Source organism: Pomacea canaliculata, linkage group LG12 (genome assembly GCF_003073045.1).
Source record: "Pomacea canaliculata isolate SZHN2017 linkage group LG12, ASM307304v1, whole genome shotgun sequence".
NCBI lineage: Eukaryota > Metazoa > Mollusca > Gastropoda > Architaenioglossa > Ampullariidae > Pomacea > Pomacea canaliculata.
This window is the reverse complement of record NC_037601.1, coordinates 3,240,639-3,312,727: the sequence shown is the minus strand read 5'-3', so window position 1 is coordinate 3,312,727 and position 72,089 is coordinate 3,240,639. Positions and strand designations below refer to the sequence as shown.

Sequence of the window (72,089 nt, the reverse complement as noted above, 5' to 3'; positions counted from 1 at the left end):
TTCGATGCACTCGGTGACCAGGGTCCACTGAATGTAGCAGCAGGTCACTTGGTTCAAATACAAGATTTAAAGAGAATGACACATTTTATGCTGCAAGACTGGTTTCCCTACCAAAAGCAAAAAACAAAAAAACAAACAAGAAAATAAAAATACCAGAAAACAAATGTCAGTGAAGCGAAGGGAATGATAATGTAGTTGGTGCAAGCTGTCACACCCATTGTAACAAATATCCATTAAGTCACTGTTTTCCGGTAAACAAAGGCTGTGACAAGAGCATACATAAGCCAGACCTGTCCATGTAAACTGTTTGTAGTCGTTGTAGTTGGCAGAAAAATGATTTATAGCTGTTGTTATCTGGCAAATCACCTGATGGCGAGAAGAACAACAATGATAACAAGGTTTGCGGGGAGGAATATTTGTTATTGATATGAATCTCGTGGTCTCACCGATGATAAAGTAGTTCTTCCACAAACAATTTGCCAAGCAGGGGGGATGAACAACACAGGGGCTTAGTTAGATAAGAGAAAAGCAAACATAGTCATATTCAGATATATACTGACATATACTGGTATCTACAGAGACTGAGTCATCAGAGTCAAGGACAAAATGAAACGAGAAGGAAAAAGGAAGGAGAATGAACAACGAAGAATAAATCTCAGAACAGTGGTGAGGAAATGATTGTAAGGAGAATCAGATCGTGTTATTCCCCGTGTAAACATGATGAATAATCTTAAGCAATATGGTGTCAACATGACGAGGACCGCCGTTGCCGGAAGGGAAACAAATGGCATTCGAACCCCCATCAACAACCGTGCATTAGTGACACAATGAAAAAAAATACACAAAAAGGAAAAGAACATGAGAAAATCTTGGAAAGTAGCTGCTAGACACCCAGTGCCATTATGCACTTATTATCTCCTCTTACAGTCAATGAACTTTCTGGTTGGAGTGAAGGAAGCTCACGACACAAAAACAGACCAACCTTCGGTAGTCGCTCACGAACCTTTCGGAAATGTTTTGAAAGGTCTAGTTACGGGTGTCACTGGCATCCCCACATTAAAATCTGATTTAAAATATGATTTATTACAAATTTTGAAGCTGAGTGCACAATGTCCGCTGAAGAGATTTCAGTGTTAATTTTTTGTTTTAACATTTCCGGATCTGTTATTAAATATTGTAATGGCTTCTCGCGGTCTTTGTGAAGTGTCTTCTGGGTGTGTGACACATCACATCACGTAAACACAATTTGGATACCTCCGTCTTCTACTGAGTTCTTCTGAAATCTGCTTTTCCAAAACCCTGTTACTTGTCATACCCTCCTACTTGTAATGCTCAGTCACCTGTCGTACACACCTACTTGTACGATGCCAACGAAATTTTAAAAGGATTGTTAATAAAAGATTTATATCGACACTTAAAAGTTTCTAAAAACCAGACATAAAATAAAATATATTAAAATTTTTAATTCAGGCATAGATGTCTAAATAATTGCAAGTAAAGTACAGAAAAAGCAGGAAAACAATCAAACAACATCACAATCCCCGTTTCGTGAACATCCATGTCGCTTTCGATTTTGTTTTCTTAGTTGTAAGGATTTATCAGACGACATTAAATGCTCTTCTTACCTTATTTGTAGTTGTTTCCTCTTGATGTTTACACCTGAAAACGGAAAACGAGTGTCTACAGGTTGCTGACAGGTGTCGCCGTGACCTGTGGAAGTGGGGTCAACTTGTGAAGGTCCTCAGCAAGGACGAGAGAGAAACCGTTGCGGATGTGCGACCGTCCCAGCCAGCTACTCATTACCAGACCCCATGGCGACTGGAAAGTTCTGCAGCAGTCGTACCCTCCCTTCTTTCATATAGTCAGCCGCACGCGCACACACAAACAACTTGGTCTCGTCGATCCCCGCCAGACGGCGCCAATAACGATGCACGCGCGATGCAGACACTTCCCTCTTCTCCCTCTCCTCATCCCCCCTCCTGCAGAGGGAAGCTGGTTGTCGCGGTTGTGGTTCCTGACAGCAGAAGAAACCGTTGGTGGCGCCTCCACCACTTCGGTGACAGGAGCAACGACTTTTGTCCACGGTCATGGAGTTCGGCGCCGCGCAGACTCGGGCCGAGGGTGAGATATGGTCGAGAAGAGCTTGGCTTTCGTCTTGGTCCTGCACGCAAAGCCTCCTGGGGATGGAGGATCTTTTTTGGGAGGATAGGGGATGGTCAAGTGAAGTGGGACCGGGGCCTGATTTACTAACAGTGAAGAGGGGGATGAGTGATGTTCAACCCTCCCTGCGGTGTGACTGACTGTCGGGCGTGGGGTCAGTTGATGGAGGCTGTGTGGCAGGACACGTGTCGGGGGGTCCAGGCTGGATGCTGGTGACGTGTCGTGCGGCCTGCGACAGACGCTGCTGAACCGTAGCGCCGCGTGCGTCCGTTGGCTGTCGTCCCGCAGCGCGTGCAGCGGATAACCACAGCAAAACCTGATTAGTATCATGATAAACTGATTAATCACTGTGTGACTATTATGGTTGCATATACCGCATTAGCAGTCATCGTCGTCCATAAAAGCTAACTAATCAACAAAGTAAATAAAATAATAAATATAAATAAAACAACTAGACTCGTTACAACTTATTGAAGAAACTAAGTTGTTAAGCAACCCAGTTTAACGAAACTAGGCTAAACAGGTAACTAAGTAACTACACTCTATCATCTATTTATTATTTATTTAAAGACAAAGATGCACAGAAAAATGGGTGAGTGTTGGCCAAGCATACATTCCTATGAGTTATGTCTCAGGGATTACATCTTAAACCTTTTTAATCCTTTTTGAGACGAGCAGCATCTCATGATAACATCTAATGAGTAATGTCCTTTCTAACTTCTCATCCCCATGGATTAGTGTAAATATGAGTCTGGTGCTCTGAGCTTTTTGTAGTGCAGCCTGGCACTGTTGTGGTCTGTCTGTCTGTCTGTCTGTCTGTCTGTCTGTCTGTCTGTCTGTCTGTCTGTCTGTCTGTCTGTCTGTCTGTCTGTCTGTCTGTCTGTCCAAACCATGTTCCTCGCTATATTTCCTTCTGATTTACATTCTGGATGCTTGTGTGGGTCATCAAGTGCAGACTGACCCTCTCATCAGCAACCCTGCCTCCTGCTCCCTTCCCTGTCTTCGCTGTCATCGTGTGGATGCGACCTCTGAAACAGTCTTCCAGTGCCATTGTCACAATCGACCTTCTCAAGAAGATCTGTAAAGACACACAACCCCTTTAATGTCCTTGTTAGCTGTTCCGTAAGAGTCGAACCTCCGTGCTGGACCAGAATCCTGTTAGAAATGAATTATCAAACAGGTTTGAACTTAACATGGTGACCAACATTCCTATGTCCCGAACGCTCGCTCCAAGCTGAAGGTTTCCTGTGACCATCACACGCAAACTTTGCCAAACGTGGACAGTATTTGACTAGTTAAGATAAACATTTACACCATTGTAAAAATAAGGGGTAAGGTGTGAATGTCCAGAAGGGAAAGACCAGGGCCTTTCTGTGCCACTGAGAGTTCACTTCATATGTGGGAGATGTCTCTGGAGTCCCTATAAAGCAACAAACACCGGAATACCCACAGCTCAGCCTCACCCAGAAACATGGTTTACTGTTGGACATGGTTTACTGTCGGGCCAGGGGAAGCTGCAGTTTATTGAGGTCCTCCTGGCACGAGCTCTGACAACATTAAACATGCAGCGGGGAGATAAATGCAGACGTTTGTAGCTCTCTCTGCGAGTTATCGTTCTTGTACAGAGTTGTAGCTCACACGAGTACTATGGGTGGATCAGGTTTAAACCTCTTTATTGCTACATTAATGCTAACAACTATTTTGCTACAGAAAGATTCGAACTGCTTAAAAATGTTACCTGGACAATTTTATCGAAATGGCTGAGGGTAATAAATGGGATTGGATGGCAACGTATTAAGATTTTTCAAAATTCTGAAAATACCGATAGCCACACAAACTGACACACATATGTGTTGACTCACTCACTCATTCTCTCACTCACTCACTGAATATCACAACAGGGATCCTTTCAGGGGAATGTAAAAGCACGAACCCGGTTCAGAGATATGGAGCCGAGTTATGACTGAGGTTTTTTTCTCCTCACAATGAATTATATGCACATTTTTGTGGCTGTGTTTGTCCATCTCATCTGTCATCCTTTTAACAAATTCGAGGTTTAGGCTTTTCACATTGCACAGTTTTATTTCCCAGGGAGCAAGTCGTCCGAGCGGATCCAAAAAGTCCAGTTGACGATGGGCGTCGGCTTTTCGGGTAGTTCAGTTTGATTACTGTAGAGACCTGACCTCAGCCTCCGGCGGGTGTTTGTACCCGTTCCACTTCATTTTTGTTATGACGATAAGCGGAATCAGAAAAAGTTGCACATTTTTGTGCAGTGTCCTGTGGTGCCCGCTTTTTTTTTTCTCACGACAGTTCACTGATTGCCTGAAGGGAGAACTTGTCAGGCTGTCTGATCACAGAAGCAGCGCTGACTAGAACATTCGCGACTTTAAATTTTTTGGTCTCGACTGGGACAAATGGACACACTAAGCAACTTTCATGAAAAGAAATTGTTATTGTATATAAATATATCAATATAACCATTTAATCGGCTACACCACCTTTGAAAGCCAACATTATTTCTCTGTTTTATCACTGGATGTCTCTCACTCTTAATACACGATAGTGCTGCAGTTCATACTGATGTCCTGACTGCTAAAGTGCACCATTCCCAGCACAAAAGTAAGCATTTTGGACATCACCACCACACGAGATTTAGAGTTTATAACCCTTGACTGTCTGGCACTTCCCAATATACAATCTACAAAAATGTCGGGGAAGACAGCGGATCCAGACAGAAAAACTTTGCCATCAAGCTAATGCTGTGCTCTCGCTGTCTCCTCGCTAGGACCGAGTGTTTGACGAGTTCTACTCCGCCAACGGCAGGTGTCGCCCTTCATTCCCATAATCTGACTTCATGTAATTTTGATAACAGTTTTTCTCCTTTTTTCCCCGAGAAGGCCATCAGAGGGAAGTAATAGTGCGCGGGGTTCGCTGGTAGAGACGCCATCTTTGTACACGGATGGGACTAATTAATTATGATGCCAGCTCGCCCACACCCTGTCGGCTTCCACAAAGTAAATGTATTCATGTACCCTGATATATCAATGTATCCTGATTTATCCCTGTCCCCTGACGTATCAATGTGTACTATATATCCATTATCCTGGTGTATCAATGTACCCTGATGTATCCATGTATCCTGACATCTGCGTTGTTGATCTCTTTTTGTGCTCAGGTAGAGTTTATCAACTACATTTGTATGTTATACTAAGATTTTCTCAACCATTAGCAAACAATGTCATTCTACTAAACTTATTAGAAATAATGTAGAATATAATACTCTGTTTTAAAAAATACAGCGATGGAAATCTTTCATTATTTTGTAATAAATAAAAATTCTATTTTTTTCTTTTTATGGGCAAAAATAAACCCTTCAAAAACATTTACAAAAATTTCTCAATTAAGTCTTTCATAGTTGTATCAAAAAATAAGCTACTTGCAGTTTAGAGAAAAGACTTTATAGACGCCATTGAGACCTTTGACCAAGTTCAGACACGCAATGGTGGGCAGACACAGGCACAGCTTCACGCTTCCTTACCATCAACAGCAAGACTGTGTCCTGATGCTTCGAGCTTCCTGCCTCCCCATCCTTCATCTTACATCTGTGTAATTTGATAAACATATTAAAAAGCAGTTATCTTTCGAATGTATCTGTTTTCATTTCAAGCCAGTGAAATTTAAGAAACTTTTGCAACTTTTTCGAATAAGATCTTCTCAACTTTTTTTTTATTTTATTTTATTTTATTTTTTTTTTTGGTCACGTTTTTGTTTTGCTTACCCGCGTGTGTGGAGAAATCGATGTAGTTTTCCATTTTTATAGGATCACGAGGCAGAGGACAGAGAAACTCAAGAAAATTCACTTTGAGACGGAAGTCTGTCTAACGCAAGTCGTCCTTCAAAAAAAAAAAGTATTTTCTTGGCATCCTGGTCTGTATAACCAATCTCTATATTACTAATGCTTTTCCCTGGTTTTTCTTTCTTTCTGTTAAAAATAGAAGTTGCTTTCTAAACGATGACATCCCACGGATATTTTATCTCAGACTGTGGAGCTGTCCTTTTGGTAATTCGCCAGTACTTTGGTTCCTGGGGAAAACTGGTTTTTGTGAGTGCCGTAAATTGAGAATATCGAGATGATGATTTCCCAAGACCTGACAGTTTTTACCTGCCAAGATCAAAGAATGCGACAGAGTCGCTGTCTGAAAAATTTTTTTTTTCTTGAAGTATTGTTAATTTGAGGGAAGCTGCAGGAAGTTTTTGTGTCGAGACACACAAAACCCATATTTATCTTGTAGAGAGGTTGACAAAAATATTAGATATTATTATAGTGGTCAGAGCGTAGTGATATGTCAGAAGAAGGGAATAAATTTAAAAATAAGTTCATGAGCTTCTCCTTGACACAGAATATATTTGTAACCAGCAGGTCATTAAGGTCAACTCTGTATCACCTGTGAAGGTACTTCTCACCTCTAAGCAAACAACCCACAGGAAGACATGCACTCATGTCAGGACCTTGCTGTACTTTCTAATCTTGAGAAAACATCAAAGAATTGTAATGATTCAATCTGCTTCAGTTTCAGCAAGTTAGTACAGCTTCCACAGGCTTTGCAGAAACCCCCAAAATGTATAAATCGCTGTTGTCTTTTTTTCCTTTACCAGCTAAAGACTTTGAGAATGTTTTTTAAACATGGCCAGAAAACAAAAATTACAAAAGTTTACAATACAACATTTTTTTCTCTGTTTTGTCAGCTAATAAGGGCACGGGCTCCCTACTCTGACTGACAGGAGACAGAATCCCGCTGATCTCAAGAAAGAATGTTAAGCAGCACTACATCTGAAAGGAGAAATCAATTAAGAACTCAGTTCTTGTCTTTCCAAAGACTAGAGAAGAAAACAGCTGCCACATCTGTCAACCTGTCCTCTAAGAACCGAACTCCAGGTCGCTTAAAACATTAACGAGGTAAAAAAAAAAAGTGTTCACAAAATACAAGAACAAGTCTTCGGAAGCGGAAGTTGAAGACTAAAAACATAAGCAGATTGTCATCTAAAAGCATGTAGTGAGTTTTTACAGATAAATCAGGAGGTCCTGAACATTCTGGGTTCTCCCTCTGCCTAGCGTTCCAGGAAAGAGAAGCAGCAACATTTTTCTTCCGGTGAGAGCGGAAGTGACGTATCTGTGGGATGATTCTTGCTCCTCTCCCTTGAATGTACTCATTTTATTTTGAGATGGGATTGTCACAACACAAAAAAGTTGAAATAACGATAAGAAGTTGATGTTAAAGTACAAACATTGTTTCAGAGTCAAGAACCTAAGAATTGTGAGCATCGTCGCTGTTGCTGTGTGTAGTGAAAGGTGCTGACGTGCTTGTGGTCAGCTGACGATTTCACAAAACTTATCCACAATCTTTCTTTTTTTTATTTTTTTATTTTATTTTATTTTGTTTTAGTATTATTTTTTATTTTTATTTTTTTTTTTTTTTTGCATCTTCGTCTAAACAATTTTTTAGTCATTGAGAAGACACTAGCTAGCTGACCTCTAAAAATAACAACGCCGAGGCAAGGTTTTACAGTGCCAAACCTCCTTTGTGTCTTTGAACTGATATTCGTAAATATACTGACATCATATTGGTAAACAGGTTTGGACTTTTTCTGAGCATAGTGATGTGTTCATCTTGTTCCAATGTCCTGAACGTGCCATTGGAAGCCATTGGCGTCGTGTGAACTTCGCAGACGACTTTTCTAAACTTGGTCAAACTTTCGACTTGGTTAAGAAAGACCATTTGTTTGTTTTAACATGCTATAATATGTTGTAATATGTTGTAATATGTTGTAATATGTTATAATATAATGTAATATCTTGTAATATGTTGTAATATGTTGTATCTGCCCTCCTGCATAGACTTCAAAGAGGTGTGTCCACTTAACCAGTTTAAACACTTTCGCACAGGTCCTGGGAACAAAGAACATAAGTGCGCCATCTTATTCTCTTGACGACCCATTCACCAGGTCCCATAATCCTCTTTGATTTCTCTCAGGCGCATGCGGATGTTCTACCTTGCAGTTCAGAGCTAATATCAGATGCACATCTCTCTGTCTGTCCAAGGGTCTTATCTGTCTCTTCTACCGGCTTTTTTCTTCCTGTTCTTTTTCTTTCTATGAAGATTTTTCTTCCCTCGTTTCATTAATCTTTTTTATGTTTTCTTTCATTTTTTATTTCCTTATTTGTCTCTTTTTTTATCTTTATTTTTCGTTTTTGCTCATTTTGCTTTTTCCTTAATCTCTTTGTCTGTGAGAAGTCTCTGCAGTAAGGTAGATCGTCCCTGAAGTGTAACCTTGTGCCAAAAAGTGATTTAATTTTCCAGAATTTTACTCAGTTTTTGCAAACGGATTTGTCAGCTATCTCAGTCTGGTGAAGTGCTAGAAGAAAGTTCTGGACTGAGTTGACAGGAATCGACCGCTGGACACTCGGACCCTGTGACTGACGTCATCTCTGCTTCGCGGAGTCGTGGAAATGCAGTTTGAGAGAAAAGATGGTCTGGTGACAAAAGTTCTCTCGTTTACCAAGTCACAGCTTTCATCTTTTTCTGTGCATGGTGACCTTTTCTCTCTCAGTCCTGTTAAAGGTTTAGTAGAGTTGAAATTTGTTTATAACGCGTGTGAAAAACTCAGTGCCAGATAATATTTCACACAGTACTGGTCAACATCCCCATCTCCCCTCTCAAGATATGTGGCTACAAAAATCTCCATGCACAGAAAAATGTCAGGAGACTCGTTGTGGGTTTGCTTCTTGAGAAAACAAAAGAATTATTTAATCAGATAGTGCTAAGTAGTTTTTTGAATACACTCCGCGCAGTCATTTCAGAATCGCAAGATGACATTTCCCCAGTTGCTCAGTCCGTGGTGTAGATTGTTTTCCTGGGGGCGTCGTTATGGAGCGATGACAAGTCGTTGACCCCGAGGCAACATGGGCAAATCAAAGGCAAACGTTTTATCTCCATGGTTATAAAGCGGTGCCTAGACCCCGGATGTTGCTTTATCCCCAGGAGCCGTAAACATAACGCAGGGGCAACGATTCCCTGGGGGCAAATAACATGCAGCAATGTCAGCAGTCAACTACGGAGATGAGGCTGTTGCCCTTGGTTTCCGATTTATCCTGGGGGTAGGGGATAGATTTACCCTCGCTTTAGCCACAGACCATTTTTACTCTCCACCATTCTTGGACCTGGAAATAGCAAGTGTTCTACTAGTGGGCGAACATGGAGCTCTACCAGTTACCATTCTGTTAAGTGCCAGTCCCAGTAATTCGGTTTGTGCGCTACTACAAAGTGGCAGAGACCAGCAATGCCCTGAAGACTGAAGCCCTCGTTATTCACACGAGCAGGCAGTCAAGGGGGGCAAGTAGGGCAGACAACTCCTGAAATGGCGGACTCTACTGTAGGCAGTCACTCATAGAGCATCACCTTCAGCTTCCCCCGAGTCGCCATCCTCTTGAAAGAACTTGTCTTCCCATCACACCCTCGTGGTAACGAGTACACGAACTTAGGGGAGTATTTGGTGGACACATTTGTAAATAAACAAATCAGGAACACAAAGAAGTGGAATAGAGATACAGATGAGTGTCTTTGGCCTTTTCAAGAGGACTGCTTTCGCATTGTCGTTTTCCTTCATCATCACTGTGTATTCTAAAGTCTGTTCTCACATGTTCCAGTTCCATTCTCCCATCCCGCGAGAAAGTTCGTTGTGACCTCCATTGCCTCGGTGACAGTAAATAATCAGACGGTCTGTGTAATACAGAATTTCCTGGCTGGAAGTTTTGACTGATGTCTTCAGCATCCAGAACCTTGTAATTAGAAATGTCAGTGTGTCTGTGATCTAGGACTGTGCAGGGTTGGACAATGTCGGTTGTCCTCGGTAGGGGGGATTCGTCGGAACTTTTGTGAAGAACAGATACTCCTGAGGTCATAATGTGAGTATATTTGTCTGCGTGTGTGTGCGCGTGCGTGTGTACTTGCACACATGCTCTTGACTATATCTTTACTATGTTTATACCCACCCAAATTCCATTTTCTCATTATTCATTTAGCATTTCCTTCTTCACCTTCTGTGATTTTTATTCTTCCTATATTTCCTTAACCCCTTACTTTTTTTCTTTATCCTTAATAAATTTTCTGTGACACTAGGTGGAAATGAAAAGCCAACTCGTCCACAAAAAGAAAACAACAAAACTTTTTTAAACTGCACTTCAAGAATATCCTTGTCCGTGCTGAAAAGGCCAAATTTAGGAGGAAGAGAGAGAGAGTGTGTGTCTGTGTGTCAGAGAGAGAGAGAGTGTGTGTGTCTGTGTGTCAGAGAGAGAGAGAGAAAGCCGTACTTTCAGATTCAAAAATTATTTCTCTTTTCTTTAAACACACTCCTTCTGGATTTCCGAAATAACTGTAATAGGGGATAAAATAATATCCGTTAAACAGAAGACTATCAACACACTACATCATTACGAATACAAGACGTGTTTACAGATGCACTATTGTGATTTTTTTGTTCTTTTAAGAAATTACAGAATGGAGCAGAAGGTTTAATTATCTTGTTTGACTTCCTTGTCCTTCTCCCTGTTCCTTTGATAAAACCTGTCTATAGTGCAGTGATGAGATCACAGTCCTTGTGTCTCTTAATAACCAGCTTCGTCACACATCCAGCTAAGCTACTAATATTTTATTAGCATAGTATTAGCATTCACCTAATACAACTGTCCATGCTGCCATGTAGTTACAGCAATTTTGTATTAACCCACTTGATGGACAAGCCTTGTTCTCAAACGTTGGCTGTGATTTCTTCTCCTAAAAATCGTAAACAAATAAAGAAAACACAATCAGTCAATAAATACAGCAGAATGAAGACAAATAACAGTAATATACATCAGTCATTTACTGTGGACAGGTGGACATGCCAAACATGTAGACTGTGGACAGGCTCTTACTACATACATAGTAGTTATCTCCAGGGTTGTCCATGGGACATATTTTTCTATCCCATCCCATCCCGTCCCATGGCAATTTATGACTGTCCCATCCCGTCCCATCCCACGGGACGTTTCCCATGGGATTCCCATGGTATTAACAATCCTATGGACAACACTGAAAACCACTTTTCGGCTTTTGTTCTATAATTCCTGCTACTTCACATACAATAGATGATTCAGAGGAAAGATTTAAATCCTTGATGAATGAAATAACAGTAAATTTATTTTGCAATATCAAGTATCGACTACCATGGGAAATACAAGTGTGTGCTGTCCCGTCCCATCCCATCCCATGGGACGTTTCCCATGGGATTCCCATGGTAATAACATTCCTATGGACAACACTGGTTATCTCCTCTTGTCACGGGTAGCTCTCCAAGAGACAACAAATACTTGATAAGACAAACACCTAGCGTGTCAGGTGAAAACAAACAAAATGTCGGCAGCGGATCGTCATAAATAAACAATCAAGAGGCGTCACATTACAGCATTGCGGAGCCTACTACAACATCAAAATTGCATTTCATTTGGATGACAGATGTAATCAGTGATGATTTGTTTGTCGTGTGCTCCTCTGTGTTTGCAATGATTAAAAGCGGAAACAGAAAAACAAATTAGTTTAATTAGCAGGTGTGAGCAAAGGTGTGAGTCACGTGGTTGGTACGAAACACAAGGACAGTATTCATCGACCAAAGGTAAGTAGTTACCCCTGGGCAAAATAGACAAGACAAGAATAAACATCTTTCAACCGTGGTTACAACGGACTGTCCAGACTCCGAGGAAATTTCTTCAGATTCATTGAAGGCTTCTCTGCCGCAGATTGATGGTGATGGTCTCAGGGTGAAGACACATGGGCGGAGTGTGGACCTCCCTGTCCACCATGGAGTCGACATGGCTGCCCTGCGTTACCCAGGACAACGACTTATCTTCGCTCCCTGAATAGGACCCCAGAACAAGCAAACACTTTAGGATGCAAAGTGCGTGAGTGACAAGGAGAGTTCTCGTTCTTGTGGATGTGCCAGGGGCATGAAGCAGCGATGTCAGTCCTCGTGGCTGTAAAGTTATCGACACGGTCATCAGTGTCTGCCTCAATTCTCCCGCCCGCCTCTCCTCCCTTCCTCCCATCACTTACCGCTGCCAGCCACGAGCACGAGACGATGTTTACAACTTTGTACAAGAATTATGAACTGGAATTCAGAAACTAGCTCAGGGTTGTCAGAAAACCAAATAGTTTCCGCTGCGTTCGTAATGGCTTCGCAGCAACCAGCTTTTGTTTCTCTCCTGGGGCTAAGCTTTGATTATGTCTTCTTTCTGCGAGTACATAAAGGTTATAAAACTGCCAGACATATTCAGTACTTTAGCGAAATCATTATGACAATGTTATACGAAAGATGATTATGAGTTAAGAGAAATTTCTATGACAATGTTATAACAATGATGACAATGAGTTTTGTGGTTTAGTTAATTTTTTTGAAAGTTTACAGAAAACGTCTAAGGAATAATAATAATAATAATAATAATAATAAATAAAATAATAATAATAATAATAATAATAATAATATAATAATAATAATAATAATAATAATAATATAATAATAATAATAATAATAATAATAATAATAATAATAAATAATAATAATAATAATAGAGGGGTGAGCGATGTTCAGCATGGCTGACGGACATGCTCCTGTGTATGGGAGAAAAAATTTTCCCTAAACCGGCTTCAATCGATGTTGAAGATGTTTAAAAAATAGTAAAAAATAGTAAAAAAGAATCAGGGAATGTACAAATGAAAGATTTCTGCGCCCGCTGTGTTTCTGCGCCCGCTGTGTTACAAAAGAATAACTGATTGTGAGACGTGGTGAGTTCTGCTTCTGCCGACTTCGTAAACAACTCTAAGCTTTGGTGAACACGGGCCAGGTTATGGCCTCAATGAAACAAAAGGACAAAAAAAGAAAGAAGGCTTCAAGTTCTGAAGAAAGTGCGATGGAAAGCTCCAAAATAACGGACGGAGAAGAGAGAACAGGCCGTCTTCGTGAGAGATCGGATAGTAAGTCCAAAAAAGGTAGGCCGTCGCAGTCTAGAGACAGGCAACAAACGCTACTTACACAGGCCTTTGTCGTCAAACAAGGTGACAATGCTGCTATTGTAGAAAGACTCGAGGCCTTACAGAAAACGACCGATTCGATGAAACAACTGATAGAAAACAGCAGATGCTCACTTGCTGAGCAAATTGATAAAAAATTAGAAATTCTTACAAGCACTTTGTTTGAATTAAGAACTGAAAACGATCTGCTAAAAAAAATCTTAGAACAAACGCAAAACCAAGTAAACAGCTTGGAGGAAGAATCACAAAGTTTGAGAATACAATGTGCAGAGCAGAAGGAACAAATCAACGTGCTGGAACAGTACTCACGACGTGAATCCATACGTGTGTTCGGGATACAGGGAGACAGAAAAGAAGAAACACCTGCAGAATGTGAAAAAAAATACTGCATATGATTCAGAATGTGCTTGGTTTGAGAGATATTGATAGTGCCAAAATTTCAACACTTCATCGAGTGGGGAGAGTGACGACAAACAAACTCGACCAGTGATCATAAAATTCGTGTCGCGCAAGGACAGAGATCAGGTGATCAAAACAAGAAATAAACTTAAGGGCTCAAATGTTTGTCATCACAGAAGACCTGACTAAATTAAATGTACAAAGACTAAATCGTCTGCGGCAACACGATGGAGTGTTAGATGCCTGGTCAGCGGCAGGAGGTCGTTTATTCGTTAAACTAATAGACCTATCCATAATGGAAATCAAGAACGGAGACACCAACCCCATAGAGAAGAAACTGGTGGGGGTTACAAGACAGCAACAGCGACCAAGCAAGGAACCAAATAGACAACAGAGATATCGTCAGGGGGAGCAACGACGGCAGCAAGACCAAAGACAACACCATCAGAGGTCAGGACGGATGGGGGACGACCGTCATGGGGCCTCACCGTCACGTTCCCACTTCTCCCCTACCACCTATTCGACGCCTTCAACTACCTGGGTACATGCGCCGAAACCTGTGTTAGAGACAGATGTCCATCAGCATGACGCTAACAAGGAACAGCAGCCAGCCGCAAGTGATGTGAGCAACATTGATGTGGAAAACACAAGCAGAACATTGGATAATCCACTTGTGTAATTGTGAAATACTAATGACAAAAAGCAGTAGACATTCGGTATGTAGAAACTGAAAATTCATGGATATATGTGATTTCCCCTCAAAAACCAGTGTGTACTGGTAAGTAACTTTCTTATATATATATATGTTCTGTACTCTTTGAGACCTTAATAAGGGGAGTGAAGAAGCTAGTAGGAATACGCAGAGCCAAGGATGGGTTACCTTTTGTTTTTGTTTTGTTTTTTTTTATTATTATTATTATTTTTTTTAAATAGCCCACCCTTTGAGATTCTCTCTATTAAATAAAAAAGTAAGAGACAGTTATTAGCGCATTTAAATTCTAAACTGCACGAATTCTTACTACTTAGAATCGAGTGTGCTTTCTTTCCCCCCTCCCATGTACTCGCATCAAGAAAAAGTACGCAGCCGTAAATAAAGGTAGCGCTTATGCACAGCAAAAAGCTCACCGACGTAAACATAGATGCACAGTGGGACCTTTATGTCATCCCTTTCTGTAACAGTATACATCATCGACATCAATACATCTGTGAATACCGCTCATGGCAAAATGCTGTGGCCTTGCTGCGCCACCGTGCCAGCTTTTTTGTTTGTTGTTACATGTTGTTGTTCTGTACTTTGTTACTTTTTACTTTCGGAAGAGGAAACAGTCTAATTATGACTCTTTGGGCAGTCTAGTTTGTTTGTTTGGTTGTTTTTTTTTTTTTTTTGTTTTTTTTTCTTTCCTAATTAAAAATAATGGATAAGTTAACTATATGTTCTATGAATTGTCGAGGCTTGGGAGACCCGAATAAAAGAGATGATATTCTCCATTTCCTTAAAGAAAAAAATACAACGTATACTGTATTCAAGAAACTCATTTTACTAAAAAAATAGAACATATTGTCAAAGCAAAATGGGGATATGATGTTTACTTTAATTCTCACAGTTCAAACGCTAAGGGTCTGGCAATATTAATCAATAATAACTTCGAATACAAATACAAAGATCTATACAATGATCCAGCTGGAAACTTTATGATTTTAAAAGTGTGCATTGATGACTCTGATTATCTGCTAGTTAACCTTCATGGCCCAAATACTGATAGTCCAGCTTATTACAGTGAACTTAAAGAAAAGCTGCATAATCGAGAAAAAGTCTATGTCATCATGACTGGTGATTGGAACCTGGTGTTAAACCCAACTCTTGATTATTGCAACTATAAAAGAATAAATAATCCCAATTCGAGGAAAATAGTAAAAAACATTATTGAAGAGTTTAATCTAGTTGATATTTGGAGAGAGATGCATTCTGAGACTAAAGGTTTCACTTGGCGCAAGAGACACCCACTACAACAGGCTAGGTTAGACTTCTTTCTGATATCAGAAACATTAGCCGGGGAAGTTACTTCAGCAAAAATAGAACCATCTTATAGATCTGACCATTCCCCTATAATGATATCACTTCAGCTAGGAAAAAATCATGGAAAATGCAAGACATTCTGGAAGTTTAATAAATCCCTTCTTAAAGATGAGGAGTACATACAATTAGCCAAGAAGGTCATTAGCGAGACTAGAGAACAATATGCAGCTTTACCATATTGTCGTGAATCACTGGACTCCATTTCTCCTTCTGATCTTCACCTCCAAATAAGTGATCAACTTTTTTTTGAAATGTTACTTTTACAGATTAGGGGAGCCAGTATAGCTTATGCATCTGCCAAAAAGAAGAAGCAGATTAACAAGAGAGAAAGAGCTAAAACAACAAATAAGTAACATAGAAGAAACATGACTGAAGACTCCACATTACAGCTTGTAGCACTGCAAAATGAACTACAGAATATTAGGGAACATAGAGTTGAAGGATTGAGGATACGATCGAAAGCAAAATGGATTTTCGAAGGAGAAAAAAATTCTAAATACTTCTGTAATTTAGAGAAAAGACATTTTGTAAGTAAATTAATGAAGACAATAGAGAAAGAAAATGGGGAAATCCTTTGCGATCAAAAAACTGATTACAGAAAGAATGTGAAGCATATTATAGAGAATTGTATAGAAGTAAGGAGTCTGAATTAATGGAGTTTAAGCCAAACTGTCTGGAGAAAAATAACTTCCCAATACTAACTGAAGATGAAAAGAATGAATTAGAAGGTTTAATAACAGAAAAAGAAGCATGCAGAGCTCTTAGAGAAATGAAGAATGATAAAAGCCCTGGAAATGATGGTTTCCCAGTAGAGTTCTTCAAATTCTTTTGGAAAGATTTAGGAATATTTCTAATAAGATCATTAAATGAGGGGTTCAAATGGGCAGTTTATCTGTAACACAGAGACAGGGGTTATAACACTAATACCAAAAGGAGACAAACCCAAACATCTGTTAAAAAATTGGCGCCCAATCTCTTTATTAAATGTGTCATATAAAATTGCCTCAGCCTGTATAGCTCAGAGAATAAAGCGAGTTATGCCATCTATTATTCACGAGGATCAGAGAGGTTTTATGCAAGGAAGATCGACTGCAGATAATATTAGACTAGTATATGATATATTATACTATACTCAGTTACAGCGGAAGCCAGGTTTGCTACTGCTAGTGGACTTTGAGAAAGCTTTCGATTCCATTGCACACTCATTTATTCAGAAAGCCCTTAGACTGTTTAATTTTGGACCAGATCTTTTACGGTGGGTAAATGTATTTTATAAAGATGCAGAATCTTGCCTTATTGTAAATGGCTGTGTCTCTCGACGTTTTCGTATAGAACGAGGTTGCAGACAGGGCGATCCTCTTTCGCCATATATCTTCCTTATATGTGCGGAAATTCTCTCCATTCTACTTAGAGATAATGCTGATATTAAAGGTATAGTTGTGGGAAGCAAATCATTCCTAGTGTCACAATTTGCTGATGACATGTCATTGTTTCTTGATGGATCTAAAGAATCTTTTGAAGCAACTGTTTGGGAATTGGAGAAGTTTGCTCTGTTTTCAGGTCTCAATATTAACTTTGATAAAACTGCTGCAATTTGGATTGGTATTAATCGAGGCTGCTTGACACGCTATATGACTCAATTAAAAATTCAATGGAATCCCGAAACATTTACAGTTCTTGGTATTACTTTTTCTCTAGACTTGAAGCTGTGATAAATATTAACTACCAAAAGAATTTTACTAAAATGCACAGGATTATGATGGAATGGAAGGCGAGAGATCTCACACCAATAGGGAGAAACGCTGTATTCAAATCCCTTATACTGTCTTTATTTACTCATCTATTTATTACTCTTCCCTGTCCTGGTAAGAATATTCTTAAGAAAATTAGTCAGTCAGCCTTTGAGTTCATTTGGAAGAAGAAAATTCACAAAATTAAAAAAAACCACTGTTATCAGGAAATACTCAGAAGGGGGACTAAAGGTAATGGATATCAATGCTTTTCATAATGCACTCAAGCTGACATGGATAAGGAAGATTTGTACATCAAATGCAGGCTGGAAGTACCTTTTGAATTCAATTCATCCACAGATTTTAAATTTTCAACAGTATGGAGGATACTTTCTGGAAAATATTGCTGAAACAAATGTGTTTTGGAAAGATGTATTCGCTATTTTTTCTGACTTTTGCATTAGATTTACCCCCTTGTCACTTACAGAATTTCTGCATGAACCGTTATTTTTTAATACTTTTCTGTCCAAAAATGATACACCAAAAACAGTAGAAAAATGGTTAAACTGTAATATTATGAAAATTGGGGATTTACTTGATAATAATGGAATACCTATGAAATTTGAAATATTCCAACAAATACATGGCAAAAATATAAACTTTCTCGAGTATTACAGTAGAATCATGGCCATTGTCAGATATAAAAGAAAGATTGGTCACTTATGGAAACAATCAGATAGAAATACTACATGCTATGCACCACTGTTAGCCATAAACAAGCATAAAAAAGGCACAAAAGGTATATATAATAAACTGTTGTGTCCACAGACGCCTCCTACATGCATTAGAAAATGGGAAAAAGTTTTTCCAGACCTTCAGTGGGGACAAATATTTGCTCACCCTTTTATTGTTACAATGGATACAAAACTTCAGTGGTTTCAATATCGTATTCTGCATCGTGTTTTAGCTACAAACACACTATTATATCAAATAAAACTTAGAGATTCAGATCTTTGCACCTTCTGCAATCAGTCAAGGGAATCTATAGAACACTTGTTTTTTGATTGTATTATTGTTAAAAAATTTTGGAATGATCTCTTTACTAAGTTAAAAGAAAAATGTGCTCATTGTGAGCAGATAGAAGTAAAGAAACAGTTAATACTATTTGGAGTCCAAAATGAGCTTATGACAGATAAGATATTCAGCCTTATTCTAATTATGGCAAAGTTTTATATTTACCGGTGCAAATGTTTCAATATTCATCTAAATGTGAACTCATTTGTATTGGAAATAAAAAAAAGATATCATGTAGAAAAATATTATTACACAATAAATAGTAAGCCAGAATGTTTTGCACTAAAATGGATACCATATGAGCAGCTTTTCTTCACACATTGAATGTTTCTGTCTGTATTTTTTTTTTTTTTTTTTTTTTTTTTTTTTTATAAGTGAGAATGCATTTACATTGTGGTCTAATGAAAAGCCTGCGAATCCTGTTCTTTTCCACATTCCTCTTCCTCCCTCTTTTGTGTTTGTGTTTTTGTGACAATCCATAGTTTTGTTTTGTTTTGTTTTTTGTAAATTTATGTGGTTTTTTTTTTTTTTTTTTTTTTTTTGTTTGTTTTTGTTGTTTTTTTTTGTTTGTTTATTTATGTTTTCTCAAGGTGTAGAACAAATGTACAGTCTTGCTTACTGTTACTTCCATTGGAAACGTCATCAACCATGTGTTTAACTGCTAAAACTGTGTTAAGCCTCAGGTGTCCTTTATCTGTTTTCATTTACATTTTTGGTGCAATTTTTTATCCATTCTGTCTTAATTCGTGCTTTACTGCCAACATTTGGCAGTCTCCACAACACTTTCTTTAATAGTCTAGTTAGTCTTTCTTTTCACATTCTTTATCTGTCTTGCTTCCCTGTTAAAATATGTAAATACTTGTTTCATTATCAGCCATTTGTATAAATGCACTTAGGGCTTGGGAGAAATAAGTTTTTGTGAGAACAATATGGCTGCAGTTTTTGTGTCATTCAAATTTTGATTTATGCTGGAACAAACTGCACATTTCTGGAAAGTGTTTTGCAGTCGGTGGTATGCAACCAATGAAGATGGAAGTTCTGTTAAAATATGTAAATACTTGTTTGATTAACAGCCATTTGTATAAATGCGCTTTTTTTTTTTTTTTTTTTTTTTTTTTTTTTTTTTTTTTTGTTTGTTTGTTTGTTTGTTTGTGAGATTGCATGGGGAAGATTTGCATTTCACTCAGGTTGGAAAATTTTCCTCGTAGCATCTGTAGTCATAATGTCTGAAGGCAAAGTGTAAAAGACTTCTGCTTTGAGAGAGACTGTACTTTGTGCTGAACCAAATTACTTTGGCCTGTACAGTTTCACAAGTTTAGTATAACTGAACAATTTGCGTGATATTTCATGGTTTAAAAAAAAATAAATTTGCTGTTTTATATAGAAAATATTTTGATTCTTCATTGTTAGCTGATGTGAATAAAAATGGGTCTTGCTATTATTGCTCTGAATAACAGTTTGTTGGCTGTTGCCTCGAGATTAAATAAATTTGTGAATTTCTATTATGCAAACATTCCTACATAGGGAGGGTGTAGGTACTGTCGTGCAATGACTAGATCGAACAATTGTTTTCAGCTTTTTTTCTAAAGCTTTTGATATACTGTATACATTTGCTGAACTTGTGAACCTTGTGATAGTTTGGTGTTTTTTTTTTTTTTTTTTTTTTTTTTTTTGTTTTTTTTTTTTGTACAAAGGAGAAATAAGTTTTTGTGAGAACAATATGGTTGCAGTTTTTTGTGTCATTCAAATTTTGATTTATGCTAGAACAAACTGCACATTTCTGGAAAGTGTTTTTAAATATGTGTGTGTGTGGAGGTATTAGGTCACATGATTGTTGGATGTAATTTCCTGTTACTGTCGTGCTTTGCTTCAGGGCTTGAGAGAAGTGCTTAACTTACATTCATATGGGGTTGACATGGAAGTGTGCGCATACTGTGTTGCATGACTTGTTTTTTGACTGTGCCTTGTGCGTTTGTGGTTGTTTTTTTCCTACGATGTTAAATATTGTATATTTATTTGTATCTGTTTGGTGTATTTAAGTATTATGAAATAAAATAAAAAAAAAAAAAAAAAAAAAAAAAAAATTTCAAAAAAAAAAAAAAAAAAAAAAAAATAATAATAATAATATAATAAATCCACAACCACAAAAAACTCTGTTAGGCGAAGGGACAGAACTCTCATCCAAATAAAGCTGTAGACAGAAAAACAGATACAAAATAAGCTCTGTAGATATCTAAAAAATTCTCTGGTGAAGATTGTCTCACTGTTGTTTACACTTCAGCAACATCTATGTGCAATAATTATTTTAAATGATCTGGCGCCGACATCTCGATGGCTTGTTCTCCTGGCTCCCCCTATCTTTGGCCTCCAACTCCTTCTTCATTTGGGATGACCTTTGCAATACTTTTTTCTTCTGACTTTTTTCTGGCAGCAAGTGGCCTGCCTTTTCATAAAAAAGTGCAGCCATCGATTTCTTCATCAGGGTTGTCTCCCATACGTCTGTCGTTTTTTTCATGAGCTGACTTGATGACAATGGTGGGTCTCTTGTCAAACATATAATAGCGTTGCACTTTACCACAACAACACATGAATGCATTAGTCTAGATAACAGCCAGGCTGGCCACCAGGTCTGATCAACTTAACCCACATAACATAACAGAGTTCACTACCACAGTGTCCGACTTCTTATATGAAAGAAATAGCGAGAAATAAGCAATGCTGACAAAGTTCATAGGTCAACAGACTGATTACAGGACAGTTTCTCTCAAACCTCTCTTGGAATTGGCGAAAATAAAATCCGATTTTGTTTTATTGACTTTTCTCCTTTTTATTTACTTTTGTCAGCAGCAGACAACCTACTTACACGTAAATACTAATGTAAAGAAGTGGTTATTATTAGTCTTTGTGTCGTTGTTGTCCACCGCAACAAACTTTACCTAAAAATTTAAAAAAATTTAAAGGCTTTCATTATTTCATTCAACAAACAATCACCATTAGTCTGAAAATACTCAGCCAAAACTTTTTTCTCTGACAAACAAGTATCTCGTCGAGGGTTCACCTGTCACCAGTTTAACACAAGAAACTTTAAAACTACTTGTCAAGAAATATAAGTTTAATACCAGTTTCCGAGTTACCCCTTGTTCAAGCTCTAAGAGTGTTGTCTGTCTCTTCTCTAACTAGAGACAGGAAGCAATTATTGCTTTGTATTACGGATAATATTCACCACGAGCCATATGTTTAAAAAAAAGAAGACACGAAGATACCTTTTTTTTTTTGGAAGATGATTTAATTCTAGAAAAGTTTGTAATCGCTTGATCGAAAAGTAATGGTTTGGTCCTAAAGACAAAGAAAGATTAACAATCACGTAGAAATGGAGCAGATGATCCGCAAGGAGCATATTAGCTTAATTCTGTATAGAACTAGTTCTGTACAGTTCTATACAATTAGAAAATAGAGAGAACAGAGAGAAAATGGAGAGTACTTGGGGCTTGGGACAGCTTGCATCTGAATGCATCCTCTGGTGTTCAAGAGCAAGGTTCGTGTAGGACAAGATCCAGTCCACTCCCCAACCCTCATCAGTCTGTCAACCAGAAGAGGTCAGACGGTGACTGAATGTTGTTTCCTTTTACATTCAACAGTGGAAGCCTCATCAAAGGAGACAACAACAGTGGAAACCTCATCAAAGGAGACAACAACAGTGGAAACCTCATCAAAGGTGAGCATCACGCACATTGCTCTTTGATCGTCTGTTCTCCTCTGGACATGTCCAGTCCATCTTAAAAAAGAATCAGATGCGTATGATAAGCATCCCAGAAAGGAAATTTCTGTGAACCTAAATAGATCGTTCTTTGTTATATTCGTGCAAAGAATCTACGAGTGCTTCATTTTTTTTTATTATCTAGGTGAAACCCAGAAAGTTCACTTAACGAAAATGACTCTGTTGGCTGGGTGTCGACTTTTATTGTCGTTTCCTATTTCGGACTCCAATCATGCACTCAAGTATAAACCTAATGAATAGGTCCTGGCTGGCTGTTGTGAGTCGAAAGAATGTGATGAAATATATCAAGACACATTAACACAGTAGCAAAATAAAAAGTTCGAGCTTGCATGCGCGAGGGTCCAAAGTAAGTTTGTATTTTGCATGAACTTTCTGGGACACGGGTTGTCAGTTGGTGGCACTGAGATCAAAGAATTAATGAACAAAATAGTAGCCGAGGGTGATCAGGGACCTCGATGGCACAAAGGGGCAGGCTCATTCCATAGAGTACAGGGAGTGAGGGACAGTAAGAAAGTGAGAAATAAGTATCCAGTTAGTACTTTCTATCTAGGGAAAAGTCTGTCGGTGTCAGCAGGATGTGAATAAATTGATTACGAATTAGTTGTCGATCTCATTCAGTTAAAAAAGTGATGTACAATGTAAATATAAATAGAATTTTAAGTTCTGATTTACTGACAGTGACACGTTGACCTATGAACCCTCACTCACATACGCATCACATTCTTCAACAAATTGTTTAGTTTCACTTCGCTGAGTTCACACACATCAGTTACTAAATTAAATAAGATCGATTCAAATTAGTAGAAGAGGTAGATCGATAGTTGACACAGTTGCTGGAGCTCCTTCAAGAAATCAATCACAGAGGGAAACCAATCTGTGGGTGGCCTCTCTTGGAAGAACAGAAAGAGTGAATGTGGCGATGTTTTGATAATGTGTTTTAATATTGTAAAAATGTTCTAGACGAGCAACAAAACAAATTATCTTGCACTAAGCGACCACTTACTCTTTTCAGAATGTAAACTTTGATCGATGAGAGTGCAATGGTGAAGAGGAAGACGATGACTGGATAATTTCTACAATTCACTAAGCGACAGTTGAAAGAAAGTCTATTCAGAGCAGTACTACGACCCCCAGTATAACAATTACTATATATATATAACTATTTATTAACACCAGTAGTGTTCGTACAATGTCAGGCTTGCTGTCCCAACATGCAACTACTGTATTAGTAACAAAAAATGCCGACAATTAAAAATAAATAATTGATCCACAATGGAGACACGATTATAGCAGCTCAGGATTCAGCAAACATTTCGATCATTTACTTTCAATGCAATTTATTCTTATAACTGGATAAAGTTGACTACAAGAAACTACTTGGACATCCCCATTTCACTTGTTTGTCTCCAATAAACGTCTACAAACATCCACGTGCACAGAATGGTGTGCACCACACTGACGTCATAGATGTATTTGTTGTGAAGGCCTCAGCCAATGGGAAACCAGGACCATGTGGATCATAAGTTCATGTCTGTATATAAACGTGAGGTCAAGAGTTTCACCTCTTTCCGGGCATGGAGAGCTGTGTAGGAGTGTCTCTCGATGAAGGATGAGGGATGCCAGGATTTGCAGAATATCATCTTGTACCAAGTTTTTTCCATTCATTACAAAAATGAACCTCACTCGACCTTTAAACATTTTAATTGCAGTTTTTCTCGGGTTTTATATAAGCACATGAAGCTGAGTCTTGTCTTCAGAAACTATTTTTACACTTTATGATTGATTACATGTCATCTCCCATCATCCCCTCCTGCCACAGACGCCGCCGCCAGACGGCTCTCCTCGTCTACCGCCCACACCGAGGCTTGAACACGACGCTGACAGCTTACGAGGGCAAAGCACGGCATAAACATCATTTTTAGAAACCTTCTCTAGAATCATCAAAGAGCATTAATAGTTGAGATTAAGTGCATACCCACGTGACTAGAGTGAGAACTGCTGTCTGCGAGCTTAAAACCGTCTTGACCATCGGGACTGATGGCGCCCGTGACGTCAGCAATTCCATTTTAAAAAAAAGAGTAAAACGTTTTCTTCAATTTTCGACTTTTTCCGTGCTGTGTACTCGATATTTGTTCGATTTTAAGTGTCAGATAGACGAGACCAGATAGGTCAACCATAATGACCGGTAGAGCGCGTGGGAGGCGTGTATTTGTGTGTCAACTAAATACAGTAACACGAGATTCTTCCAGAAAGGATGTGAACCCCCAGACCTTGAACTGCTGACGATTTCTCTACTCTCACTTTGGTTGTTTTACTTCCAGATACATCTGCCTCTAATTGTCCTCAGGGATAAATAAAGTCTCGTCTTATCTTATTCTTATTACAAATGTTTTAATGAAAATTCTCCTTCTTCAGCAAAAAGTCTTCTTTATACAAATGTGTGTCATGGTGAAAAAAGATCCTCAGACAGAAAATAAAAATATCAAACACAAACTTAAAGATGAGAACAAAAATGTTAAAAATCAGAAAAGTACTTTAAACTTGCTGATGAAATGTTCTTCAGTTTACGATAACACTAAATATTAATATATTCTACTGACGAAGCACGTGCTATGTCTCTGTATGGAAATTTAAATTACTGTCGGCAGACCAGCCTTTGTTTGATTTCATTCATATTTCGGTCAGGTAAGATATCCACTCTGTCCACGTCGCCACAGTTTTTGAAGCTTTCATCTGACTTTCATAAAGTTTTGTAGATTTTTTATTTTTATTGTATTTCTTATAAGCTCCGCTCACACTTGAAGATGCAGACCAAACTGATATTTTTACGGCAAAAAAATGTGGTAATTAATTGTGAACTTTTAAGACTTTTTTAATTTGTTTATCAAAGGATAGTTCATGTCATCACAGCACGTGCACAACATCTCAGAATGTGGTTGGATAGTTTTATTAAGTTTTATCAAAATGTGCTCACATGTCATCCAGTGCGTGCTTTGTAAGATTCAGGAATCTCTGGAACATTTAGAAACGATATAATTAATGGATGAACATGAGAAGGAAAGAAAAAGGTGAAGATAACCAACCAATGTCAGTGTTTGTTCATTGGGGTGGGACTTGTACAGATACAGAATTGCACGAGGAGGCACGACAAAAGATAACGAGCTTCAAACTACAAATATTGATGCACAGATGAACACAAAACCTGTGGAAGATGAATAGGGAGGGGATACTTTTTGTGGTTTTGATTGCTGTTTTGTTTGTGTTGTGTTTTATTTAGTTTGCTTCCATCACGCGTCGACATGTAGGTGAATTGTACTTCAGCGGCTGATGGAGAGTAAGACGAAGGGAAAGTCGTGATCGTGGCGCGGAATGGGAGGGAGAGAAGGAGTGAGGGAGTGAGGAAGAGAGGGAGTGAGGGAGAGAGAGAGGGAGAAAGGGAGTGAGGGAGTGAGGGAGTGAGGGAGAGAGGGAGTGAGGGAGAGAGGGAATAAGGGAATGAGGGAGTGAGGGAGATTAAGAATTTGGTTACAAGAGATTTTATTTTACGAGGAACACATAATCAGACCCACTAGCTTGTTAGGAACAAATAAAAGTGTGGCTGGATTAGCAAACAGAAGAAAGTTATCGAAACTTTTAATAAGCATGTTTTATGACCCAAACTAAACCAAGAGACTTGCCAATGATGTAAGTCTGGTTACAAACATTTATCTTGCTTCTCCAAAGGATACAAAGTTAGGCTGCTTCTGAATACAATGGCCATAAAGATGGCAAAGGTGTGAAAGCATATTATAACTCTTGCTTTTTTCCAAATTTCTAGTTTAAAAAAATAAAAACAATCGTAAATGTTGTCCATTATTCGTATTTATTGAAGACATGCACTTTCTTTCTCTGTCTGTCTGTTTGTCTGTCTGCACTTTTTTTTCAAACGATCATAATCGTGGTGAGAGATGGAGGACGACGAGAAGATGGGAGGGGGTGGTTGATCTGAATCCGGTTTAGAATTCAAAATCACATTCGTGGTTCACTTCCACTGCCCGAGAACAGCTCGTGCCATCACAAAGAGGTTGGTCAAAGTTCAGATGGGATTTAGATAGCTGGAGGTACAGGACTCCTGACGTCCGTCTTCTCGGCTCATCAGTCATACTTTCAGACTCCGACACCCGGCCAGCCAGCAGGGTCAAAGGTTATTTTACCTCCCCCTCCCCATCCCATCCCTCCCCATGTTAGACAAGGGCTGGTCCTGGAGGACCGGGGCTCGAATCCTATTTAGCTGTCTGCCCCTTTCCGAACACGTAAGAGGCACCTCGTTACAGCCACGCCGTGGCGCTGCACGTCTTCCGCCCTCACTGTCATGGCGCTGGTATTTAAGGGGAGGTCAGTCTGAGGTCTTGTGTCTACCGTGCTTGACTGCTCTCCCCTTCTGTCCCATTTGTCGCTTTCTTCACGTCTCCCGTGTGTAATATTTCGCGTGTTGTGTATCCTCCCTTCGTCCTATTTCTTAGGCTCTTCCTCCATTAACCCTGTATGCAAACTGAGAGATAAAATATTATTCCGATTGGTAGTCTGACCAGACCAGGAAACGAATTAAGGAGTCACACAAATCAAGACTGTAAAACTTTTAATAATCTTGAAAAAATAGTTTTTTTCAAACTTCTACTCTAGAACTGTAGGTCATAAAAACTCGGTAGCAACCTACACATGAATGTTGATATCTTGTGTATGGGAGGGAGAAAAATCATAAACTTTGCCCGCAGTTAGGGGCCTTTAAATGTTATTCTTATCCGACTGAAGTTAAGGACCCTTCGACCTGGAGGACTGTTTACCATTCCTAACCCTCATCCTTTAAGAGGGTTGACATTCGCTATTTTAAAACAGAAAAGTCAACACCTACTGACCTATTCCTGTTTCATCATTACTGGTATTATCATGACTCCGGCACTTCCCACAATTATTTTGATTATTTAACTATTAAAGAATATTTAAAAGATTCTGCTGGACCTGGAAGCCTGTCATGGGATGCTTTGGTATCTACTGGGTGTATACTTGGTTATGTTTCTGTATGGAGGGATGTTCTATCTAACCCTGACACCAACAGCTGCTTGCACTGAATCTGTTGTACAAAGCGGCCACTTCCTCCCAAAAAAATAATAACTGTTTATAAAGATGAATGTCCTCCAATGTAGATTATTTTAGCTTTATCTCTTTTTCCTTTGCAGCTTCACAATAGGGAGGAGTGAAAGTCAAGAAAAGTTGTAGGGAAAGTGTTTGTTTACAACCAAACTTTTATCCAACTGCGACTGACATCGAATAATTGCATTTCCTTGATGGCAGATAAATTTTTGTGTACCTGTGTCATTGGCTTCGTCAAAGCACGAAGAGCTCCATCAAATCCTTCCTGGAAAACCTTGGACAATAAGTCTGCTTTAATCAGCAGGGTGATCATGATTACGATAAACCTGTGAAAAATACGGGCACGAAATTAGTTATATTTGGGATAACTGGGTCTCCAAGTCCTCTTCCTTGTCTAAGGGCTTGTCATCAAGAAATGAACAGAATTTTCAAATAGCAGACACTCTCTTTAACATACAGAAGTTCCGTCCTAGTAAAAACTGTGTACATGTCAACAATAGTAAACATTCTTTTAAAATGTTTTGTAAATGATCGTGTGTTTTTGTTTATTTGTTTGTATGTTAGCTTGATTAGTGTTATATGTGTTGCTGTGATGTACTGTGACATAAACTTTAAAAAAAAAAACCTTCAAACATTCTTTTACAAGATTGCATTAGTTCAGGAGATGAAGGCTTACAACTTTCTGTGGATGACCATAAACTCTGTTTATAAACATGAAACCATTTATGCTTCGACGACCACCAGTGTGGTAGAATCAGTATGTCACGTGATTTATGGGCACCTGGGCTTCATCGTAATTAACATTGGGAGGAAGGAATATTCTAGGACCGCATAATCACATAAAGCATCTGAGCTGCCTCTCGGATGAATACCAATTAAAACAACTGCAGACAATTAATGCTACCTGCATCCTTCTTGTACCACTAATGTTTCGTTTTCTTCCAATATTTTAGAGAATCGATCCCAGCTCTTGTTTTTTACGAGTTTAATCCTCATTACAATAGAAAATTTTGGAAAAATGATATCTTTGCAAATTCACCAACTACTTCATCTAAGGCAACACACACTTATTATTATTATTATTATTATTATTATTATTATTATTATTATTATTATTAATATTATTATTATTATTATTATTTTTTATTATTATTATTATTCAGTCAAATTTTGTCAACTTTCTTGGGGTTTTTTTTTTAACTAGACGTTTCAATAATTCCAAATATTGAGACAGCCTCCTTAACCTGCTAAAAACACTCGACTATGGAGGCAGCCATGTTTACAGAGAATCTTTGACAAGATGACATTTGTCCTTTTAAGCGTGAAAAATGTGCTCAGACAGGCAGAATGTGATAACGACTTCCTCTGGACAGATGAACAAATAAACAAACAAAAAAACCTTCACTTCAAACGTTCAGAAAATGAAGCTCACGTGTCCTCCCTGACACCGACGCCTTTTAACACTTAATCTCAGGGTTGTGGTGAAAAGAGTAAACAACAACATTTGGAGTCTCCAGTCCCGAGTCTGTTGTGGGATGGCCTTGTATAGAACATAGCCACATAAACTGCAAACTGTCAACACAAAAATCACGAACTCAGAAATAGTCCCTTTATGCGATATTCCTACTCTCACTCCCACCTGGTCCTGTGTTTAGTAATGAAGCCTGCTCTGGTTTATTCGATAGGAAAAGTCGTGGCTGCTTCATCACCACAATGCACCTGGACATCCTCCAGTTTCTGGCCGAGAAGAACATCGCCAGGATCACCCTCTCTAGTCACACGATCCTGCTTCGTGGACCTTTTTACTCCCCTCCTCCACAAAATCAAGGAGATCATCACGAAGACTCGTTTTGAAGGCCTGGAAGCCCTCTAGAGGGTCGTAACGATGGAGCTGAGGAGCATCCCAGAGGAATCCTTCCACCAGTGCACAAAAAGATGGGAGAGAAAGATACAAAAGTGCATTAGACTCGAGGGGACTACATGCAATAGAAAAGCATGCAGTGCGTTGTTAAATATTGAAATAAATTGTTTATGACACCAGTCCAGTTATTTGTCAGACAGACCTCGCAGACTTCAATAAGCATCAGCAGAGTACCCCTACACACCTCACCCCACACATGCACACCAAGCAGAACAAATAAAGAACGAGAACACTAAGCTTCAACACCATACTCACCTTTAAAAACTCACTAAGCGCATAAAATTAAAATGAAATGCGTGCACAAGACCTTAACTGTCAGGAGACATGTGAAAATGTTTTGTTAAAAGCACATTTTTCGTCAAAAATGAATTCGATAATTTGATACATTGGTAAATTTCACGAGGATAGGCAGCCAAGCGCATTTAGAGTTGGTTACCTCACCTGAACAAGCTTTCAACCATGAGAGGTGTGTGCGAGACCTGAGATGGGATTTGAACACAAGACCTTTGGATCCAGCTGACGATAATCAATAGCTCAGTCATCAGTTTCATACAACTTTCACTCTCGTCCATGTTTCCTGAGCTAAACCTAGATTACATGTCCTCGGAGGCAGATTACCCAGAAGCCCTGGCGCTGTATCAGGTCTTCAAATGGCCGTTAATTTGTGCTAATGAGCCGTTAGAAGCCGACGTGTGGTTACCTGACAAGTGCAGCAGTTTGCTGGAGTCTCTTGTTGTTGCTGTTGCTCTCAAGGAGGCAGTCAGAGAGGTGGGCATCCCGCTGGTCTGTTGACAGCTTTACGACCATCATGCGAGTCGTTGCTGCATGTCTGGGTGTCTGGGAGGACTAATGGCTGCATATTACCCAGGCCCACAGCGGTGTCCAAACTGCAGTTGTGCTGGTCATCTTCTGATGAAAAGTGTGGCTCTTGTATTATCTGAAAATAATCTTAATGGCGCATAATTCACACGGACATGCGCACTCTCAGGTAACCGTCGCAACAAACTATCTTCTCTCTTCCTTGTTGTACATGCACGCACGCACACACATACTCAGTCACTCTCTCTCTCTCTCACACACACACACACGTACTCATTCTCTCTCTTTTACACTCTCACACACACACATACACACACGTTCTCTTTGCCTCCCTCACATTCTCTCTCTCTACACATACATGACAAACAAAACATACATTCTCTCCCCCCACACACACACAACCATCAGACCATCAGACCATCAGACCACGTGACGTGTTTGTCAGATGCCTGATCTCCAGTCTATTTGCATGCCGGGCTGTGATGTCGTGTTTCCGGTCACCCAAGTCTCTCTTCTCTCTCTTCTCTGCGGTTTCCGGTCCTTTATTGTAGGCCTCTCTCTGTTCTCTGAATAAAAAAAGTCTTAATCCATCGATGACTACCCCGCTTCTTTTCTGAAATAACTTAAGAGGGCCGTATATCACTCTGGATGTAATTATGCAGACATGTTATTAATGAGCCGTTTTCACTGCAGCTTCCTCTCTCTGAATATTACAATATGATTTACGGACTTTGATTGGACATTAAGGACGCTAACCTTATTCTGTTTTGCTTCCATATTGATTCCTCGCACACCTGCACTTACCAGGAAAGCTTGGAGGCGCACGAAGTACATGCCAGGAATAGGTTTGTGTTTTTAAAACCTTCGAGACGCAAATGTGCAAAATAAATGAACAATGGAGCTTCACCACCACCTCCCGACAGGAAGACCACCACCTCTCCTCCAGAGGTCGTTATGAAGCAAGAGTAAGACTTTCCCTCCAAGGCCAAGATGAGGAGCACAAGAAAAGTGTTTTGTTGCTGAAGTTGTAAAGGGCAAAGTGTTAACCTCACTTCATTAACTACTACCCCAGGAGAGGCACGTGACTTCGACGCTCAAGTGTTTACGCAGGTAAGTTGTCGAGGGTACAAACACCAGAGCTGACATGCGCAAACGTTGTTGCATACTAGTCTGACGTCAGATTGACTGCGGACAGTACTAGTCTGATGTTTGTGTGTAAGTTATATTATTGGACAGTACTAGTCTCACGTTTGTTGTTCGAGTGTTGATGTTGATTTTACTTTTCAAACATTTTCACCTTCTTGCTTTAGTTTACACCGGAAGAAGGACAATACGCACATTAACTGTACCGGAAGTCGGCCAATGAGTGGATGAGGGAGTAGTACGTCTGTAATGGCATTAAAGTTCTCAGAATAATATCAGGAAAATGTGGCGCGCAAGATTTTTCAGAAATAGAATAAGACGAGAGTTTAAAAATCTGTCAGGTGACCTTGCAATATTTCTCAGTTTTCTTACACTCAGCAAACATGTCGTCTGATGTCTTCCTCGCTTAACCGACAAAGTGGAGGTCATCCACGTGCTTGTGGAGAAGTTTTTCTTTATTTTGTTGTGTGGAGGGTGCACAGGTCCTTGAAACACTAGCGAGTTTCCAAATAAAGGCACACAGACATGTTTATGATGGGATAAATTTGGTAAACTCACTGACAGCACTGTGGAGGCTGAGCCTCATGGGTGATGAATGCTAGTAACCTCCCCTTTGTTTCCGTAAAAAGAACAGAATGTCGTGTGGTTTGTGCAGGACTGAATATTTCTCTTTGTTTCTACAGGAAATGATCTTATCTAAGACTCTCTCTATCCCTCCCACTCCTCCATGCTGCTGCTTCTCTTTAGTTTCTTTCTCGTCTTTGTATCTCAGTCCCTCCTCCTCCTGCTGTTGATCGTATTTCTTGGAAAGTATTTTTGTCCGCCACTTCCCCTCCTACCATTGATCCTCCCACCATAAATGTACTCTTTATTAGTCCTCTTCCTTCTCTCCTTTTGTATCCTTTTAATGTCCTCCGTTTCTCTTGTTCTTTTTATACCGTTCTCCCATTTGAAAGATTCGTTATTTTTAATTTACCCGTCTCGTTTTCTCCTTTGTATCCTCATATCTTCTATCTCTCGTTCACATACACGCTCTCTCTCTCTCACGCGAAGTTCGGTTTGTTTTCAGCAGATTCTCAGAAAGACGGGGGTGGAACACTCACGCAAACGGAAAAACCAGCGAAAACCGCCTTTAGAGAGAAGTCAAAGCCATTATTGATATATGTGTGTGTGTGAATGTGTGTGTGTGTGAGTGTGGACTTATGTCTGACCGACGCTAAATTAACGCTTTTAAGTATGAATAAACAAGGATAAACAAAACGAACAGAACAGACTCGGAGCACGATATATCTCTCACACACACACATGAGTTGCATCATATTAACTCATTCTACTTTAAAAATATGTAATGAAATGCATAATGATAAGTTTCCCGGATCCTGCCTCACTGCGCATGCCCACGCTACCAAACCTGCATTGCGGACTATTCAGTGACGTCACTGGACAACACAACATGGCGTCTACTTAACGCCTCACACCTACATTGAAAGTTAAGAGTAAGTAAACTATCGTCTTACTATCTGCTATGATTCATAAAAAGCCCAACATATCATTCGAGTTGCTTTACCCTTTAAGGGAATTACCTTGACACGGGGAACTTGATAACAACGACGATGACAGCTTCCTCTAAAACTTTGTGCGTGACAAAGATTTTCAGAATAAGAGAACCAACTTTTTATGGAAACAAAATCCAGACGAAGTTTTTATACTCAGGATTTGTCGACATATAAACAAGCAAACTTTATAAAAAGTTGTATAAGAAATATAAAATCTCCGGGAAAAGTCATATTACTCCCAAAAATACCCAAACATTATCAATAAAAAAATCAACGCGTGAGTTCGTTTCCTGTCAAAAGAAAAAAAATGCTGAATTATGTGGTAGACATTGACCTCATGGATTTTAAGAACAGCGATATTTTTATAAACATATTTAGCAACAGGCTTGACTGAGGCAATGATGTTTTTGTAAGTTTATAGTTTCTAAAGGAACACGAGATTTCACCAGACCTTCTATTGTTTCTCCGTTTAGAGTTTAATTTGGGATTTGGATAAAAAAAATTAGCTGTACAAGGAAGTCTTCAGCTCCAAGACTCGATCCCTTCTCCCTTGCGAGCCCTTGAAACGCAAATATACTCAGGGTAGGCTAATCCGGGAAAAACTTGGAGAAATCCACTCATGGGAGGCAGGGCGGGGCTGCATAACGGGGTTGCCAGGCACCCACCCCATGGATGCACTCTGTCATCCTCCCCGGCAGCAGCAGCACCCTGTCTTTTGTCAGGATGCACTCTAAATGTCACGAGATGCTTCATTTGACCTGTCTTTGGTCAGCATGCACTCACAATGTCACCAGGCGAGTGACTATCCCTCACACTTGTCACACTTTCAAATGTCATCCCATGTTTGTCAGAAAATGGGTAGAAGGTGGATGTTTGGTTCGAGAGTTTGACTGGGTGCCTTTATGGGAACATGGTTCTGTTTTCGTCCTCCTTGCCATTTGCTTGTGCAAAATAAAAGACCGACCTTGCTGTCAGAAAATGGTTGGTTTAGGGAATCAGTGCTTCAGGTCGACCCAGCAACGAAACCTTTATCATGGCCAACCAGCTTGGCCCTGTAAACAGGTATCTCATGTAGAAAAACCAGAACAGCCCATCCTCGCTGTATTGTTGAGCCACAGGACCGCTCTTTTGCCAGAAGAAAAAAAAAAACGAGAAGAAAAAAAAAAGGGGGGAAGAAAGGCCCTGAGGATAAAAACAGACATTCTCGGGGAATGGAGTGCGATCCATATTGCGAAAAGAAGGTTCTGGAGGCCATACAAAGACTGTATGACTGCACTGCACTAGAGGGCTGGTTGTATGTCAACAGGACTGCCATGGGAGTTCTGGCCACAAGGAAGTGCGCCATGCAACCAGCGAGAAGACGCTGGACGTGGACAAGATATACTGCGAAGTCCTTACACGCTTCATCAACAGCCGACTTAAAGGTCTAGTAGGATGCAATTTGTTTTCGAATGATTTATAATAGTATAGTATAGGATGGTATTTACTGATACACTCACAAACATCACTCTGCACATTTAAAGGTCAACAACATCAAGATTGTACATCCAAGTGTTAAAGTTGTGAATGTTTTGATCAATGTTTGTGGGTTAGGTCACGATTTTGACCTTTCTCTACATCCTGATTATGTTTGTAGGCGTGTATCTCAGAAACAGACCAAGAGATATTCAGCCTGATTTGGAGAAATAGTACCTTGCTCCTAGTTTTACCCAGTCATTAGATAAAGGAACATTTTGGACCCCACTAGGTCTTTAAACACACAGAAGTGTCTAAATAGCCTTTAATAGATGTTCAATCGATGGCGAGAAGACACTTCAGTCTTTCAACACGGTGTTCTGATCAAAGCTTTATCAATGGTTCCGCTTGCGGCGCTGTGATTTTATTATCTGCGTCAACGGTTCTCCTTTGGTGTGAGAGGTTCCAGTCATTAACACGGGTATCTCTCCCTCCAATCTGCAGCCACCCCAAAAACGGTTATGTGACCATCTGATGGGCCAAACGTTCATGATAGAGAGTGAAGTCCCTTCATCTTCATATTTATGGTATACATCATTCATGGAGGTTGCATAAGGTTGCAGTTCTCTTTTCCAGCTTTGGTCTGTCAGGGGGTCCTAAGGGTTAGCGCTGCCCTGGGTTCAAATCTCGTTTCAGGCACGCTGTTCTTTCTCTGCATGTGGCATCTGTTTAAAGGGCTGGCTGCCTTGCCATGATATACCCTTAGCTGCTGTAAAACACCAACTTCCCTTGTTTGATGTCAGAATTTCATCAGTTGTAGACCAGGCAATGTAGACTCGCTAAGCATAAACCTGTCATTCAGTGCCATTGCAAGCAATCAGTTCTTTGGTTGGTTATGAGCTGTGTCCGCAGTCAGTCAAACTAGTCAAACCATTAGACTGAGACATGACCTCGGTAGACAGTCTGTGTCCATAATAATAACTGATTTATATTTTAACCTCCACATCAACGCCAGACTCAAACAGAAATAGAAGGAAAACACGACAATGATGATGATGATGATGATTGGGAGGATAGAACTCATTGAAAGGTTAGTGCAGTCAATCATGCTGATGAAAATATAACTGCCATCATCACATCTTCAAGGAATCCTCAACAAGTCAGTGAAGTGTTCTGTTTGTAAACAAACATTATTACGACTTTTCCACTGAAGCTCAGCTCGTAATCTCTTGTGCACTGACCTATGACCTCCGCAAAAGAAATGTGTGTTTGTGCATCTGTTTGTGTGTGTGTGCGCGCGCGCTCGTAAGTCCATTATTTTGTTTTAAACATAAGAGTATATCCAGCGGTGTATCCAATGATGATTGATGATTGTCGAGAATGTAGTCGCCATCATTAAAACATGTCTCTAGGGCGATGGCAATTAATTCTTATCTCCATGAACTGCTGTCTGTATTCAGTCCAGATCATATCAGCTGTGGTGTGAGGCTAGACTAGTAAATTGAGACGGCACTATGTTTTTTTAAAACCTCTTTCCGGTGCGTCTCCAAGAACCACAGGTTTGACATAGAGGAAAGTAATATCACACAAACCACGTGACTCAGTTCTGCTCGTCGATCATTTTAGAAACGATTCTCCCAGCATCCGCACAGAGGAAGCTAATGGCGGAAGCGAAATGCAGGTGACATGTGAGTGAGAGCCCCTGTTTCTAAATCAAGATGCTCATCTACTGGACTCCAGTGTCAGGGGTTCCAGACCCCAGTGTGCCGGCTCCCGCTTTATCCAACAAGTAGAACTGTCGAGACAAGAACATGGAGTCCCAAAGGATCGAGCGGAAGTTCTTCAATTTGTTTCCCCCTCAGCATGAGAGACAAAATGAATGAGGTTGGTGTAAATGTGTGTTTCTCACGATACAAGAAAAGATGACCGAAGCTGGACAGTGACATTCATTTCCGTGCTCGCATAACACTTGATACTGATACTCCTGCTGGAGAAGGAGAATATTCTTGTCCTACTTGTGCAAGAGGCCAGCAGGCAGCCAGGACTGAGCCAGGATTGCCAGTCTGCATGAATGTGCTGCATGGTGAGGCTAATTATCGTTCATATTGTAAAGGTTTCTGTCGATGGGACAGCGGGGATCGTACTGAGTAGGCGTACCTGTGTACAAACGTGACGTCACGACTGTGACCTCTGGTGTTCATGGTGATGTCTCTACGTGTGACCACGTGCTGAGATATTGAAAAATATCTTGCATTGACTTTTACCCACTCATTTGAGAAAAATGTTGCACTCTGCCAAACCTCTGTTAACCGCTTTCTGTCCATAGCAATGTTCGTGAGCGTGAATTTTGAGAGGTAAAGGGGTATATTCACCCAGATTTCAATAGCAAATATCACTTTTTGTAATCAGTAAACTGTGTGACCAAGTCTAAAGGTTAATTTTCTTGGCCTCTGTGACATCCGTGCACCCCCTAATCTTTGTGATTAATGTAGTGTCTACATCTACAATGCGACAAACAGTAATTCTCTGCAAAATTGCCCTCCACTTTCTCCAAATATTCTCTTTGTGCCAGTTGTTTTTCTTCTGTCCATTATGAAACTCAAGCTGTGATATTCAAGTGCATCCACATTTACGATAACGATTAGCTTTTTCAAGAAAGTTATTTGCCTGATTTAAAAAAAAAAAATAGTTGGTGGGGCTCACATAAAGAGAAACTATTGATTCGCTTGTCAGGAGGATTCATTCAGGAAGCTCCACTCGCCAATTGGTGGGTAATCAGCAAAACAAATAAAAAGGCAGCTTTCTTGGTTTTAAAAAAAGCAAATATTCTACATTCCCCTATTCTCAAGCTTAGCAAACTCTCTGTGTAATTGGCAAGAATCTTGTCTTGTTTCCATAGAGTGTACTTTTGTCTTCCTATAAGTTTTTTTTGTCCTGGGTGCTAACATCTGCGTAACATAAAAGTGATGGCCCTTTCATCACTCTTTGAACTGTGTTAAAATGTCTTCCTTGATGGTCATACTGCAAAACGGTTCTTGATAGCTCAGACATAAAGTTAACGAAGCCATCTCTCTCTTTCTTTCTTTCTCTCTCTCTCTCTTTCTCTCTCATCCCTCTCTTTCTCTCTCTCTCTCAGTCTGTAAATGTTACAGCCGCTGATGAAGACTGAAATGAGCCAAAGACATTCAACTTCGCCTCCTCCTGTCCTTTTTGCCTTTTTCAAAATAAAAACATTAGTTGTTTCTGTTAGTCTCAGAGTTCCAACGAGTAGGAAACATCTAAACATAATACACATATACTTGTTATAAAACTGCTTAATTCTTTTTCTGGATGGCAAAGACCTTCAAGATTCGTAGTAGTATTTTGTACTATACCAAATTTTACTGACACTGTAGCTATCCAGATATTTGGTCATTTAGTATTTATTTGGTGTTTTAGATATTTTGATCATGTATTAATTACTGGTGTACGTGTTATAAATAGTTTAGTTAATATTTATTTAGTGTTTGCAACTTTGAAGTTTACGAGGCAACTTGTAAATGCTGAGATTAAGTGACAACTGTTTAATCACTTGTTATTGACAGACAAATTAAATGTTCACAAACCAGATAAATAGTGCAAGTAGCAGACACGGATTAACAAATTAGTTCTAAGTTTTTGGAAGTGGAGACTGCGTGTTGCAGGTGCAGGTGCAGGTGCAGGTGAGTGGGAACAAGCGAGAGAAGTGGCAAGACTCGAGTTCAAAAACTCCTCATGTACCTTGTCTTACGCATACCTGTCAAATGTTTTTGTAACGGATGGTTGGTAAACACTCGAAAAAGAGCGAGGAAGATCCAAGGGAAATAATTACGTCCTTCGCCAGGACTCTGCTAGTTCTCTCCCTTGGCATTCTTGTGCCGCTCGCAGCGATCTCCGTGTTGATGGAGTGAATCCAAACATTTCTCATTCTAGAGCTGAAATGTCTAGCAGACAGCGTGAACATGTGTTCTGTACACTAAAAACATCCTGCCACAGGTATGTACATCACGAGGTCAGCCATATACACCCTCCATACTTTACCTGCCACAACTTTTTATTCTGATATACACTAAACACTTGGTATGCAGCAAACACTGCTGTCTACAAGGATGAAAGTGTTTTCCACACTGTAAGTGTCGGTCTAGCTTGATGTTTTGCACTTGTTGCACTAAGGATGACTTAGCTACCTGGCAGACAGCAAGCAAACTTCTGTATTTAATAACAAAGCCGACTAAAGTTGGTTTGAAAGATTAAAATTGTCAGATTTTTTTAACAGCTTTTCATTCTGCTTTTATTCAATATTTTGTAGTCTGACTAGTGAAAGTAAATTTATGGAAGCAAGTGATTTCATAACCAAAGTGTGAAATGTTTAAGTTGTAGATTGTAATGTTGTTTTTTTCATTTTGTCCTCAGGCGCTTCAGCAACAATTAACCTGAGACCCGTTGTGTGTTATATATTTATTGTTATTAAAACTTGTATATATAATGTCAATAAATTGTTGAGCCGTGTTTAATCTTTTGCTGGTATTGACCAAGTGTAAGAGGAGTGAATAGTGCCATCATTAAAGATTGTTTTTTGTTTTATTTTTAATATGCCACCTTGTCGTGGTTAAAGGGTTAAAGCTTAGGACAGTTAGGTGAAGGTTGATTAGAGTTTAAGTTGGGCCTTCCAAGGGTTATGATGTGTTTAGAAAAGTTGTATTAGGGCTGAAAGTGTACAATCCCAGGTAGTTAAGGCGGGAAAATGATGTGCAGCTGGCAAGGGGACCATTCAGATCCTGAAAAAATCCCCCGTCGAGCTGAGGGTGTAGCAACTCTAACTGGGCCCTTGTCTCAAAATTTCTGTCAAAAAAGACATAAGGATTGATCTTTGTAACCGTATTAGGTTAACATTCAATCGCTAGGTTGAGTCTAAGATTTTCTCTTGATGTACATAGCATGTAGCTAGGACACTGAGTAGTAGTATGTAGCTATAGGACATAAATGCTAGCATGTAGCTGTGACATTGAATGTTAGTATGTAGCTAGGAAATGAATGCTAGTTATTTAGTAGCACTGAACACTGTAGTTAGCTGCTTGCCAACACTGTTTTTCTCTGGTGTGTGGCCAATGTTGTCAGTACGTGCGTAGATCTTCATCTTCTTGTCTGCTTTCTTTGCTTGCTTCATGTGTTCTCGCCATACTATTGCTGCATTTCTTCCTTCATCCTAGATGCTGCTAACACCATGTGACAGTCAAGAAACAAATGTTCACCAGATTCCTGTTACTTTGCACAGAAGCAGCAAAATCTGAATCCCGAATGACCAATATGTTTGTAGTTGAAATATGGAGAACAGTGCAGGACTCGAACCAAAAACTCGTGCACAAATCTTTCAGTCACTTGCCTTGCAGTGAAATGTAAATATAATCTCGTGAGGTGCACAGGCTGGCAACATCCCCAAGCCCACCCACAGAGAGAGCCACATGTAGATAGAAAGAGATGGTAAAATGATTTACATTCTTTGCTACCAGTCGGTTCTTCTGTAAATACAGGTGTTCTATCCAACATTAGTTGCAGACTAACCCTTGCGTGTGCATTGTTCATACAACATCTTCCAATCAGTCATTGTCTCTAAATAGGAACAAAAAGTACAGCTGAAAATTAACATTAAAAACAACATTTACAGACAATGCTACTCATAAAGGGAGACCACAAGTAGATCTTAAAGTAGTTTTATTACTTCCCCTGGCATGTTGTCAATGTGCGCGTTAACCTCTCTGTGTGTCTGTGTGTATGTGAATTATCACTGAAGACACCTCAGTGTAAGTGCACACAAACATTATCTTGGAGGTGCCATCTGTTGGCTACATCAGCAGGAGGACCTTTTTGCTGAAAAACAAATGATAGACATGCTTTCTGACTACTTCAGCAACGACAAACATTTAGTTGCGGTCCTCAAGTCCTCTGGTGATGTAACTGTTAACTGTTCACTTGCTGCCCCTGGCCGATGGGACAACTGCTCAGAAGTCTTGTAACATTTCATTGCTGTGAACACTTTGAGTAAAACTATGTTGAATATTTCATGTTCTGGTTGCCAGCACAGTGTCTCTACATTTTTTCTCATGGATCATCCTTCGTCTCAAACTGTCTGCATCCTCAATTCGTTCTTCTGTCGTTCTTCAAAAAATAAAAATGCATTTCTGCATTCTGACTCAATGACGAAAAGTCAAGAAAATATCACGTGATCATGTTGCGAAGTCTTTGCCACAGCCTCTCTTTCTGTCGATTGTAGTTTGCTGTGGGCGTTGATTAGTTCCATCTCCATGGTGATGTCCATACTCATTTGTGGTGCCATTCGATGCGATTTGTGGACAGTGTTCATCATAATTGGACAGGGGGATGTTTACAGTGACTAGACAAACTGAACAGTGTAATTCGCTTATCAAATTCCTGCTCACGTTTATGTTTACACAGAAGCTATTGTCAGAGAAGGAATCTGTGGTCCTTCCCGTCCTGAGTTATGTATTTCTTTCTTTCTTTCTCAAAGAGGGAAAAAACTGATTTGTTCTTTCAACTTTATTCTTTATTCCTTCACTCTTTCTTGAGAAAACACGAGAAGAAGACACAACAATTGCGAAAGAGATTACGCGTGCAATCATGTACAATATTCATTTTTGAAATCTGGTTTACTTGTTCCTGGAAAGGCAAATAATAGTGATAAAAACAATACACACAGCCTAAAACTGAGTAACACCAAATTAAAACATGTAATCTTAGCATTTACAATGTAACTTTAGCTATTATGAAATATTTGTGCAGTTTATCCTATTGGCACATTTCCATCACAAACAGTACAATACACATCGTGAAGCGTAATCCTTTGCTATTTTATAATGATTTTAATTTCAGAACAATCCACACTAAGTTCATTTTTTATTTTTTTGTCGATCATGGAAGTGTTGGATGTCATGGATGTTTCTGGAATCGGCTGAAGAAATAAACACCGGGACAACAAGAAGCTGGCAGCTCCATCCCAGTGACCTCATCTCATTCTTCAACGATCAAGCGTCTTCTACAATATGTCACACACCCAGAAAGTATCAGAGTATACAAACTATTCCTGGAAGTTTTTATCTTTATTTCAGTCCTGCAGGCCGACCATTCCTGGTCTCCAGGGAGCTGCTTCCATCGGCAGTCGTAGGACAGGGTACTAACAGCAGGAACAAGACATCGGCTCTAAACAACTCACAGTCTCCTCCGTTCTTTGGCCATCGTCTCCTTACATCCTGGTCTCCGTGGAGCTACTGTCGTCTGCACAAATAATTTTGCCTGAAGTGCTGTATGATGTTTTTGGATGATGAGTCGACATAAATCCTGCTTTGCATTCAGCTGCTATCGTCGGTCGTTCTTGGGCAGGGTGCCCGGGTACCAGGTGGAATGCTGAGCTCCTTTTGATTTCTGTCTTTCAAATACTTACAAAGTTTCTTCATTGCTGCCCTTACTGTGCCGTGAACGAGACTTTGATTTTGTTTATTGTAAGCTCATAGCCTATTACAATCGGATTTATAAAACATTATAATAATTCATGGTGGGTTGAATTCATTAACGAAATATCATTCAAGAAAATAAAACTTGTGAACATTTAAACATCTTGAAAACTTATATATCTAAACAAATGAATATAAACTCAAATTCCCACAGAGTGTTAGATATATATATATTGCAGTGGAGTAATGTGGGTGTGTGCGGAGGTATAAAAGATAAGTGGTGGGGCTAACTCAGGACAATTTTGTGTTTACGCTTGAGAAACGCGGTGTTTGCACAGGACAAATGTGTATTAATGACAGACCAGTTGCTATTTAGTGTGAACAGCCCCGTACAGACATCGTGTTGGACTAAACTCCCATTGCCCGCTAATGGCATCCAGACATTTGCGCTCGCACCATTACCGGCGGTACAGCCCTCGTCCAGTCGCCCTTTGAACTCTCTGGGGACCCGTCATCCCCCAACCCGCCCCAAGAGCTGGAAAGGATGCCAGACCTCCAACCTCTCTCTCCCTCTCTTCGCTGGGCCAGACGATTGTGATTGATCCGAGTCTTTCGCTGGATTATCCATGGTTTCGTCAACATTGTCAGCGATGCTGCGAAGAGCGAGGGCGAGACAGAGAAACATCGTCTGTCTGAGACTTTCAAGGGAGTTAGGCAGGTGCAGACAACTGATGTCTCGGTATTGACACCAAACTAAAATATTGGTAGAAAGGTCGCAAAAAATCGAAGCCATGCTAGTTTTTTAAACTCAGTAAGCCCTTAAAATAATTAAATAGTAGAAATATTTTGTGTCTGTACTCTGGGATCTTCTGAGCCTTTTCCCGAGGATACGGGTGGTCCCTACTGCGCACCAGGGCTGAGATAAAGATTTACAAATTTCAAGCCATGCTTTTTTGGTTACAGTTACTAAGCCTTTAGCATTACTAACATGATAAGTACTGGATGCACTAGAAGACCTTCGTGGATCCTTCCTACTGATGAAGAACATAAAAACATGTCTTGACCAACTCTGTGTTATAAGCGCAATAACACTCGGGTATCAAGCAAATTTGTTTAAAATGCTACAAAATCAATTCTTGCTCGTTTTTCGGACATTTTATTTTGTCTTTAACAGTTGGAAGTTATAGACTAAACATAATTCCGAACAAATGTACAACAAAGGCCAGTTCCATACTGACAGAAGCATCTCCTTAAAGCATGATCTTCAATTACAGAAGGAAGGAAGGAAGCAAACTAATGCCACAAACACATAAATGTATGACAGTTCTCTACAAGGTAGCTCACTGAAAGCTTAGTGTCCTAGGTAGCAGTCTGCTGTCCTTCCTGGAAACTCCTTTGTCACACCCCTTGTTATACCTGTTCATCATTTTATTATTTTCCACTAGGTCCATAGACAGTGAATGTTCTGCCCTCGTTTGTCCAGGAGCAGCTCTTGGATTTCGTGAGGTCCTGCCCGGGAGACATTGTTGTATTTTATCCATTTCTCCACTTAATTCTTCCGTTTTGTCGTCTGTGCTATAGAATCGCTGGTTAGACAATTGTACATTCATCTTGTTACTACCTTTGACCCATTCCAGGAGAATAACCTTCATGTGGTGACCTGACTGGCCGTGACCTGCAGGTCCATGACCTTCTTGTTGTGGGTGAGATGAGTGGCGCTTAGTTCTGCACACAGATGGCGTAACTGAAAACAGAAAGATGATGTGTGTTGATCACACGTGTCATTCCATAACAGCTAGGTCATTCACCGTCTTGTTAGAACACCTGAGGTAACGGACTCGTGCCTGAGACATCGACATCTCAGACAGTCGGAGTCCTTGATCGCGAACTACTGTAGCACCTTCAATGATCAAACTTTATTTCCTGTCATTTATTTATTTATTGAAGTTCACAATTAAAATTTTACATTAGGATGCTACTTACTTTTCGGCTTTTACAAGTGTCATTTACTACTTTTCTGATGTTTCTGAAACCTGACTAGACAAAAATATTTTGTACGTTCAAAAGTGGTTAAACTTAAAACACGGTGGTGGGTGGCTCGTTGGTTGGTTCAAGGCATTGATTCACAGAAGGAGGGGTAACTAGAATTGTAATAAAGTACCTCAATCCAAAAGAAATTTAGTGAGACAAAGTGGAGGTCAGAGGTAAACGCACAAAAATTTTAAACATGGGGTTTGTCGCACAATTTTGGCATAAATAAAGTGCATTACTTGTAACAGTGAGGTATTTTATTTTTTCTCTTGTGGTGTCATAGTAATGTCACTGATGTTGGGATGTCATTGTTCGAAATTCTGCTTGTGAGACAAATATTTTTGTCACCTCAGCACTGTTTAACATCACAAAGCTTGAAGTTTCACCTTCAGAATAGGTATCTTTTAAAACTAAAATCAATTTGTAAGTGCAAAATTAGGTTTAGATTAACTATTTTGCCAATACCGACTCATTCGCCAGTTCATATGTGCAATAAATATTAAAAAAAAGCCAATCCCGACAGCATGCAGGGAGAAAACAAAAAAGCAGTTTTCAAATAAATATCCATTAATCCTGCATGAACACAACAACTAACGACTCATGTCACCGATCAGCCAACTACTCGTCACCTACACAATGACAAAGATAAAGAAAGACCGATCATGGCCTGACACCCTTGTGTGTTTAAGTGTCACGTGATGTGATGGCTGTGACCACAATACAACTTTGCAAGGGCAAATACCAACAGATTCCACATCATTATATCACATTATACCAGATATGATGGGAATATTCCTGCAGCAATCACATGAATAATAATAATAGCATTTGTAAGCACACTTCATTTTTCCGTGTAGAGACAAACTCAAGGCGCTGTTCACGAACGAACACCAAAGCAGCCGACATGGAATTGTTCATTCTTGCACACATCATAGAAGTACTGTTGTCTCAGTTCACACCTGACTACATTATCGTAAGGCGAGATCATTCGCGAACGTTTGATTAACCACCTGCAGATATGTAACTCATGTCTATTGTATTTTTTGTCTTATCTAGAAACATAAAACTTGTTCTTCTTCCAACGAGCTATGCTTCCTGATGACGAAACAATGGGAGTCAGTCTCGCAAGCTGGAATAAGGACAAAAATAAGTTCATAACAGATGGTCACATCCTGGCCTTGCACAATGAACATAAGTAACAGCTTGTCGTCTTCTCTTCTTCCTCCACCTTTTATATACCCCGATAAGTCATGTACCCGTCACGGTTAAATCAGGTGCCCATCACCCATCACCCATCATTCATCAATCGGGTATCTGTCAATGCTTATGTTAATGGTGATTTCTAATTACTGTTTCTATATTTACTCAAAGTCACTGAATTTCTAACCATCTCTTAATATTTAAGTGATTTTATGTCTAAAGGATTTATGTGTGTTTGCCGTAAATTATGATTATTTGAACACGTATGTGAGAGACAAGGAGACTGAGTGTCCGACATTATTTGTGATTTAAAAACTGACGTTACGAAAAAAAATTTAAACTGTCAATAACAGAAGATACGTTACATGGAGAAAGAAAGAAGAGGATGTGAGGAGATCAGCGAGACAGAGACAGGGAGCAGAGAGACAGAGCACAGACTTGGCGGCGCCGGCGACGTCACCTAGCGAGCGTCACGAGGCGCAGGTACACGTCACCACACGTCACGCGTCTACGAGAGCGTCAGTCTTCAGCGGGGACGCGGAGGTGCGCTGGGTGCTGACGTTCTGACGCCTGGTGGTGGCGTCTGTGCCCATCTGGCTGTAGAAGAACATGGGAGGCTCCACTGGCCGCAGACCTGTGGTGGGCAGCGACAGGTCAGTTATTTCACCTCATCATTGTCACGTGACGAGTGGAGGATGAGCGGGGAGGGGCTTACAGAAATAACTTACATGGAATGAACCTTCTGGACGTGGGTTCGTACTCTTCGTCAGCGTCAAATTATCCGTTGGGTTCATTCTCTTCGCTTGGACAGGTAATGTCTAGCTAACCCGAGAGACAAACTAACCCCCGATTAATAAGGAAATGATAAAGTAAAAAATTAAAATAATTAAATCTTAAAGTTGTGGAGAGTCAAATTTATCCACTCGAATCCACTGGTGCTCTTCGAGAAAATATTAGTCAACAGAATGAATCTTTCCACTTTACTCAGAAACAAAATGTCTTCTGGAAAAAATGAGCATAAAAATGGTCTAGTTCTGTCAGCTGAAAGTCCTGAGTATTAATAATGTAACAAAGACAGTATTTACTTAGTAGTCTAATATTATCCTATTTCGGCAGTTTAGTCATAAAGTCTTCAAATGTTTTCTTCTCATAATTCTGTTAAAATTTGATCAAACACGATATCCTTTACATTTGGATAGAAAAAATTCTTGATATGACCATCTCTAATCAAGTATCCATTAGGTACAATGTTTGTGTAGCCCTGTCCAGAGACATCAGAAGGCTATTTTTAGCCGCTTATTACCAACAGATGTACCCTGGGTAGGGTAATCCACAGGGTACATGAGCTTCATGAATACGAGCCAGTATGTTCTTCCACTTCCACTCCTTTTTGGTTAGTTTATGTCCCCCTAACAGTCTAGATGGTCGGTATTTGCATATTGTGAGTTTAAAGTGCCCCCGGGAAATTAAAGTCTTGTGGGAAGGGAAGACTTGTGGGAAGGTCAGGAGAGACGAATGCCAAAGACACTCCACACATTCAAGGGAGGGTTACTACACATAAACAAGCCTGTCCCTGCCAACCGTCAAACAGTAACTAAGTACACAACTTGAGTGTCCTCTCTAAAAACTATTTAAATATTAAATATATTAAACTATTTCACATCAACTACAGAAATCAAAATAATAAGTGACTGATTGTTCTAGTACACGGCCTTGCTGGATTTCCGACAAAATTTCGCTGATGGTCGTATAATGTGTAAACCAGGGTGGACCTGCACCCACAAAAATCCCGTAGCGGGTACGCGTTTCCACTTGTTTCGGCAATTTTAAAAAAGTTGTTCCCTGCACTGACTTGAAGTTCTCCATCTTGAATCAATGATGACATCTGAACACCTTTGAAATCAGCAAACTGTTGCTCGTATTGTTCCTCTACATTGAAGCTAGCGGACCGTTGTTAGCGATTTCGACTAGAGTCTGTCATCATCCCCAAGAGGATGCCACGTGGCCGGGCTGGTCTCTAAGCACTTTAAATTCTACCGACTGAACAAAATTCTGTCCACAGGCGATTCTATAATGAGCCAAGACCATAGCCTGGAAGTATGGAGGGCCCAGGGAGTACACAGGCTGAAGCTGCTTATAATTAGTGGAGGTGGGCGGGAGGAAATAACAAAAACCCATGGCTTCATTAGCTACACCACGATGTCCACAATCAAGCGGGTCATTAAGTAAAACGAAAGGACAGAACTAAACTGGATGAACAAAGAAAAGAATAAATGAGGATATATGAACATTCTGATGAAAGTTGCCGTAGTGTAATTTAGAACTCTAATGTTCTGATAATAACTTGTGAAAAATACAGTTTGTCACTGAAACTTCATTACACTTTGTGCACTTGGAATTCTAGGAAGGCTATCTGAATGATTTCATGTTTATCTCCAATTTCTGTGAATTTCTTTGAAATTGCTGAAGTATTTTTTGTGAGATATATATATATGTTGAGAGATAGGAATTGGACAAAGTGTTTTTCTTTTTAAAAGTTCGTCTCTTACCCAGTGAGTTCTACTTTTCCGATTCAACAAATCCCATTAATCTGTCACACATACTCTACGGTTGCTTTCGGACGACATAAAACACCAACAAAATCTGAACTAAAAAATAAATATACTGTCAAATATCGTATATATATATATATATGTGTGTGAGTGTATGTAAAAAATATATTTATGTTCGTGTGCAGGCCTGAAATTAAAGTTACGATGGCAGCGATGTTCATCTCATAGATGTGAATGTTTTATGGATTATTTGCGCGAGTGCAAAGTGAGAAAATAGTTTCCTTTTTATGCACTACCGTTGGTCAGCAATAGAAACACACATTGACATACTTGAATAAGATATTTATCAGGGATGCTGACACCCCTACGAAACTTCTATACAAACATTAGTAACCATAACTTTTCTTCTAATCATCTGACGATTCAGATAACGAGTGTTGCCGACAAGTGACCAGGAACCACTTCGTACAACTTCCATGTCTGTCAGTGTCCAAAGTAGTCGTGTCCTGTCTAACTATTATCTAGGGCCATTTCTTTCGTTAACTAAAGACAATTTTTTTCTTATACTCTCAGTTTATTCACTTAAAGCTTGTGAATACTAAACACATGCTTTAGTCCTTTAAAGTAAAAGAGCATTCAGGGTGAATTCGGCACAACAAGAGGGACAAAATAATAGACAAGACTCCATCGTGACATGTCCTCGGTGACAATTGGGAGGATGTGTCTAGATGCTTGGACTGCTAAGAGTCTGTCAAAATGGCTAAATTCTGAGTTAAAAATATCTTCAGTTTTTGATGACCAACACAGGATAAAGCGAAACTAAGTCAGAGGTCAAACTGCTCACGGCACCCGCTTGAGCGGATCACCACACCCAGGGTCAAGTCAAGGGAAAGCTGACGGTAGTCTACAGCAGTACAGGAAGAGGGAGGCAGCATGCTAGGAGTCATTCATCTGAGTTGTCTTCAGTCACATCGACAACGACACACACACCAAGATCATGGCGGCTGCAGACGACAATGTGTCGGCAGGAATCCGTCACCTCAGGGCAGTAGTGTGCTCAAAATCCGTGGATTAAAAGCTCTTTATTTAAATACCGAAATAAATATAAATACTGGATATGTCTTCATCAATGCGGTGACATCACATACAACACATAACAGCTGTTTAATGACTCGACCGTCCTAGAAATTGGCGTTCACACACACACGTGCTCCACGGGGTCAGTGGGGTCGACTTTATTGTAACAATACACCGGAAAGAAAGCAATGAATCCAAGCCTCGGAGGTCGGTGGATGCCCTAGAGGTCATTGCCTTATACCCAGTGTATAGGTGTGTCCTAGTTGACAGAGGTTACAGGACGAGGCTAGGCTATCTCAGAAGTGGATCACGACTTCTAACCGTGAGTAACCGTGAGTACAGCAGTGAGTGTCAAACACAGCGGAGACTTTGTGATTGCATGTTTTTATGAACTCCTCTCATGTTGAACCCTGACCTCTAGTGGCAGCTGTGAGATGGATGTGTGGCCGAGAAGTTTCTTTTCTTTAGGAGGCAAGAACAATAACCCGTGGTAAGCTTGACATGGACGGTCAGACCTCACCCTGACCCACTGAATTCTCGTGGCAAGAACTTGCTGGCATCCATAAGGAGTTTAATTCACTTAGTCCGTGGAAGGGACTTGTTCTTCGATTGTTACTTTGTATAACAATCTTAATTATTGCACCTTGGGTTCTACCACAGCCAAGGTGTTCACTTGCCAATTTGTTCTTTCTCTGTATTTCGTAGGTTGCCTGGACCCCATTATATTACCATCAATGTCTGTCTAATGGCTCATCCTTTTATCTATTTAGATGCTGTTGTCTACCTTCTCAACTATCTTCATACCTACCTACCTGTCGATGAATTTGTTTGTCCGTTTGTACATTTCATATATTTGTGTGGTGCATGTCGGGTGTTTTGTTATTTCTCTACGACCCAGCAACAAAACGTGTATCTGGACAGACTCTGTGCTTTGTGAAAAGAACGCGCGAGTGACTCTGTGATTGTTTGCTTGTTTGTTTGTTTGCTTGTTTGTTTGTTTGTTTCTCACCACCAGTGCTCATAACAATTCTCCTAATGAATGACTGACACACGTGCGAACGCGTACAATGGGAGACACCCTGAGCTCGTATTCATGGCCATGGTCATAGGTCAACTGCCTTGATATAGAAATAAAGGAAACAGAAAACTCCAGTGTTCAATAAATCAGAATCTGTTATGTTTATCCTACATTAGAGAAAGTTATCACTAGGGTTGTCTTCGGATAAATTACCTGCTGGACAAGCGCTTGCCGGTGACCTACCTGGGTATAATGAAATTCAGGATTTTAGCCGCGACCTGCAGCCTAAGTAAGCTAACAGGCCGGTAAACGTGCTTCATGAATATCAACCCTGGTAGGAGCCGTATTCACGAGACAGGGGTCACTCTCTGTCCAGGGTAAATCAAGGCAATCATAGCAATGTCCACATCATCGCTTACCCCCTGGACAGTAGTTATAACCCAGAGGCAAAGATTCCCCAGGGGAAAGTAACAATATTCGTGGGGTCTAGACAGCCCGTCATAGCTACAATGATGAACTGGATTTCCTTGAATTCCCCATTTTGTCCCTGGTAACGACTTACCTTCTTTCGTGAATACGTACACAGAACAATAAATGTAAAGATGAGTTATTACATGACAATCAAAGGTGTTAGCTATGTGCATTGAAATGGATTCTGTGACAAACTTACAAACTACAAATGTTTACACTCGTTCTGTCCACAAACACTCAGCACGTGCAGTTAACTAGTTTGGTCTGGACACTCACCGCAACACAGATGGTTCTTGAAGGCACGACGAAACTTGACTGACATGACATTGTAGAGGATAGGGTTGATGGCGCAGTTGATGTAGATGAGGGTCCGCGAGAACATGAGGAACCAGAGGTTCAGGTACTTGTGCTCGGCAAACGAGTTGTAGACCACCATGACACGGTAGGGCATCCAGAGGGTGGCGAAGACCACCACCACCACAATCAGCATGCGAATAACCTGATGACAGCAAACAGCAATGAGCTGATGATGACAACAGCAATGAGCTGATGATGACAATAAACAGCAATAAGCTGATGAGGACAACAAACAGCAATGAGCTGATGATGATAATAAACAGCAACGGTTTGGGAGCATTTTCCTATTGAAATCATTCATTAGTTTAGCTAAGGATTACTTACATTCCAACACTCTTTAAAAACAGAGGAATTTTTTCATCTTTCAACATATCTCAGTCTACTTTATTTTGTTTAATGTAATATTTTTCAGTATATATAATACATTACTTGTCAAAGAAGGTTACATGCATTAGCCTGTAGCATCAATGACATAAAGTGTAATTAAATGTTCTTCAAATATTTCATAGAACTACTAAAATCTTGGTTAATTTTCACGATAACCTCATTCAGTTGCAACCACCTGACTTATGATCAGGATTATGAAACATGACAGATTTTAGTCACAAACTTTGTCAAGTAGGTTAGAAGCTGGTTTATACAAACGATGCATAAAAGTGGTGGCGAGTGTGGGTTTTGCAGAGAGAAAGAAAGAAGATAGAGAAAGATATAAAAGAGTATACGGTTGAATGGACAAGACGAAGGAATTGAAGGAGATAATTCGTGCTCCAGGCAGTCCATCAACTCGTTCAGACAGTCGCCTGAAGTCCTAGCAACATGCTAGACAGGTCTAACCAGACTGGTTACTGGTCAGTGCACGAGGGCGAATAAGCAATTTGCAGCTGTCCCTGCATATATCCCAGGTCTGTGGTATCCAGTACTTTCTGTCTGCAGCCTGAGTGTCCCCCAGTGTAATGTCTTCACACTATACTTTAACTTTCTGTCTGCAGCCTGAGTGTCCCTCAGAGTAATGTCTTCACACTATACTTTATTTAACTTTTCAACTCACTAACAAATGATGTTCAGTTTTCTTATAACAGTCTATATTCATGCATCACAACACTAAAACATTAAAATGGAAGAAATGAATAGCTCTCCCTGACAACTCTCTGTCTTCCTCCTTTTCTTTCCTTCCTTTAATTATATACAGATCTCATTTTTATTGGTTTAAAAAAATAATAACCTTACTAAGTATTATACTTGACATTTATTTCACACAGGTTATGTGGTACGAGAAACTATCATTATTAATTTGATATTTTTTAGTCGTTCCTTATTTCTTTTTTTTTTCTGCTTCACCTACTCTTATCCAGTTTGTGTTTTTTGTTTCGTGCTTTTTTTTTCTTACAAATTTATTTTACTCTGCCTCTCACCTTTTTTAAAATTTACATTCTCGCTATTATTGTTGTTATTATTTTTTCAGTTTTTCAGGCCATTGGGCCCACATAAAGAGAAATTGATAGAAATAATGTAATAATACCGAGCTGACAGTGAACTTCCAGAAGTAAATAAAACTTTTTATTAATTCATTTATTGTTTCATCCTTAAGTTTCCCGCTTCGCTGAGGAGAAATAATGACAACCCCTAAAGGGCTGTTGGTACCTTGCCATATCGTAATTCATTTCCAAAAAAGAAAGGGCAATAACCTTTTTTGCTGTAACCTCAATTACGTCCCCTTTCTTGTTTGGAATTAGGTTGAGACCTGGACCTTATATTTTATTACATTCTGCCCTTGGGGACTTTCTGCATCATGAATGGAGTTGCTATAAATAGACGTGGATCACACGGAAGCAAAGGAAATATATTTAACATATAAAATAGTCTAAGAACTCGATCTTCTGGACACTGTTGGTGACTGTACAGAAACGATTAACGGTCAAAGTTTACTTTCAGTTTGTTTTAACTTGTTCTTACTTTAGTTTTAAAGGACTGGAAGGAGTTTAGATTTCTTCTCTTGATTGTGTAAAACTGAGGTTCGTGTGAACCCACGTAGAAATTGAGAGTCTCGTGACAGAAACATGGAGAGGGGTTACCTCGTAAACACGAGAGGTCTCTAGGGAAGTTGTGTGTTGGACATTGGATTAGTTGTGGACAAATCACACACACACACATACACACACATGTGCGCAAGCAACATGCACATGCACGCACTCACGTGCACTAACCATCCAAGCACGCAGATTTTGTAAATTTAGAATTCTAAGGTGGCCCCTCTTTTTATCTCAAATTATCAGATTAGGTTATCCTTAACGTGACTAAACTTTGCGAGCAGAAGTTTTCGAAACTGGAAAACAAATGGGAGGGAAGAAGAGATAACTGGTGTCCACAGCTGTTGTCAGCGGATCAACAGTGCCTGCTGCTGATTCCAGCGCAAAAAGCGGGACTTGTGTTCACTCGCAGCAGCTGAGAGGTATTAGATGTAAAAGGAAATGGAAAAGGCTATTGATCTGCCATGTCCTCGCCAATTATCGGAAAACATGGCCAATCAAGTCATGCAAAGAAATGTTCCCCGATGACGTCATGCAAGAATTAACCGTTATGCCCGCCTTCCCATCATCAGCTTTTAAAGATTCGGTCGGTGTCTGAAAAGAAGGCAATTCAACTTTTTCTTTAATTTTTTTTTTTTCCTGAAATATTCACGTGTAAGCTGTTATTAAAATTTCTCTTTAATGAAGCCTTTATTTTTTTGGCAGAAAAACTGAAACGTTTGCTTTTATTGTCCAAAAGTAGGATCCAACCTACACGGGAGCCTAAAGTTCCTGTCAGGATAAAATCTTTGACATGTAATATTTTCCCCCAAACCACACTGTCATTTATTGAAGTTGATTATCGGAACACATGTCTGTGCTTTGATAACAGTGAAGAGGGTATGGCACAACATCATCGATGACACTATCAACTCCAGCTTATCAACAGTTCTTCTACCTGTAACGGTCGAAATGTACACTTTCTGTTCATAGCGATGATGAAAAATAAAATATTGTGGATTTAAAGATACAAGTAAGTGGTAGATGACCACAAGGAAAAGGAAGATAAGTAGTGAAGAGGATGTTTGCTACATCGTTGCTTAGTGATGTGTAGCGCCTAACGAGATAGACAAACAGTGAATGGGATTTTTATTTCACACATCGCTGCATGATGACCTGTAGAACTCGGACAAATGTTTTCAAACAACGAAGGTTGGTTGATTTATTGTTGCTGGGTGATGTGGTCAGTTCCTGTGCAAATGCAGATCGATGAGCGCCCCCTGCAGGTCAACAAATCACGAATTGAAAATGCCGGATATTGGGACTAAACTTGTGGACGACCCTGTTGCAGATGTTTTTCTCTGTTTTCTCCGCAGTTATGATTTCTAGTTTTTGTTTTTTTATTTTGTTTCGTTTTGTTTGTGCTGTCTATCATTTACAGGCTATCTCGCGAAACTGCCAAAAGTTTTCTCGGCTTTCTGCCAGACTCCTTGGATGTTTATTTGTTTATACACTTCTGTTTTGCAGGAAATGATTCCCTGATGCGCTATTGCATTTCAGAAGTTGTTTCTCATGCGCAGAAAAAAAGTTGCTGCGGTCGCTGCTGGTGTCGCATGACTGGAGGCAGAGGCCGGACTCACTGCCGCCCAGCGGACTCACTGCCACCGAGCAGAACGTCCCGCGCCATTAGGACGTAAAAACTACGTGGCACGTGTTCACGCCGCGGGAAGTGGGAGAGGACGCGGTGATAGGTTTATGTTCTCTCCTTGAGAACCCCTGTGAGAACTGGGAAAATATGGAAATTTACTGTCCAACCCTGCGCCTTTTCGACAAACTTTTTCTTCTTTTTTTCCAGCTTTCAATTCAAAAATAAATCACAAAAACAGAAAAGTTGGATTAAAAAATACGATAACCTTTCTATCTAATGGCGTCCCGTAATGACATGGTCTTTTCACATCCCATGATTTCCGAACCCTTAAGGATTCCCTGTTGCAGAATGTATAGCTAGTGTTTGACATTTGTTGTCGTTTGTCAAAGTTTGCAAACATCTTGTCAGAAGTCTTAGACAGTCTCTGTTGAAGAAAGTTGTCAGAGAATGTACCCAAGTCATCGAAACCAGTTTCTGTGGGCGATGAATGAAAACTTGGGTCCAGGACTGGAGGGAAGGGAGATGGTAGAGATGTCTGGGGCCAGCTGTCTGGGATGTCCATCTTTTCTCCCTCACTCACTCACTTTCCCCACCCCTCTACTGAGGCAAGTACCCCCTCCACAGCTACAGGGGTGGAACACTGAAGTCGGTGGTACGAAAATAACCAGAAGACCATCGGGTTATCGCTATTCTCTCCCCTACTGTCCTACTTGCTTACCTGTCCTTGTTATAGCAAGACAATGTTTAATTTGAAATGTGCTGTTGATGTTTCATTAAAGGAAATACCTGTTGCAGCTCACCTGTACTCTGGAGTCGGACCTGCGCTTGGCTACCTTTTCTTGTTGTCTGCCCTTGTCAAACGGTCGGTGGCGCTCCGGGGCTGCACGCTTGTGTCGGTCGCGGGCATGCTGGAGGCTGGTGATGAGTAGGATGCGACCGATGAGGCAGTAGAGGACCGCGGAGATGACGAATGGCAGGAAGTAGAAGAGGATGAGGTCGATCATGTACAGCGTGAGGTATGAGGCTCGCGCCAGGCGGAACTCACATCGCATGATGGCTCCTCCTCCTGCTTGGGTCACGACCCGCAGGTCCGTCAACCACAGCCACGGCCCGCAGTACACGACAGTGAACAACCACAGCGCCAGGATGATGCGCTTGGCCCGCGATACGGTGCAGATGGTCTGCGCACGTATCGGATGGCAGATGGCGATGTAGCGTTCCACCGTGAAGGCGGCGATGGACAGGGAGGAGGCGTCGATGCCGGCGTACTGGGCGTAGATGAGGATGGAGCACAGGGCGCGGCCGAACGGCCACTCGTCCACCTGGAAAAACGTTTCGGGTACGGCAGGTAGGGTGGCGGCCAGCAACACCAGACAGTCCGCCACCGCCAGAGACAGCAGGTAGCAGTTGGTGGTGGTGTGCATCGACCTCGTCCTCGCGATGACGATGACCACCAACACGTTGCCGACGAAGCCGACGGTGAAGATGATGGAGCTGAGGGTGACGGCGATGGCGCGATACAGCGCGGAGTAGTAGGTGGGCAGCGGAAGAAGATGGGTTCCATTGCTGCTCCCTCCCTGGGTTTCGAACGCCAGCGACCCGTCGCCCGGAGTCTGGTTGTAGGGCGAGCTGGACAGGGAGTTCTGGTAGGGGGACATCTGCTCTAAGGTTTGGGTGATGCCGCGCGCGATGGTGGAGGTGACAGCCATGTGGGGGGAGCTGGTGTTTGTCGCTAGCCCTGGGGTTAATGAGTATAACTGTCTTGTCAGCGGTGCAGAAACAAGATGTCACCTGAACAAAGACAAACAATGTAATAATGTATTGACTGCAAGGTACTTCTCACAAAAGAATCGCCTGAATGACCAATAAGAAAACAGAAGGCCTTGTACGATTTCTGAAAAGTTGTTGTCGACAAAAATACCAATTAATTGATGTAATTGCGATATTTTTGTTTTCTGTTTGATTTCCCTTTGAGTTATCCCTCTCTCTCTTTTTTCTTTTCCTCAGCATCTCTAGTCCAGTCCTCTTCTGTCAGCTCAGCCCAGACCAGATACCACAGTCATGGTCATGTGACCATTTGGCAGTTAACCAGCCCACCCTCCTTCAATATAAACATCCAATGGATGTCGGTCTGTTGGTAACCACTCTCCACTGTTGGCCCACCACAGACACGATGACAAATATTATTGCAGTGCTGACAGTAACGAGAACTTCCATTTGGAATATTGATGACTTCTTCAGCCACAGTGATTCTGGAGGACGATAACGGCAGCCTCTGGATATCTGTCTATGCCTTCTTATCGCCTTCCTCTTCTTCTGTCTCCTCATTATCGTCAAGTTGCTGGCTTCTGCTCGGAAGATTAAAGTCCCTTCAGGGAAAAATCTGCCTTCCCCAGCTCTCTTGGGTGCTGTCAGGAATTGTAGTGCTTGATGATGCAGACAATCGCAATGTCTCCATTGCATGTGTAATATACATATAGACACGCACACACACATACACACGCTTTTGAGTGTTTGATTACACGCATGTGGATGTATGGATGCAAATATGTAGGTGGAAATAGCAACTTCTGAGCAAGTATACCTAGGGATCCACCTGGACGAGTCTTTTCATCGAATGTATTTGTATGTTATTATGTTTATTAAATATTTCTATATTTTACATCACACGTCGAGTTCTGTGTTCGGGGAACAGCAGCGGTGGGTGCTCGTGAGTCACGTGATAAAGTGTGTGATGGACGTGTGAGTATTGTACGTGTGGTTCCCCTGTAACCTCTGTTGACGAGGGTAGTGAGGATTGAGGTGAACTCTCGCCCACGTGCCGGGTTCCCCGGGGCCAGTATTCACGTTTCGACTAAAAACGAGGAATACTGTAACAGATGTACTAGAAGGCACTGCCTACACGACAGTACTTCAGAGACTAATTTAGTCATTAGTCATGCAGCCTACTACACATCCTGACATGGGGTCCAATCAAATCCAAGAAAAGTAAGCAACATAAGCACCAAGAGCTTCAAGTAAATTTTTTGAGGAGGAAACGCATGCCTGATATTCTACTTTGGCAGTCGAATGAAATAATGATAAGGAAAAAATAAAATGTTATGGAGAGTGTTTTGCATAATTTATTGCAGTAAAACGATGTTTAGCATTGCTACATCATACAGTGTTCTCAACTCAAAGAAGACATTATCCTTTCTGTTACAGAAGCATCGATGTTACTAATAACAACTTTACAGACCAATCAAGACCTGATCTGAGTGATTCTTGTTTATCAAACCAGTGGACAAGATTTTGTCGTCTTGTATCAACCTACAATTACAGGGTTTTTGCATTTTTAAACAGTCAGCCACGGAGTGTACCTTCCAAATTTCTCTGACTATGGCTCCCGGGTGCTTGGCTGTGATGTTGACTTAGTTGCTGGCTCTGTGTAAAACACCATTTACCCTCCTATCTTCCCAAAAGGTTTAGTTTTCAGACAAAAACGACATTTTGTTTCGGCCTGAATGAAACGGGCATCAATGAATATCACAGATGCTCTCTAAAACTGAACTCTTCTCTACCAGTCGCCAATGTGTGTGATTGTCTCCGAAGCTACCCTGACAGGTAAGCTTGACATAAAAATTATACAGTTTTACCTGGTTTAAGTTTTTACAATAGTGATGTAAAAAAATTGACAGACTTGGTCACACGTTCCTCCATGTTTGTCGGGAAAAAGACAGTTGTAAGCGCGTGCAGTGGACTTGAGCTATTGAAAACAAAATGCCGGTTGTGTAGTTTCTCAGCAACATCAGGCCCGCATTGACATCAACCCAGCATCCTTAGCATCTCCACCGCCGATGCTACAACTCCCATAATCATCAAAACAAAAGAAGAAGAATAAAAGCGACGACGAAAGAAGAAGCAAACGAAGGCTGAAATGTCTGTCTGAACATATTTTAACGAAAGTTCAAACTTACCCTGAGAGTGTGTACCTCTACATGGACCAACAAAACTTCTTGATGTTGATGCCGATGTGAAAACCAAGCAAGGTGCTGGACATCGGGGCAGCTACTGGACTTAGTGTCCGGCTAGGAAATATTTCTTTGCTAAGTTCTCAGGACCTCATCATGAAGGGGAGACCATGTTTTCCGGTTTACCTCTTTGCGCACTCGGCGACCTCACTGATTTCTTTCACATTTTGTTCCGAATGTTGGGATCGTTTATCTACTTTTAAAAACTTTGCCAACCGTTTTAATTCGTTCAGCTGAAGATCGAAGCTTGGTTCAAAGCCAGTAAACAAGCAAAGTGGGAAACATCCCGATTACCCATTTGTTTTCAAAAGTGATGAAGGTCTTGCACAACACAGGCACAGACACTTCTAAGCGAATATTCAGAAATATTCCAGATGATAACTTTAAATAGCAATACAACAGCGACATTGATAGAACTGTGTGGCTTTATCTTTTGACAAATCTTAAAAGTCGTATTTTTTTCTACATGTGATTCACCACAAGTAAACATCCAAGTCATACACTACATATCTCATTAAATACTTTAACAATAGTTACAATGGTAAAACACATTTCATGTGATTTTCAAACTGTTACCTTGTGTAATAGTCTTATAGCGAGCCCCTGTGATGGCTCACGTTCCACTGAAGATTATCTCCTATTTAGGAGAGCTCTCCTGCATGGGAAAGTGCGGACACATCTTTGTAGCTGTCGGAGAGAACTGGAGACCAAGCGGTGCTGAGCTGGCACTGGAGGCGCGCAGTGGTGTGAAAACGACGGAGGACTTTGCTCACCCTCCCTGCACCCATCCCCTCACCCTCCCTGCACCCATCCCCTCACCCTCCCCTCACCCACGCGAATTCCGCGAGCTGTGCGCATGGCACTATGCGTGCTGCTGTGTGTGAAAACGTAATGTCCGGTCGGAATGAGGAATAAAAGTAAATAGCTTGTTGACATGTTGTGTAAGCATCACTGACGCGCCATTCCGCCGCTAACATCAGATGTAAAGTGCAGATGAGCAGCGCGTGCAGCACGCACCTTAGTGTGCATGTCATTGTCCTCTCGCCTGCATGCCACATCTTTGGGCTTTGGTTTTCATTGATAATCACGTCGTAACCACGTTATCATCACGTCGTAACCACGTTATCATCACGTCGTAACCACGTTATCATCACGTCGTAACCACGTGCGAATGTCTTCACTGTGAGAAATGGTAATGGAAATCCGTAAATCACGAACATTAATACCTGACGTGTTCGTCTAAGACTGAAGAGACAGGTTGAAGAAATGACCAGCGATTGCCGCAAGGTTCTTGCAATTAATGTACGATACAACATGTACATAATGGTTTATAATGTTGATAAACAATTGTAGCTATTTGATGATGTTCTCTTTTTGCCCCATTTAAATAAATAAATAAATAACAAATAAATAAATAAATAAGCTGTTCTAGACACACTTTCAGGTTAGTCTTACTTTGCTTGACTCGTCTACAACTGATGCCCATTTTCCCTGCGGCCATGTCCACGTAATATACAAAAAGTTTTTTTTTATTTTACTCAACCAACGATGCTGTAAAAGATTGAGAGACCTGTGGTAGCTTGACTGTGGGCAGACGTTGGTGTCTGAAACACAACCGCTTGACTGAGTAGCGAGATCATTGCTACCACTCACTTGATACCTTGCAATTCTGGACTGTCCCATTTGTATTGTAAAATATCTTAAGAGCCGTACTTTCGTCACATCCACCTCTCCTCCCGACATTGACGTTTGTCTGCACGTGTGCGCCTTGGGCTCCTCCATGTCAGAGTTGTCTTCCCCATTGACAGACAACTTTCCTCCCCATTGTGCCGGTTCTGCCGAGGCTCTCGCAAATCCATGGTTTGCATCACTGGTGGTCAGTTAGTAAATCACCATGGTTACATTACTAGTCAAGTATCATCTACTACCCTAGCCGAGTATTCAAAGCACAAACAAGTTGTAGCTGGACTACATCTGCAACTCATTTAGTTTGGAGTTTTGTGGTTGAATTATTTTTTGTATTTGTGTTTATATTTCTAATTATGTCTATGTTTATACTGGTAGTCGGGAACACAACTGAAACATTTCTGGTGCTATTCTTCGAGATTTAGAACTCCGAATCCGATGTCTTTGTGCTTTTTCATAGTCGTTTTTCAGGTGTGCAGGTGAGTCGTCTCTGTGCGATGTTTTAAGACACGTTTATCGTGTATTTATCATGAGTATAACACTTTATCATCACGTTCCACGACATTCAAAAGCATTTTCAGTTAAGTGCCGAAACTCTCGTGATAAACTTCTTTGTGTATAAACAGACTTTATTTTTTCAGGGCAGAACCATGTCAACTTGTTAAAATCTGCTGTTTGCCCCCAGTCATGCGGTAATTGTTGATGATTTATTGCATGGACCTCTCTTGAAACAGATTAATGTAGTCCTTACTTGTCCTCCTAGAACTTTGCCATTTCAACATCCAAACAAACTTAGTAGACAGCATAATGGTTGCTATGGAAACTGTGGTCAGACACCCTGTCTCTCGCTTTCTCCCAGAAGTCGTCTGAGAAGAAAGCTTTTACAGCTCTCCAAATAACAGTTTCCGCGAAATTTCTATTTTTCCAGGATCGCTAGAGACTCACGGGAAAACTAAGCTAAAAACAATCTCATCGTTGATGATGTTTACAGTTCACAGAGTCAATGTATCCCATAATGCTTCAACTTTTTTGTCTTTAGGGTCTGGTTTCAAAGAACACTGTTTAACCCCACAAAGATCAACGAGATGGTAATTACTGTAAAATAAAGTCTTTCTGAAAATATGTCGGATTTTATGGAAGTAATAATGGTTAACGATTGTATTTTTCTTAATAATTATTACTTGAAATTATTCTGAGGACTTTAGTCGACTCGATGCACGTGCATGTATGAATGCATGCTTGAACAAACAGACTACTTCACGCCATCTCTCATATAATAATCAAGTCAGTAATTCTACTTTCATGGATTATTTTTGGCAATTCCAGAACGAGACTCATTGATCTTCATATTTGTGAGAAAAAAGTATTTATGGAATGTGGAATTATCATTACTGGCCGATAAAAGAGGAAGTAACTCTGTTATAAACTAGTCTTTAAAAATGGCGGCGCTTTCATGTGACAAGTTGCATACTTTATGGGAAATTGTTGATATTCACGGTTAACACGATATAAAATTACCGTCTCGTGTGCAGCTGGAAGTGAAAACTTCAAAGGATTCATTCCACTGCAGTGCTTTAGTGTCGGAGTCTTGTGTCAAACGAATTTTGTCTTTGAGGTTCTCCCCTCGCTCACGTGACCCTTTACAGCCTCAGCCCCGTAGAAGTGTCGGTTCTTTGCTCCACTGATTCCCTCCCATGTGAGTGCCATGGTGCGTGCGTCCTGCTCCTAGAAGACATGACAGTCTGATCTGCCCCCTTCTTAGATGTTGGTCCAGCCTCGATGGAGGTGAGACAGAACAGGAAACCAGCGAGTGACATCGGGTCGGCCATGACTTGGGACCAGAAAGCCTGTCACAGCTCGGGAACAGTATTTCCCAGCATCTGAAAGGTGTCCAGCGACTTTGATGTGGATACTGCTACTACTACAACTACTACAGGAAAGACAGAGCAGGAGACAGAGATAGAAAGGCAAAGGCGGTTCGGGTCAAAATCGACATAGTCGAATAATGGGGTTTCTCTTGTCATTGGAATTAAAATGTAGTTTCCGGGAATTAAGACCGTCCCCAAGACCTAGTTATCCATCCTTGTCGTCTGAGTCCACGCCTTTGTCCATCAGCCCAAGAGATTACGATAATCTGAGCAAACCCTTCTTCACACAGGACTCCCTCGGTAAACCAACATTAGCTTTCTAAAACACAATACGATTGATCTCAATGCAACCATGTCACGTGTCTGCTTTCTTCAAAGTCCGCGGTCAACGAGAGAGAGAGAGTAGGAGCCCCTGTTAGCAAATCGGTGTCATGAGAGGCTCTTGTAATAACTCGAGATGCAACACAGGTTTTGATGTCCCTCTGAAAACATAAAAAAGCACTTTGATGTTTAAATTCTTAGATGTTTTGAACAGAAATGAGTCATTTAATCATGAACTTAAAAGCTCAATCATAATGTTGTGCTGGGGTAGGCCTTTAACTGCGCTTGATGTGATTTAACAATGGCGCCTCCTTGTCTCTCCTTCTCCCTTCATTACAGCCACGCATTTGCTAGAGTAGATCTGCATGAACACGTGGGACTGCATACATGCATATGTATATATACAGGTGTGCGCGCGCAGAGATGAGTTTGTGTCTGAGTGCATCTGCGTGCATGTAAATAATAAATCTGCGGAAAGAGAGGAGACGGACAGACCAGAGACCAGGAAGCCAGATATTCATTTCATGCACTGGGAAACCTTTTCTCAGTGTGACAAAGACTGAATCACTCTGCCAACCGAGCACTAGGGGGTTGAACTGGGAGTCACGTGGCCTCTTGACCTTATTTGCAGACCTCCATGTCTTTAAACACGACATGGCGCTCGGACAAACAAGGACCGAACTAATCGACACTTTGATTCTAGTTTTACCTCCTCCCATAGATATGACTTCATCACACAGTATTCTAAGAGTTTTGTATACATAATTCACAGCAATACAACAGTTGGAGAGAGGGTAGACATCATGTGTACATTAAATACATGCTCGGTATTGGCTAACCCTGACTAGACTGGCTTCCCACACCAAGCATCATGATAAATGATGTGGCAGCCAAAAGTAACAGCACGTGGGTGCTTTTGTTTGAGGGAGTCTTATCAAAGTTTGCACTTAATTACATTTGGGGGAGAAAGACCGAAAGTTTCTGCTACCTGCAGTCGGCAACCTGATCGTGTCCAAGAAAAATGTCGACTGTGCTTACCTTAGAGGTCTCGGGACAACTACGTGATCAGAAACCAGAATCACTGTGTGACTATTTTACTTCCGGAAGAAAAAGACAACAGAAAAGAAAGAATAACTGTGGAGAGAGGGGAAGTAATCTGTGTCTGAATCGTAGATCCAATCATCTCCCCTGGCCAGGCATCTTCCTACAGACACGTTTTCCACCAATGAAGATAAAGCTCCCAGCGCAGACGGAGCGGCGTCGGGTGACGTCATCGGGTCTTGCTTTGTGTGGAAATGAGTGGTTGGCCAAATCCTGTCTTGTCACGAAACCTCAAGAATGATACAAACAAAGTGCCGTTAGGGTGGGTTTTTAGCATGTCTTATATTTTCTCCATTTTCTTGTTGTGCGCTTCCTGGGCATCCGACTTAACAGAAAATTACTTTTCTCTCTTGTGTAGAAATTGTCAACAGTAAACTATTTATAGCTTTTCTATTTGTACGTTTTTTCTTACTATGTTACGCATTTTAAATTCTCATCTTCTTTTTTTTTTCTTCTTCTTCTTCTTCTTCTCCACCCTATCCTACTCCTCCTTTTCTTCTTCTTACCTCTCCTGGGAGAAGGGGAGGTGAGCGGGTACTCTTGTGAATGTTGGATCGCCGCCTTAATAACAGAAAAGAATTGATTTCCTATCCAAAATGTGCATTGCGGTATATTGCTGCTTACAGTAAGTTTCATTCACTTTATATTCAGTTTGCCTTTGGAAATCTACAGTTTTTTTTTTGTGTTTCATTTCACTTTCTTAACGAAGTTCAACGTTGGCGCCATGACAGCCACCGCCGACAATTTACAAAGACTCGGCCTCAACAAGTGTTTGGCAATCAAGAAGAACAACATTAAGTCAGTGTTAAAGCCAGGTCCTGCTCAGGCAATGGAAGTAGTCTGCGCCGAAATGTCTGAGGTTGGAGTCAGAGAGGCTTGGAAGACCTGTGTGATGTATATTAAGGACAAAATAATTAGTATGCTTACAACAAACTGGACAACTGGACAACAAACCTCGCCCTTTGGTCGTGACATTTGTAAGGTGGACAGAGATAATGAAAATCCTTTTAGAGGGAATGACAAAATCATAACTAAAAGTGTCACGTGGTTGATGCTCTCAACGATCGTCGGTACTCAATTTTGAACCGGGAAAGAGAAAACTCCAACTACAAACAATGACCTTTGCTCCGGTCCAGTCTCACACTATTGAGACGGCCCTTCATGGCGCAGGTCCCTATGTCAGCGAGGTCAAAGGTCACAGAAAAAAATCTCCGATTTGGTAATGACAGTGGAGATTTTTACCTGTGAGCAGCCTTCAGTGAACGAGCTTTCCGTGCAAATAGCCGACTGTAGCACACCTGCCGCGTGACAACACGAAGAGTGGCACCAGTGGCCAATGACCAATGACTAGTGACTAGGGACCAACAGTGACCAGTGACTAGGGACCAACAGTGACCAGTGGCCAGTGACTGGTGACCAGCAGAAGACAGCAACAAGCCGCTACAGTCCCGTTAGCCTGACGACTGATGTGGTCTACGGATACTAGTCATGGAAGTTTTCACAAAACACACAAGCAAGCAAGGAAAGGGAGATACTGTTTCTGGATTCAAAATTAGACAGTTCACTAAAAAATCGTCACAAACAGGTAAGATGGTGTATTAGAATGATTATCCATTCAACTCTGCATTTTAATTTATATTTGATTTTCCCCTTCCCCTTATTTTTGTTTTCTCTCTTTTATTTTTTTTTTTTTTTTTTTTTTTTTTTTTTTTTTTGTTGCTAGAACACAGAGATCAGTCGATGAAATTGTAAAGAGTTCACTCAGTGCAATTTTCATGGGCGACTTTTTCCGAGCTTTGTTGATTGTTTAAGAAAATGTCATTTATTACAAGGAAACTGATAAAATCTCTCCCATTTGTTTTTCAAGAAGACCTTGCGTTCATTTCTAGTAAACAATCTTCTACTCCTGCATTCCCAGAGCTGCCCATTCATCCGAGAACACAGTGACCTGAGGAGGAATTATGGTTTGTTTTTCAAGTTTGGCGAGTGTAGTTTATGTGAGGACACTGTGTGGGCGACAGCCCATCTCTGGGCGCCATGCTAGGGTCTCCTGGGCTCTCCTGTGCATGATGTAAGACTGGGACAGACACAATTTCCTGTAGAAGTCATATTTTTGTACTTATTTTTCTTCTTTGTTTGATGAATTTCTGAGCTTCATTTGCTGGCTTCGTGGCCTAGCAACCCGAGAGCTATATTTTGAAGCAGAAAACTCCGGTTAAGCCCTTTTTTGTGGGGACATGACCGAAAAATTCTCCTGACCAACCAGAAGAAATATATCTTAAATTCATCAGGGAAGCAAAATAAAAACGATTGAAGTAGGCGTTGACAGAAGGTTTGTAATAAGTCTAACTGGTCCAATATGACAAGCCTATCTGTTCAGTTTGGTAAGAGGCTTAGAATTATAAATGGAAGACTTGCAAAATGTTCCTCAAAGTATTGTAGGTTCAATATGACAAAAACTTGTCATGGGATTGTCATTGTTTTGTCTGCTGTCAGGATTCTCTCACAGAAGACAACTTGCTGGAGACGGTACTTAGTCCAACAGTCTACATGTCATCCCGCAAGTTCCTAAAATAGTGATTATAAGCAAGAAATACAGTCAAATCTCTCTACTATGCCACCCACTGGGACCGAGCAAAAGTGGCATAGTAGCGAGAGTGGCATAGTAGTGGGGGTTCGTAAAAACGGCTTTATTTGCTCAAGTTACCCATCAGTCCAAAGCAGGGGTGGGCAATTAATTTTCCCAAGGGGCCGCATGAGAAATTGGGATGGTTTTAGAGGGCCGGACTAATATAGTTAACTCAGTTTTACCCAATACTGTATGTATAGTATATATACTGGCGGGCGGGCCGGTCAGAGACAGGAGTCCTTTGCCCAGGTCTGGTCCAAAGCTCTCAAGAATCGTCGGCTTTCGCTAGCTGTCTCCTCTTCATTCTCCCCCTCACCTCTTCATCCTCCACCCCTCCCGACACATCGCGCACCTGCATCCTGTCGCTAGTCGACCCCCTCACACCTTCCCTCTGTCACGTGGCTGTCACCCGGCCAGCGACCACCACCCCCCACATTGCAAGCCTCCACCCTCCCTGTGTGCGTGCTAGGTTCCATCTCACCTAACTGCGATGTCCCACACTACCATAGAGTATAATAATCGAGCACTGCGCGGAATTTTACAACTTGTGTCTTTTAACAGTCACAAAAAAAGTGGCATAGTAGGGAGAGTAGGGGTGGCATAGTAAATTTTTTTTTACATTGAATTTATAGTCGGGACCGAGCAAAAGTGGCATAGTACCGAGAGTGGCATAGTAGAGGGGTGGCATAGTAGGGAGATTTGACTGTATTCATCAGAAATAAATTCCTCTAAATAAGTCATTCAAAAATGAAGTCATTGTAAATAATAAATAAGCCACCTTAAACAATAAACAATCCTAAAGAAATGAGCATTGCTTGTTGGTGTTGCAAGGGAGCGGAGGACAAAGCAGGTTGGTGTCTAACTGGTTGACAAAACTGTTTCCGGTGACATTTCTCCAGCGGATGTCAGGTTGAGGAGTCTGGTCTACTGTTTAAAAACTTTGCAAAACACGTCGCTCGCGAGACTTGACAAAATTTGGTTAGACGATGGTATAGGCTGTCTCCCTCGGGAGAAATTTTCTCGCAAAATGGCTTCACTAATGTGGTCCGTGGCCTGGCAGCCGGCATCTGGGGTCTACTTGAGGTACTTAGCCTGGACACATCTCGGATATACAGGAGGCATGCCTGTAGTTAGCTTGTATACAAGTGATATAATGTGTCATTTTACTATTTTGTAAGTTAACCTATTGAGCTAGAGTTTGAATAAATTTTCTGATTAATTTCCGATTGATTATCCAGTATTAATTGCGTTGATTATCAGTCAGCAGTAAGTTTATTACACTGTTTCTTCAAAAATGTAGCAAGCAGAGCAAGAACTGGTTTAAAAACAAATTTAGATCGTTATGTATATGACTAGATTGGTGGTTGATATATCGATAGGTAGACCGGTGATTTTCTGTTTAACATCCATGTCTCACCCTCCTTGTGTCCTTGCTCCTCTCTCTCCCTCACTGTTTTCTCTCTCTCTCTAAAACATTTTTTAATTCACACACTTTCACACATGAAAACATGGGGAAAAAAACACACACAAACAAACACACAGACACACACACACATACAAACACACAGACACACACACACGCGCGTGCACACACACATCTAGTCTCATCCACATGCAAATACAAACGAAGTTATCATGAGCATCATTAGCCTCAGTCTACCAGCCCCGGGAACAACTGCCGCCTTTTTCCTATTTTTTTGCAGGTCACGAAGAACAAACTCTTAAAGAAGTGATCTCCTGCTCATTTCAGGATCGCCAGAAAGGAGGAACATCGAAGGGAAGTAATCAAAGAAGTAAGAGGAGACAACCGACAGGCGGCACTGATCTCACTCCTTCCAGCGGGTGGTCTGGGTAACTCACTTTATGTTTGGCTTATTATATAATCTCTTTATTTCTAAACAGTCTTGATAGCAATGTTATTCCCTTAACAATATCGTTTTGGTGACAGTTTCTATTCTCGGTGGAGAAAAAAAAATTCTTAAGAGAAAATTGGTCATGGGGGAGCAAACACCTCCAGTGCAAGCAGACTGCGACCACAGACCAGACAGACACGCGGACAGATAACACGAGAAGGGGACACACGAGATAATTCTGTGTTACTAAACTGACTAATACTTCATGTTAGAACAAACTGGGCTGAGAGCTGAGATCACCCCGATAAAGGTCAAAGGGCGAGAAGAGCCCCAGACATGTTGCGCCCATCACACCGCGTTCTGCCCCAGTGCGCGTGGAGACCACGGACCTTGCTATTAACCCTTTCCTTCCTCTTCTACACGAGCATCTTGGGTCCCCAGTGACACAGGAGGTAATATCGCAATTTTCTGATGAGAACTGGACTCACACCGAGCAGTAAGTGCGAGTGTAGCCAAGTGGACCACTCCTCTCAAACTTTTTCTCGTGAGATACAATTAATTCTACAATGCTGTCAATGAGTGCTACAATGAATAATTTTTTGTTTATCAATTAACTGAGCCGAGATTTATTTTGTACAGAAATGGACTGAAATTGATGCCACATTTTGTGATGAGGCTGGTAGTGATGCTGACAAAACCATTCTTGCCATCAGACTGAAGATTCACATTTTAGTGAGGCAAGAGAACTTGGAGTACAATAAAAATGGTAACTTTAGGAGCTGGAAGTAGTCTTCCATACCATTTTTGCACTCTTCCCATATGTAAAGAAGCGATCAACTCACTTATTGCACCAACAACAAAATTGGTATAAACAAAAATCTGAATAAAGCGAAAATTCTGCGACTCATTGGCGAGAAAACTGTTTCTGACCTCACAAGTCAATGGAAGAGAGATCAATACAACGAGTTGTCTTATGGACATCCTCAGGACTTCCAGGATGGTTGTGATGGTTCTTGTATCCTCTCCATTAAGTAATCAATGAAAAAAAATTAAAGCAGCCCCTAGACTGGGGCCGCGTAATGTTCAGACGATATAATATTTCCCACCATTCATCCGATGACAGCAGTCTTTATCGCAGTTTCTGGCTAAAGACCTTTTTGCTGTGATTGTCCATGGCTCCCTCTAGACTGTTGTGAAAGGGGATGTAATATGTCTGTATTTTAGACCTCCAGGGTTTGCAAACATTTTCGAATCCGGCTGGAGAAATGGATTTTGTGTGGAGGCTACACGGAGGGGCGTGTTCCCATCAGAAAGGGGAGAGAGAGAAATTTCATTGAAGTTGTGAGCAAGTGAAAAGTAGGAGAGATATTTCAAGTTGTGCAATTTCTCTATCTAATCCTTTTTTTTAATTCTTCCCTTGTCTGTCCATTCATTTACTTAATCTTACTTTTTCTCTTCTTATTATTTGTTCTTTCTTTCCCTTGTTTAATGATTTTTTGGTTTTATTCCTTGCATTTTTTCTTCGTTCTTTCTTTCTTGTGTACGTGTGAGACAAAGTTATTCGTTGAAACAAGGAGGCTCAATAAAAAAATATCAAATAAGCATGGGTTCTATTAAATAAACACCTCAAATGAACACAAGTAGTGTGAAATAAACAAATAAACACGGGTACTAGGTGGCTGACTGACTGTACGACATGTACAACTATAACCGGTTGTCCACTGGTGGTTGTGCGGGTCTCGGTGTTCAGTGGACGTGGATGTGAATGACCTTCTGATGGAACACAACACTCCCATGTCAGTAAACTGCACAGCACGAGCCTCCATGCACTCGTGCACCTTTCTGTATCATAAACATTGTTGCAGCCGGTCATGCTGTGGCCAGGTTCAGAAAGGTTCAGACATTGCCACAAAACCTGTTCACTCCTGGCTTTGTCCAGATTGCGGGGGCGAGGCGTGTAGAGTTCATGCATTAGTGCACTTGGCATTTCATTGAGCTATTCATTCGTGATTAGATTGATATAAAAGAGGAGAACTGCTTTTGTTGTCAGATGGCGCTGCTAGATTTCCAGGTCCAAACTATTTTATTTCAGCTTTATTCTCGTATGCTGGAGTTCAGATATCCAGAAGATGGATCACTCCTGCTATGCATGTATAAAAAGGTCTTTTATTTACTTGTCCTGAATCGACAAAGGAATGGAAGATATTTAAAGACATTGTGTGACTTTATTGAACAGAGGACGAAAACCTTTATCAGATAAGTCTTTTTGACTACCTTCCTAACAATCTTCCTTGTCTATTTTAAACATGTCCTTTAATTTCACCAACAAATCCTTTTAAAAATTGTCAGGCCAAAGTGAGTGACGACGAGGTCAATCGCAAAGAAGAGCAATTCAACATATTTTCAATGGTCCAGCAGAAATCTTGTTTTTCTTTCAAACAACTTCCTCATTCCCTACTCGTCCTATCAGCCCCAATTTAGAAGCAGACAACAACCGACACGCCGTGCCTGCCGGGTAACAAATTAGTCCTGTTCCAACCGATTGGCATACAATTATATCTTCTGCAACTATCCTCTTATGCGCAGTCCGCTGACAGATCACATTTGTATATCTGCTCAGTCACGACCTCATGTCAAAAGTCTAACGTCTGGAGTTTGGTCTGATACAGAGAGCCTCAGCAATCTCTGCTCTGGCGACTGACTGGCCGCCGAGAGGCTGCCAACAAATTAGTGATGGCGAAATCACCCAATTATAATGACGCACAAGTTTCCACACGCCTCCTGTGTCGCATTACTCCCCTTCACCCAGTCAGTCACAACGCCATCCCAATGTCTGCCAGCTACCTGTAGTAACAAAGAGCCAGACATCAGTCTTCTCTAACGCCCGCCTCACATCTCTAAACAAACTTGTTAGAAGAACCCAGCTTTACCACCACTATACTACCCTCTGTCTGACTGTCTTCTTCTTGTCTGTCTGCTGGCGTCTGTATGTCTTCCTGCTGTCTTCCTGTCTGTCTGCCTGTCATGTCTGCCGGTACATTGTCCCGTCCTTTCCCGCAATCACAAAAAGCAGGCAGGACCATCCCCAAATATATCATAAAAAATCTTCCATTCTTCAAAAAACCACGAAATGTATCGTAGCAATTAATTACAAAATAACTTTGATCCAAGAACAAAGCGCACTTCATTATTGGTGTATATGTATATGAATTATTATTTTGCGATATTCACGGAAAAACTACAGATTCTGTTTAGGAAACAGAAGTAAATATAATCTCGAACCAGTAAACTTTTTAATCCGGACTTCCGCTACCATTTGCTAAGTGGCTGGTGTCCAGTTTCCTTTTCCATTAAGAACGTTCGGACAGTAAAAACCTTTCTGCAGCAGGCAAACACTTGGTTTATGAGTAGTTTCACTGATTTTCTGTACTACGTCATGTCATCAGGCTAATGCGTTGTTTTGTGCACTGGCTGACTTGTTTTAAATTGAGCCAGGCTCGCATTGCGAAAATTAAAACATCGAGTGATGTAACACTGTTGCTGGAGACAACGCCTGCTTGTACAAACAACAAAGTGTTACCATCGACCCTTCCTCTGATAAATGTGGAGCCACGACCTTTCTTCTTAACCTTTCCTTCACGTTTGTCAAAACAAACATCCTTATCGTTTGCGATGCCTGGAAGTATTGTTTGACAAGGTCGTCATATGTTTATTTTAAGATTATTCCCGATGCGTCCATCTGTTGTCCTCAAACGGCAAATGACTAACAACTACATATTCCCTTTTGTTTAGCCAAAACTCGTCAAAATCCGATTATGCCACCGTTTGTCATCCATCATCAGGTTGAAGAAAGAAATACTTATCTAAAACTGTATCTCTCACGCGTCCTATATTATTTCTTGCTCCCACTCATGGATGACAAAAAACATATTCATTTACCGTTCTACTTCCTGTTAAATCATTCTTAATTCATTACGATTTGACACTGGCCTAGAGTGATTTGTTGGTGATCTGCCCACAGCTTCTCTTAAACAATCGAAACATCAACATGTAGACAATCATTATTAGTCCACAACTCCGCAACTCCATCTCTTTATTTCCTGCATTCCTCATCTTTGTACTGAGTCTTCTTATGTTTATCTTTGTAAATTTTCGATATTAACAATATACATCTAACTGCCAATTTATATATTAATATTGTGTAATGATTTATAAGATGTCCGCCCTTGCTTGCTTACACATGACATCTTCGTCCATACTGAACTCTCGCACATATTGTCCTATGGCATCATGCAGTCCATTTTGTTATTGTTCAATAATATCCTCATTTAACTTCCACTGTGAACACATTTCGAGCTTCATGTGCTTGACTTCGTGAGTGGTTTTGTTTGCGGTCTACAGTTGTGAGTCTCTCC

General features: G+C 40.6%; 1 protein-coding gene across 4 annotated transcripts; it reads right to left on the bottom strand.

Annotated features, from left to right (window-relative positions):
• Positions 1-40,929: 40,929 nt before the first annotated feature.
• On the bottom strand, positions 40,930-59,222 carry LOC112553349 (thyrotropin-releasing hormone receptor-like). Of its 4 annotated transcripts, none has more exons than XM_025220503.1 (4): positions 58,793-59,222; positions 55,007-55,997; positions 50,472-50,694; positions 40,930-43,590 (listed from the first exon to the last, which is right to left on the bottom strand). In XM_025220503.1, exons 2-4 carry the CDS (start codon positions 55,913-55,915, stop codon positions 43,187-43,189), a joined length of 1,536 nt encoding a protein of 511 aa, XP_025076288.1. In that variant the 5' UTR covers positions 55,916-55,997; positions 58,793-59,222; the 3' UTR covers positions 40,930-43,186. The 4 variants fall into 4 exon arrangements, with proteins under 4 accessions (XP_025076288.1, XP_025076291.1, XP_025076290.1 ...); XM_025220505.1 differs by lacking the exon at positions 58,793-59,222 and adding an exon at positions 45,538-45,711 and having other exon boundaries at positions 43,444-43,571; positions 55,007-56,114; XM_025220504.1 differs by lacking the exon at positions 58,793-59,222 and adding an exon at positions 45,538-45,711 and having other exon boundaries at positions 43,458-43,590; positions 55,007-56,114.
• Positions 59,223-72,089: the final 12,867 nt, after the last annotated feature.

Excerpts from the sequence above, each read along its gene's own strand:
- LOC112553349 (XM_025220503.1), bottom strand. The coding sequence starts at position 55,915 with ATGGCTGTCACCTCCACCATCGCGCGCGGCATCACCCAAACCTTAGAG. Across the intron at positions 50,695-55,006 it reads GGTCCGACTCCAGAGTACAG|GTTATTCGCATGCTGATTGT; the intron begins GTGAGCTGCAAC and ends TGCTGTCATCAG. Across the intron at positions 43,591-50,471 it reads CAAGAACCATCTGTGTTGCG|TTACGCCATCTGTGTGCAGA; the intron begins GTGAGTGTCCAG and ends TTCTGTTTTCAG.